General features: G+C 47.5%; 4 non-coding genes across 4 annotated transcripts; 1 reads left to right on the top strand and 3 right to left on the bottom strand.

The window, feature by feature from the left end:
• Window positions 1-8,492: 8,492 nt before the first annotated feature.
• Window positions 8,493-8,566, bottom strand: trnan-auu (transfer RNA asparagine (anticodon AUU)). Its single transcript has one exon. It is a non-coding gene; the product is annotated as a tRNA-Asn (tRNA).
• A 3,290-nt stretch (window positions 8,567-11,856) lies between these two features.
• Window positions 11,857-11,930, bottom strand: trnan-guu (transfer RNA asparagine (anticodon GUU)). Its single transcript has one exon. It is a non-coding gene; the product is annotated as a tRNA-Asn (tRNA).
• Window positions 11,931-38,222: 26,292 nt separating this feature from the next.
• trnaw-cca (transfer RNA tryptophan (anticodon CCA)) lies at window positions 38,223-38,294 on the bottom strand. Its single transcript has one exon. It is a non-coding gene; the product is annotated as a tRNA-Trp (tRNA).
• Window positions 38,295-43,559: 5,265 nt separating this feature from the next.
• trnan-guu (transfer RNA asparagine (anticodon GUU)) lies at window positions 43,560-43,633 on the top strand. Its single transcript has one exon. It is a non-coding gene; the product is annotated as a tRNA-Asn (tRNA).
• The last annotated feature ends 28,456 nt before the right edge of the window (window positions 43,634-72,089 follow it).

Below are 72,089 nucleotides of genomic sequence, written 5' to 3' on the forward strand. Positions count from 1 at the left end.
TTATAATGCATTCTTTCAAAGTCAGAGTTTCTCTCTCTCTCTGAGAAGTACAGTAACACAATGCCGCCTTCTGCTGGCCTACCCATGTGACATCACAAGCGCCACATTTCCCTGTTCCACTGCATCTGTTTCCTGGTCCTCTGCGGCGTTGGAGGGGGTTGGAGCTCCATCAGAATTTTATTGAGAACAGCAGGAACAGCATACAGCTGCCTGAGTCAGGTGTGAACTCAGAAGGTGGGATAACTGAATGAATCCTTTCCAGAAAAGCAGCAGGTAACAGCTTCTTACCAGTGTGTTTTCGTTGGGGTTTCAGAAGGTTTTTTTTTGAATGGACAAACCGTTTCCCACACACAGAGAGGGGAATGGCCTCTCCCCAGTGTGAACGTACTCATGTATCAGCATTTCATGTTTGTGTTTAAAGCTTTTCTCTCAATGTGAGCATTTGAAAGGTCTCTCAGTGTTAATCAGCAGAGAATGCCTTGTTACACTCAAAGCAGGGGAATGGCCTCTCCCCAGTGTGATCTCACTGGTGAGTCAGCAGGTAGGATGTGTCACTGAATCTTTCCCACACTTAAGGCAGATGAATGGCCTCTCCTTACTGAGTGCATTCTTGTTTCTCAAGGACGGGTGATTGATTGAATCCCTTCCCACAAACAGTAGATGAATGACTTATCTCCAGCGTGACTGCATCAATGAATTTTCAGCATGTAGAGACATTTGTTTCCCTCCCACAGTTTGCACATTTCCATGGTTTCTATGGTGTAGATCATGTCTCTCCATATTGGATGATCAGCTGACTCCTCACCCAGACACAGGACAGGTTTCGTAGACTTATAGAATCCCTACAGTCCACAAGTCCACACCAACCCTCTGGGGATAAAGACATCCAAACCTATTCTCCTACCCCATTACTGAACATTTACCCTTGACTAATGCACCTAACCTACACATCCCTGAACACTGTGGGCAATTTTATATGGCCAATTGACCTAACCTGCCCATCTTTGAATTGGGAGAGGAAACCGGAGTACCCAGATGGAGCTGACGCAGACCCCGGGAGAATGTGCAAACTCCACAGAGACAGTCGCCTGAGGCTGGGATTGAGCCACGGTGGTGATACAATCTCTCCCTGCTGTGAATCGCGGGATGCTATTCAATCTGTGGAAATGGTGCAAGACTTGTCCATTTGTCACTGGGTACACTGATGTTTGCAAACTTTTACCACAGATAAACATTGACAATCCAATGGTTTTCAAATCCTGATTAATTGACTCACTTTAAGATCCTGATAAGGTATTTGCTTGGAATTCTCGCTGATAAATGTGCCCCTGTGATTCTCTGTAAAACAAACTTAAATCAGGAAAAATTAGAGATTGAGAAATCGTACTGTTTAAGATACTAAAAGGAGTTAAGAATCATAAAAACCTTATAGTGTGGAAGCAGGCCGTTTGAATCCACACCCGTCCTCTGAAGAGCATCCCACATAGATCCGTCCCATATCCCTGCATTCCCCACGGTTTACCTATCCAGCCTGCACATCCCTGCACATTATGGGCAATTTAGCATGGCCAACCCACCTAATCCAGATATCATTGAATTTTGGGAGGAAACAGGAGCACCGAGAGGAAACTACACAGATATATGAAGAAATTACTTACTCCACGCAATCACCCGAATCTGGAATCAAACCCAGGTCCCCAGAGCTGAGAGGCAGCAGTGCTAACCATTGGGTCACCATGGAGTTCTTTGAATCCAGCAATTTGTGTGAAAGTCACTCAAATACTGACCGTGAAACATTACTGGATTGTTATGAAAAACTCAACTAGCTGAGAAATGTCCTTCAGGGGAAGGGCGTGTTCTGGCCCTCCACAAGACTCAGCCCTCAATGAGAGTAAAGATAGTGAGAACAATGGGATACTTACAGACAGTTTCCTCCATCTCCATCACAGGAATAACTGACAGATCCTCACTTCAAGAAGATCAAGACCAGAGTGGATGAAGAATCATCACCTATAAACTCCGCTACCAGACACACTCTGTCCTCCTGGAGATACATGGTTTTGTTTCTTTAGAGAGAGGGAGAGAAGAGAGAGAGAGAATTGCCGCTTACTGACCTACAAGAACCAGCCGCTCCGAAGCCTCTCCTTCTCAGTGCAGGAGAGAAAAACGTTCCTCTTGGTTTGAGATTGCTGTGGGGAAATTCTTCAACTCTAACCCCGTGTAAAAGAATTTCCCAGAGTTCAGTACTAACTCGAATACAAACACTTCGCAGCAGGTTGTTCCTAAATCCATCCAATCCCTCCCTCCAGCTCTGTCTCTCACTTTTCAACTCCACCAGCTCAGACACCCGCACTGCGCATGCTCCATAAACAACTTGGCGCTGCCTTTTGTTCACTCTGATTGGCCTGGAGTCCCGCAAATTCCAGAATGTCGTCCTGAGCTGCCCCACTTTCTATTGGGCAGGAAATGCGGTCAGTCACACAAGAGCTGAAGCATAAAAGAGATATGTGTTCATCTCTGAGTCGGCTTGTGTTTATTGTCCATCCCTCGTTGTCTGGAGGGCGGTGAGGAGTCAACCACAATGGAGTCACATGTAAGTCTAACCGGAGAAAGGTGAGCCCAATGGTATCTTACAATAACTGACAGTCCAGATTTTTAATAACGTAACAGAACACCTCTATTTGGCCTGGTGAGATTTGAACACCTCCCACAGAACATTAACCAGGGTGAGCTAGGACTAGACCAGTTACATTGAGACAAAACCACTGTCTCCTGAGACAAGAATTTCCAGCTTTGGTCAACAAGAGGACACAATGTTTCAGGGAAATCTATTCAGAATTTCCAACATGAACTGACAGGAATAACTGCTGTAAAACTCCCTCACAGGATTTTAGGGAGAAGATTTACATATGAAAAGAAGAATCATAACCCATAAGTCCGTGTGTGAGTAAGAATAATATTTATTGTTACGTCATGGAGATCAAACCCTGTTAATTAAACTAACCGCCCAGAAAAGCTCATCTTGCCTCTTAATCTGTTAAAATGTGAGTGACAGAATTCCTAAATTGCACTATTTAAAGAAAATATTTTTCTAACTAATAGTGAACACTAAACAAAACTTATTCACAAATCCAACACCCCTTTCTTAAACTACTTACTATCTGACCCCAACTCGACACAACTTAATATGCTATTCTAATAACGTATTTATTAATCGTTACTTTAACTTAATCTCAAGTCCACACAGTCTCCTCTTCATTGATGTTTTCACTTTTCTAACTGCTGATCTTCCTGGGTGCTCTTCTTTTTACTGTGTGTTTCACGTGAAAAGGTACCTTTGATGGAGAGTGTTTTCAATTTCTCTGAGAGCAAAGTATTAGATCGGCAGTTGCTTCCCACTAACTTTCAAAATGCCGGGTTTATATCCCCCATAGGACACATTAAATTCTTATTTGATTGATTTCCAGGGATCAAAACCATAGAATTCGAATCTCATTGTCTTCTGGTATCCTGGGCATAGATTAAATTAATTAAATTTGAATTGTTGTCAAAACATCAAACAGAACACAGGTATCCATTTAAAAACCAATTGCTACATTTGAAACAGCCCGACCTTTTGCTAGTAGCTGTGGCTGTACTTTAACTTGAGAAAAACACTCTCTATCGAAAACTGACAATACATGCTCTGGACTTCGTAACATTGCATTGATCATTTGCCCTGGATTAACACGAAGACTCCAACACCATGATGAAACCATGTAAACGTGGTGACTATGGGAAGAGATTGTAGTTCCCCTGTCTAGCTGGAAATTGATTGATACAGTCACACTGGAAATAAGCTTTTGCCTGCTCTACATGTGGAAAGAGATTCACAGTGTATTCCAGCTTCCAGAAAAATGTGCTTATCACACTGAGGAGATACCGTTTAGCTGAACCTCCTGTGGAAAGTATTTCACACAGTCAGTCAACCTCACTGTGCACCAACGAGTTCACACTGGGGACAAGCTGTTTTTGTGCCCTGTATATGGGAAGGAATTTGCACGGACATCAAACTTGTTGTGACATCAGCGAGTTCACACTGGAGATAAATTATTTACTTGCTCAGAGTTTGCAAAGGGATTCGGATAGTCCCACAACCCGCTGATACATCAACACATTCATTCTGGTGAGAGTGTGTGAAAGAATTCACTTCTGCCGACACATCAATGAGTTCACTCTAGGGAGAGATCATTCACTTGCTCCGAGTGTAATACAAACTGCATTCAGTTTTCTCAGCTCTTCAGTGCAGTTACAACATTGGTATCTACCCAACAATCTGGAAATTTGCCAGATTGCCTGTGCACAAGTAGCAGTACACATCCAACTCAGGATTAATCGTCCTATCAGTATACTCCCGATTATCGATAATGCTATGTAACATATCGAATAACATCCTCTCAGCTGTGAGCTGCTGAGTGACCAGCTTGGGGACCACCAGGCTCACTCAGGTACTGACCACATTCAAGCCTTGGTTAAAACATGGACAAAAAAGCTTAATCCTTGAGGTGAGATGAGATTGGCAACCCTTGACCTCAAGGCTACATTCGACCCAGTGTGGCATCAAGGTGCTTTGATGAGATTCCAGGATGCAATTTACTACTGCGTACGTTATTCTCTATATAAATCACAACGATCCTCTTGATTAGGTTCCAGTCTGTAATTCATTCCCGAGTATGTTATTCTATATACAAACTATCCCGAACCCCTCAATTACATTATAGCCTGTATTACACACTCAGTTTTCTGTTATACTGGATGTAATCATCCTGATTCCCTCGATCAAATTTCCGTCTGGAGCTCACTTCTGATTGTGTTATTCTGTCAGTTAACAAACCCTATCTCTTGATTAGATTCCAGTCTATAAAACCCTTCCTTGAATTTGGCTACCTTTCAGAAAATTTCCGTGTTTATTAATTTTGAACTTTTTTTCAGCGACCAATCTATAATCGCTCTGTCTGATGTAAAATCACGGTCTTCCATGGCATATAATTTACCCAACATGGCATGCGATTGTTATCGCACCCCATTCTTAATGCAGGAGTCCCACGAGCACGCGCAATGCGTGCTTACAGGCACATGGGCTGGAGTTGGGAACATGCGCACTGATGGTCCGTAAGCCTGAAGGGAGAATGATGCCAATTTCGGTCCAACACTGACAGTGATGGTTTCGAGAAACTCCTCTCACAGATTAGATTAGATTACCTACAGTGTGGAAACAGGCTATAAGGCCCAACACCAACCCTCCGAAGAGAACCCACGCAGACCCATTCCCCTACATTTACCCCTGCCTAATCCACCTAACGCTATGGACAATTTAGCATGGCCAATTCACCTAACCTGCACAGTTTTGGATTGTGGGAGGAAACCCACGCAGATACGGGGAGAATGTGCAAACTCCACACAGACAGTTACCTGAGGCGGGAACCACCGCCCGAGCCACCGCGCAGCCTTAACGGGCGGGGGGCATTTCCAGGCTTTTCCTCGAGTAATGTTTGAATGTTTGACTGGAGTTATGTGGTGAGTCTTTCTGACCTCTGTGTCATTCACGTGATAATTTTGGTGGTTTGTAGTTTGCTGCGACTGTTAAGCTGCACTCCTCAATCTTACTCATACATGGGACCTGAACGTCTTTCACATCTATTTGCTATAACTAATTGTGCTGTTCTGAGATCCAGACTTCAGACCCCTGGAGTTGGATTCTAGAGTGTGGTGCTGGAAAAGCTCAGCAGGTCAGGCAGCATCCGATGAGCAATCGATGTTTCGGGCAAAAGCCCTTCATCAGGAAACCCTGGGGTTCGATGTCAGTTTGAATGAGAATGTTGGGCATTTACTGAGCTCCCTGAGTTCAGAGGTTTAGAGCCGGAGAAGATGATAGAGATAGCGAGGGACAAGACTATGGGCAAAGACTGACATTTTATAATGGATCTGCTGCATCACCAGGAACCTGTGTGCATCAGCAGGCATAGCAATCATAGATTAAACGAACTTAGCGTGAGGAAGGAGAGAAGCAGCCGTGACCTGGAACGAAAGGAGGTCACTGGACCTGAAATGTTGACTGTACTGTCTGCCCATTGATGCTACCAGACCTACTGAGGTTCTCCAGCAATTTTTGTTTTTGTTTCTGTTTCAGATTTCCAGCATCCACAGTTATTTGTTTCTTATTCAGCAATTTGGATGATCTCAGATTTATGGAGAGTAGAATGTTTCAGGCCTTCAGGTGTGTGACAGAAGAATCAAAATCAAGAGGTGACAAAGGCATAGTGTAATTTTCAGAATCAGATAAAATGAGGTGGGGCAGGGTCAGAAATTATTCCTGAGATTTGAAGAGGTGGTCCCAATGAAAGTGTGGGCATGCAGCTGGTAGCTCATCTGAGAGGTAAAGCATTTACCAAGCTTTCAAGCGGCTACTTCAGCCTCACACATTTGGCATGAGGATAGATGGAAGTGGTGCTGGAGAGTGGTGTTTGCAGCGTGATTTGGACACAATGGATTTAAACTTCTCATTATTTAATTGTGCAAGAGTTTCAAGTATCTAGAATTGGGTGTTGGGCAGATGGAGGCAGTGCGAACCTCAGAGAGAAACTTGAGGACAATGATTTTCACATTTTCACTTTACTTGTTTTATTTCCAGCCAAGTTGACTCTCTCTGTCTGATGGTTGACAGGCTGGGAGATTATGGGTTGGGCCTTGATCGACTGAATGTTTTTTTAGATTAGATTAGATTACTTACAGTGTGGAAACAGGCCCTTCCGCCCAACAAGTCCACACCGATCCGCCGAAGCGCAACCCACCCATTCCCCTACATTTCCCCCTTTACCTAACACTACGGGCAATTTAGCATGGCCAATTCACCTGGCCTGCACATCTTTGTGACTGTGGGAGGAAACCGGAGGAAACCCACGCAGATACGGGGAGAACGTGCAAACTCCACACAGTCAGTCGCCTGAGTTGGGAATTGAACACGGGTCTCTGGCGCTGTGAGGCAGCAGTGCTAACCACTGTGCCACCATACCACCCACCGTGTTCGGGAAGGTGTAAAAGGCCGGGGCGGGGTGATGGTGGTGGGGGGGGTGTGGGGATGCGGTTGGGCGGGTGGGATAGTTGGCGGGGGGTGTCAAAGCTTCAATAGAAATCCAGCAGAACTGAGAACAGACAACAGCTAGCTCTGTGGGAACGGGAGACCAACAGAGGACAGATAAATCAGGACCTGGAATCCAAACTGACATCAGACTACCATGTTATCAGTGCTTTGATTTGCATTGCCAACCCTCTACCTTTACCAAAGGTTTGATTTGATTTGAATGTCACGTACCCTCAATATTCAGGGTCTAATCCTTGTCATCCTAAAACCACGTCTCTGTACTGACCCTCTGTACACACTTATTTTCTTCAGTCAATTCGTTCACTTTTCTTACAGTGCAGCAAATATTCAGACACAGTCTTTAGTTTCAATTTTTGTGATCTTTTCAATCCAGCTTTGATTGGTAGTACATTTATTCCCCTTGTCCCTTTGTTCTCTGACATTCACTTTTCACATTACTTCATTGCTCACCTGCCTTGATTTGGATTGCCCTTAATGTCCAGGGATGTGCAGGTTAGATAGGTTAGCCATGGGAAATGCAGAGTTATCGGTTCATAGTAATAGAAGCAGGAGTCGGCTATTTGGCGTGTCGAGCCTGCTCCACCATTCATTCAGATGAAGGCTGATCTATCCATCATCTGGGCTCCTCCTACCTGTATCATTCCATCTACCCTTAATTCCCCTCCATGCAATATCCTATCCAACTGTGTCTTGAATATAATTAATGAAGCTGCCTCATCTGCTCCCTTGGGCAGAGAATTCCACAGTGTCACACGAATTACAGCATGGAAAGAGACCCTTCAGTCCAACTCATCCATGTTGACCAGTTATCCTAAACAGTCTAGTCCCATTTGGTAGCACTTGGCCCATATCCCGCTATACCCTTCCTATTCATGAACCCGTCCAGATGCCTTTTAAGTGTCGTAATTATACTAGCCTCCACGACTTCCTCAAGCAGCTAATTCCATGCCCGCAACATGCTCTGCATGAAAGAGTTGTACATTGACTTCAGTGATTCGAAAGGGTAAAATATCTGCACATGGCGAGTCTAGGTGTTTCATCGCAAAAGATGAAATGAACTTTCAGTTAAAAACAAATCAAGAAATTTCTGGAGGAACGGAGAAGGTCAGGCAACATCTATGGAAAGAGAATCAGACACAGGATTTCAGAATTCCGTTTTCTCCGACAGGTGCTGTCAAACCTGCCGAGCTTCTCTTTTTTGGCTCGGGTTTTCAGCATCCGCAGTCCTTTACGTTAGACAATAATACAATTCAGCAGCTCCTTTGTGGAGAAGGGTTCCGTTTGGATATCATTTCCCTGACCCCATTAAACCGCACACAGCCGCGAAGAAAAGGTGGAGCAGCGAACTAAACGGCCCTGGGTGGGCTCGAACCACCAACCTTTCAATTAATAGCCGAACGCGCGGACCAATTGCGCCACAGAGACAAGCAATGTTGGGGGCAGCGCCATCGCTTAGGGGAGGCTATTAGTAAATTCATAATTCAGCCACCCCGCCTAGAATTACAATTGTCGTCGATCACTTTTACTTTTCCTGAATAATGCCTGGGACATTCATTGTGGAGACACCGGGGACAGTCTGATCCCACCCTCTGCAGACACATCCATGTCACGAGGAACTAGTTTTCTGACTCCGGGACCGTCGCCCTTCGAGCCTTTCAGTGTTTTGCCTGTTCCCGAGTTCCCTCATTGGCTCGGAGGCGAGAAGGGGTTTGAATTCCCGATGTGCACGAACGACAATTATTTCAATGTCTCAGATCAGTTCATGTCCCGAGAACATCAGAGTCAATCTCCCGGCCTCTTCAACAAGGGGACGGTGTCTGGACTGTCTCTGCTCAGTCGGACGGTTCATCTTTCATTCTCATCTAAATCCGCTTCCCAAAGAGTTTCTAAAGGTTCACAAAGCTGGAGACTGGGATTTCTGTTTTGTTTCATGAACATTTTTCCATTTCCTAACTGACAATATTTTGCCAAAATCTCTTCCCAAGTGTACGCCATGCCTAATTTACAGGGATGAAGAATTTCCATTGTGGGGAGACATTCCCAAGGTTGGGAATGTTTGCTTTGGAGCAAAGAAGGTTAACTGGAGATTTCCTGGGGCTGTTGGTAATGATGGGAGAAGACGCGGTGGGAATGGGCAGATTAATGATCAGAAGAACCAATTGCCACTGACCAGAGTCAGTTACCAGAGGACAGGAATTGAAGTTCTTGAATGAAAAGCAGCACTTGCGCCTAATAAACGCAGAGAATACTGCAGAAAGCCGACAGGTCGTGCATCATCTGTGGAAAGGTAAACAGAGCTGACGTTTTGAGTCTGGTACGCTGTTTGTTCCGAACTCGAATTTCCTGCATGGCAATCAATTCCCAGACACGAGAAAACGGGACTTTATTGAGACGGGTTTTGTGAAGTTTGAGCGATAATGCAACCAACAGGAAGTCATTTAAAATCGCCGGCGAAGAAAGCATAGCCAGCAGGTTACCACCCTGGGTGGGGGAGCCCCAAAGGATCTCTACGCCAGCACCTTAAGTATTCGGCCACAACTACACGCCCAAAGTTATGATCTAAAATTTCTCATGGAATTGCTCTAACAGGAAAGGTGAGTACTGGACTTGTCCTGTCCGCGCCATAGACCCAACGTATCCTGTTCCCCTGGATTTGATCAGGACAGAGGAGGCTGATGGGAGATCGATTTGAACTACACACATTGATGAGGGACAGAGCGGGTGGGAAGGATCCATTTCCGTGCGCAGAGAGATGAATAATCAGGTTCGAAACTAAGGAGCCACTTCAAGAAAATTGGTGTTAAGTCAGCAAAGCTAATGTAGAACTGTTCACAGAAAATGGTGATGAAAGTCTCTCGAGTTATTTCGATGAGAAGTGTTCATGATGCTAATACAATCGAAAGGATGAAGGTAGATTGGTAAATGTATTTGGTGACAGTTCTGTTCTAGCCCTGTGAGTGAAACCTGGATCTGATGGAATAAAAGGGACATTAACAATATCGATCTGAAATTGGACACGTGACAAGAAACAGAGCCATTATTGACAGTTGGCTTTTGAACTGGAGAAGGTTTCTCGTGAAATTAGCTTGAGGCTTGAGGTATGCAAGGTCAAGATAATTTAGGTAAAATACGGAAACGCTATCCTCATTAGCAGACAGTGAAAGGATTACAAGACGCAAATTAAGCATTTTCGACAAGTGGTACAGGGGACTGGGAAGAAAAGTATTATAAACTGTGAACAACAAAGTTCTGGAGCACAACACTTACATCCAAAGACCGAAAACATCCAGGTCCTGATTAATCAGATTGCATTGTGGTGCTTTTCTGCAAAACATCCACTTGCAATATCCGACAAAAGAGTGACAAAACCCATCCCTGTCAGCCCAGGATAGAAAATCCGAAGGGATGAAGGTTTGCTTATTTTCTGAAGATTCACAAAACTAAGACTGGTTTTGGGGACTGTTTCCTTTCCACTCCCAGGAGCCACAGTGGTTGAGGCGTTGAGTTGGGGAAAGTAAAATGTGCCCGTGAGCAGCGTGTGAGGCTATTTCAGCTTCCGCTGTGACTTGACTCCGATGTTCTGAGGGACATTTATTGACGCGAGACAGTGAAAAGATTCTCATTCCCGCAGATCGGGAATTCAAACCGTATGCCGGCTTCAGGACAATGAGAAAGATTAATTGGGGTGTGTGAAGAAGCTGTGAGCTGCATTTCAAACAGGTATGTGGAGACATTGCGCCCCTGGCCCTGTGCGTATCTAACGCCACCATGCTGCAGAATTCCTGTCCTCTGGTAACTGACTAACACGGACATGCGCAGCAATGGGAACATTCACAAGGTCAACAACCAAAGATAATCAGCGTCACTGCTTCCCTTCCACAGTCCCAACTTTGTGAAGCAGTATCTTTCACTGGCAAAGGAAACACCCTTGTCCTCAGGTGCCTGCTTCATTTCGATCACGATTTCATGTCCCTCACTGTTCTCGTCTCATTTGCAGACACTTGTATCAAAAGAAGCTCTGCGGATATCTGCTTGTTCCACCCGAACAGGCAGTGGGTTGCAGATTCCCACCACTCCCAATGTGAGTGAAATATTTTTCCCCCTCCACTGACTTGAATCTTAAAGAAGAAGCCGGGGAGCAAGCTCCGTTTCTTGTCGACGACATTTCTCATTTTGTAGTCGGCAGGGGTCACACCTGCGTGGGGAAACCGCAATGGGTTTCAAGTCCATCGCATAAACCACTCAGCCCACGAATACAGAACCACACTGACAGCTTCACGTCCCAGGTCTGTCTGCCTGCGGAGCTGAGAAAGAGTGAATCATCGCAGAGTTTGTTTGAATCTATTCACTTCAGTGATTCGAAAGGGTTAAATATCTGGACACTGCGAGTCTAGGTGTTTCATCGCAAAAGATGTAATGAACTTTCAGTTAAAACCAAATCTAGAAATTGCAGGAGGAACGGAGAAGGTCAGGCAACATCTATGGAAAGAGAATCAGACGCAGCATTTCAGAATTCCGTTTTCTCCGACAGGTGCTGTCAAACCTGCCGAGTTTCTCGTTTTTTGTCTCGGGTTCTCAGCATCCGCAGTCCCTAACGTTAGACAATAATACAACTCAGAAACCCCTTTGTGGAGGAGGTTTCCGTTTGGATATCATTCGCCTTATCCCATTACAGTTCACACAGCCGCGAAGCGAAGGGTGAGCAGCGAACTAAGCGTCCCTGGGTGGGCTCGAACCACCAACCTTTCGGTTAACAGCCGAACGCGCTGACCAATTGCGCCACAGAGACAGGCGATGTCGGAAGCTGCGCCATCGCTTAGGGGAGGCTATTAGTGAATTCATAATTCAGCCTGCCCCACCTAGAATTACAATTGTCGTCTATCACTTTTACTTTTCCTTAATAATGCCTGGGACATTCATTGTGGAGACACCGGGGACAGTCTGATGCCACCCTCTGCAGAAAGAGAGGGGGAAGAAACAGAACAGACATGAACTGTTGATCTCCGTTGTTACTCATAACGTAAAATCCTTGTAGTGCGATCACTTCCCTTAAGCATGAAAAGAAGGCGCTAGTTCCCCGTCAGCTTGTGGCGCAACTGTAGCGCGTCTGACTCCAGATCAATCGGTTGCGTGTTCAAATCGCGTCAGGCTCACTAAAAGTCTGCTTCTTACATTTCAAATCCAGGAATGATTACGTTCACTCCCGATATCTGTTGAGCCAAATGTTCGTTGCGGAAACTTTCGATCACACGTGAGGCTTTGCTGTCAGTTTGATTTGTGAACACTGTGTCAGGGAGGTGGTGTGCCCAGTGTTTCGGTAAATGCTCAGCTCCCCCCACTGTGAGAATGAAAACACAGCCGCTTCGTTCAGTTGGTGACAGCGCGGTGTGAATAACATTATACCGATGTTTTTACAACATAATCTAGAGATTACCAGTTGTGTGTTTCAATCTATCAGGAGGTCCCAGCTCATCCTGTCATAGCAGAGTGACAGCGAGTTCAGATAGAAATGTTTACCACCAACAACAAATTCTTTCCTCTCACTGGACACTGTTAAAATTATCTTTATTCAACAGAAGGAGCGGAAACTACAGTCTGACGGCCCCTCTCCACATTAACGGTGAGCCTGAATTGTATAAACGGTGTCAGTAAAATCCAATGGACGACACTGATTTGGTTTAATAGGTTTTTTTTGCCAAGCGTAATTCACCGAGAGGATGCTGCTGTGTGAAACAGTGTGGGGAGTTACTGCAGGGCCTCCTGCACATGGAACACACCGAAACTGATGTGTTTCACCTTCACCAGTTTATTCCGATCTCGGAGAAGAGAGGTTTGATGATTCGGATCATAGGAGGCCGACAGAGAGCAGGAGAAGAGCACTCAGACCTTCACAAGCTTGTCACCACAGTTGGGTCATCGTGGCCCGTGTATCAGTATGGGACAGTAATCTGCATCTACTGACTGGAAGCACAGCAAATTGGAGTGCTGGTGGGACTATCACACAGGAGGAAACGGCTTCGACAGATCAACTGGAGTGGCTCCCAATGCGCAACTCCGCTCACCTCAACTGAATAACTGTAAACAACTTACTCAGTGATTCAAATGAATACTCGGTTTTGAATCTGTATTGTGGCATGGACCTTCGAGAATTATGTCAAAACACCTTCATTGCTGTGATGGAGTATCCTGTTGGGCAGAATATATCCGTTGTCAAATTTCCTACGTTCTGTTGGTCCCACTCCGGTTTCACTCAGAATCACAAAATGTGTGACAGCGCAGACTGAGGCCTGCAGCCCACCTTAGCTCTGCTGGTTCAACACAATATGTAAATAAGTGTCTCATTCTGTCGCCTTCTCCCTGTAAATCTGCACATTGTTACATTGAACATGCCCACCGAATTCCCTTTTGAGTCCATTGAATCTGCCTCTTTGTCACTGTCAGACAGCAACTTACTGACCCCACTCCCTGTGCGAAAACGGTCTTCCTAATGTCACTTTTACTTATTTTCCTGATGACTTTCAATCTCTGCCAAATCGTTCTCGATCCTTTCTGGCCTGGGAGCATTTTCACTGCATTATTGCCTCTGTCTAAAACCCTCATGACGTGGAAAACTTCAATGAGGCCAGCTTTCAGCCGTCTGTTCTCCAAAGTGAGTTGCCCCAAACTTTCCAATCTCCCTTCATTGCTGACATTCCTCAGAACGATACCATTCACGTTAACATGTTCAGCGCCGTCTGCAAACACTTCACTTCCCCGCTTCCTGAAGTATCACACTCAGAATTGAGCGTAATACAGGTGGAAGATTCATTCAGACTCGGATTGCGCCGGCGAAAAATCTGCAGTACTTGTTTTCACTTTGAACATGCGTTTCCCTTCGCTGTGTTCACTGCAATGGCAGCTTTTGCGCCGTCCCTAATTCAGGCAGTCCGATCTCATTTAACGAAGCGTCTTTTTGAGAAAATTGATCGGGTATTTTTGCTCTGGTCAATTTAAGAAAAGATGGTTCGCCTGGGATTGGAACCCGGGAACTCTCACACGTCTGCATTCGCGAGAAGACCCAAAGCTAGAATCATATGCCAGACTAACGAGCCACCAGCCATGGGTGCAGCCACCTCCTGAAGCACCTGTGACTTGCTCAGTACGAAATACATTGTACATTGCTCCCAGAATTGCAAGCAAGGAAGAGTTTCAAGAACATCTGCTTCTCAATCTGTCTCTGCTCCCAGGACGCTGCTGTTTGTCCCGTCCCCAGGGACCGGACTCTCTCCACTGGTGGATAATTGAACCATTTTATTTCTCCTTGCAAGCTGTCCTGGTGGAAGAAGGAGCCCACACGCTCTTCTGCTCTCTCTCACTAGTTGTTGAGGCAGGATAAGTCAGTTACAGAAATGCGTAGGAAATGGGGAACTTTGAGCTTGTTCCAAAGGTCCTGTTAACGGAGAGACCGAAAGATGCTGTGTTGTCGGGACCGAGAGAAATGGAGACCCTTCCCTCAGGTAAATTGATATGAGTGCATTTTTGTGCAGCCTGCTTGGTGTTCAGAATTTGTCTTGACACAGCAATCCTACAGAGAGTCTTTTATTACACGGGCGTCGGTTTCTTTACCGCAGGAAATGGACAAAAACAGCATGTGTTTCAACTTCACCGGTTCATTGCCATCTGAGAGACGAGGTTTAACACTTGAGATCAGAACACACCGACAGAAAACTGGACAACACGACTCAGAGCTCCACAAGCGTGCCAGAATAACTGTGTAAATTTGAATTGTGTATCGATGTGACACATTGAGCTCAGATACACGAAGTTTTGGGAAGCAGATGACAAGGTAAAGGAGAGAGCAGAGCGCCGTTATAGGGAAGAGCTGCTGAAGACGACATTGAGTAAATAAGTGAAAATGGTTTCCCTTCTGGGTTGTGATCCTAACATGCACCCGCTGTGCCATTCTCCTGCATTGCACGGCAGCTTTCCCGAGTACTCAGTGAAAAGTATTCAGCTTTTCAGTTGGCGTGTGTCTTGCACGTTCGAGAATGAAATCAAAAGATCTTCACTGCTGTAGTGTCATGTGCTGTTGTGCAGACATATCGCCGATGTGCAAATATAAACTCAGGGGGTAATGTACACTGGAGACTCTGGAGACAAAGAAGAAACCATGATCTCATTCGACGTGACAGCACTGTTCACTTCAATTGACAAAACCCTAGCCAGAGAAACAATAGCCAACCTACTGGACATACATAACAGAACACAGGAGGCCGAACCTATCAACAAGGACGGCATACTTAAACTACTGGACCTGTGCCTCACTACACACTTTACATTCAACAATCAGATATGCGAACAAATCAACGGAACACCCATGGGATCACCAATCTCGGGACTCATAGCAGAGGCAGTTATGCAAAGGTTAGAACAAACAGCCCTACCACAAATCCAACCCAAACTCTGGATCAGATATGTCGATGACACCTTTGTAATCATCAAAAACACAGAAATAGAAAAAACACACAGAATCATCAACGCCACACTCACAGGAATCCGATTCACGAGAGAAGAGGAAAACGATAGCCAACTCCCATTCCTAGACGTGTTAGTAGAGAGAACACCTAACGGAGAATTCACCACAAGGGTACACAGGAAACTAACACACACAGACCAAGTCCTAAACTATGAAAGTAACCACCCCAACACACACAAACGAAGCTGCATCAGGACACTATTCAAAAGAGCCACAACACACTGCAGTACACCAGAACTGCGAAAAGAGGAAGAGGAACACCTATACAAGGTATTCGCAAAAACGGATACCCACGCAACTTTATCACCAGATGCCTAAGAGATAGACCACGGAACGAGGATATGCCACAACCAAAAGGACTAGCAACACTACCATATGTCAGGAGCGTCTCAGAACTGACAGCCAGACTACTGCGACCCTTAGGACTCATAACGGCACACAAACCAACAGCCACGCTCAGAGAACAACTTACTAGAACAAAGGACCCAATACCCAGCATGAGCCAAACTAACGTAGTTTACAAAATACCATGCAAGGACTGCACAAAACACTATATAGGACAAACAGGAAGACAGCTAACAATCCGCATCCATGAACATCAGCTAGCTACAAAACGACACGACCAGCTATCCTTAGTAGCCATACACTCAGACAACAAGCAACATGAATTCGACTGGGAAAGCACTACTATCATAGGGCAAGCCAGACAGAGAACAGCCAGAGAATTCCTAGAAGCATGGCATTCATCCCCAAACTCCATCAACAGACACATCGACCTGGACCCCATATACAAACCACTACAACGGACAGCTGAAACTGACACCTGGAAGCGGCAAGAACAAACCGCTATAAATACCGGAAGAAACATCAAAGAAGCGCTTCGCAGGAGGCTCCAGAGCACTGATGATGTCTCCTAGCCAGGGGATGAAACGTTTGCAACAAAAACTTCCAGCTCGGCGAACAGAACCACAACTCTGAGCCAGTTGAAACTTGCTCAGCGTGAAATACATTGCTCCAAGAATTGCAAGCAGCAAAGCGTTTCCAGAACATCTGCTTGTCATTCTGTCCCCGGGGCGCTGATGTTTGTCTCATCCCCAGGAATTGGACTCTCTGTACTGGCAGATAATTAAACCATTTTGTTTCTACTCGCAAGCTGTTCTGGGGGTGAGGGAAGAGTCCATTCGCTCTTCTGCTGTCTCTCTCAATCACTTGAGGTGAGAGAAGTATCTGTTACACTAATGCGTGGGAAGTGAGTAACTTTGAATATGAATTTCCTCCAAAGGTCTATTATCGGAGAGATAGAAAGATGCTGTGCTGGCGAGACAGAGAGAAATGGACACCAAGCACTCTTCCCTCAAGTAAATTCACATTGTTGTACAGCCTGCTTGGTGTTCAGAAATCGTCTTCACGCAGCAATCTTACAGAAAGTCGATTGCAAAGTGGACATCGCTTTCTTTGCTGCGACTGCGCAGCAGTTAACATCTGAGTCCCAAGTGTCCCAGATGAAGAGAATCCGAGTGAAACCTTCACTCACTGAGAGTCATCCCCACGGCCCTGAGCTGAGGGACTGCAGGCAGTCCAACACGGAAGGGACGGTTAAAAATGAACCAGTTTTGCTCCTTCAGCCTCTCTGTCCCAGAGACAGGCAGTGGGACGGCATAAACACGTTGCACCATTCTCGCGCAGACAGAAGCCGTTCAGCCCATCGAGTCCACGGCGACTCTCTGCCACTTGCCTCTCTCTGAGGTGATTCACAATCAGTGATATCTGTCCTCATAGGAAGGAACTGTATCTGAGTGGTGATACGGTTTCTGACATACTTATCGTCTTGTCATTCACGTCCGACCCGGCGTGGCGATTAATGCAGGGAATGGATGGAAGTACAAGGCATGCGTTTCAACTTAATTAGCTCATTGGCATTGAGAAGAAGTGGTTTTGCGAATCAGTTCATAGGAAACCGACGAAGAACAGGAGAAGACCACTCAGACCTCCATAAAGCATGTTACTTGAATCGTGTGAGTTCCCCGAGAGTATCGGTATGATACAGGGTATTCAGACACTCAGGCAGTAGGTGCAAAGGCAAGATATAGAATATAGCACAGCCCCCGTTCAAAAGGAAGCCGCTCAAGGAGACATTGCACTACAGCGGAGGATGACTTCAATCCATCGACCTCGGGACTATGAGCCCAGCACACAACCACTACGCCACTCTGCTCCTACACGCCGAGAGTTTTCCACAGGTCCCTTCGAGACTGATGTCAAAGATCTCCTCTGCTATCGTATCATGTGCTGTTGCGCAGATGTATGGAAGCTCTGTAAATATAAACTTTTTCCTAACTTCCCACATTCTGTTGGTCGAATTGTGATTCCATTCTGAATCACAGCATGTGTCACAGCACAGACGGAGGCCATGCGGCCCACCTTCGCTCTGGTGGTTCGACACAGTAAGTAAACGTGGGTCTCTATTCGTATCATTCTCTTTCCTTCTCCATGTAATTCTGCACAGTGTTACTTTAAACATGACCACCGAATTCCCGTTTGCGTCTATTCAATCTGTCTCTTTGTCAGTGTCAGTTAGGGATTTACTGAACGCAACCACTCCCTGTACGAAAGCGTTCTTCCCAACGTCACTTTTAGTTCTTTTCCTCATGACTTGTTGCCGATCCTTTCAGGCGTGGGAGCATTTTGACTACATCACTTTCTCTGTCTAAACTTTGCATGACTTGGAAAGCTTCAACCAGGCCAGATTTCAAACTTCTCTTCTCCGAGGAGAGCTGTCCCAAATTTCCAATCTTGCTTCAGTGCTGACATTCCTTAAACACGGCACCACTGACGTCAACGCAATATTCCATCATTTCACTTCCTTGCCTTCTGCCCAATTTGTACTCCAAGCGGGAAAATCAATGACTGCAGATGCTGGAAACCAGATTCTGGATTAGTGGTGCTGGAAAAGCACAGCCGTTCAGGCAGCATCCGAGGAGCAGTAAAATCGACGTTTCGGGCAAAAGTCCACACTTTAGCGAAGGTACTTTTTGAGAAAGTTAACCGGGCACTCTTGCACAAGTCAGGAAACGCGGGCTCGTCCGGGATTTCGCGCAAGTCTACATAGTAGAAGACCCAAAGCGAGAATCATACCCCGAGACCAACGAGCCACACAGAGAGCACACAAGCACCCCCGCTCCACCTCTTTCACCAGCTGAGTCTTGCTCAGTGTGAAATACATTTGACAGTGCTTCAATGCGAGAAGTGTACAAAATAAGATAGGTGAACTTGCAGCGCGGGTTGGGACCTGGGATTTCGATGTTGTGGCTATTACGGAGACATGGATAGAACAGGGACAGAATTGGCTGTTGCAGGTTCCGGTGTTTAAATGTTTTAGTAGAGTCAGAGGTGGGGGTAAAAGAGGGGGAGGTGTGGCACTGCTTGTCAAGGATAGTATTGCAGCGGTGGAAAGACGATGGATGAAAACTCGCCATCTGAGGTAGTTTGGGCTGAGGTTAGAAATAGGAAAGGTGAGGTCACCCTGTTAGGTGTTTTCTACAGGCCTAATAGTCCTAGAGACGTAGAAGAAAGGATTGCAAGGGTGATTCAGGAGAAGAGTGAAAGTAATAGGGTGGTTGTTATGGTGGACTTTAACTTTCCAGATATTGACTAGGAAAGCTATAGCTCGAGTACTTTAGATGGGTCAGTGTTTGTCTAATGTGTGCAGGAGGGTTTCCTGATACAATATGTTGACAGGCCAACAAGAGGTGACACCATACTGGATTTGGTTCTGGGTAACGAATCAGGCCAGGTGTTTGAATTGGAGGTAGGTGAGCAATTTGGGGACAGTGACCACAATTCGGTGACTTTTACTCTGGTGATGAAGAAGGTTACGTGTGCACTGTAGGGCAAGAGTCATAGCGGGGGGCAGGGAAATTATGATGCGGTGAGGCATGACTTAGGATGCGTGGCTTGGAAAAGTAGGCTTCAAGGGAAGGGCACAATCGATATGTGGAGCTTGTTCAAGGATCAACTATTGAGTGTCCTTGATAAGTATGTACCTGTCAGGCGGGGAGGAAAGGGTCGTGTGAGGGAGCCGTGGTTTAATAATGAATTGGAATCCCTTGTTAAAGCGTAGAGGGCGGCCTATGTAAAGATGAGGCGTGAAAGTTTCAATTGGGGCGATTGAGAGTTATAAGGTAGCCAGAGAGGATCTAAAGGGAGAGCTAAGAGCAGCAAGGAGGGGACATGAAAAGTCCTTGGTAGGATTAGGGAAAACCCAAAGGCTTTCTATAGGTATGTCAGGAATAAAAGAATGACTCGGGTAGGAATAGGTCCAGTCAAGGATAGTAGTAGGAAGTTGCGCATGGAGGCCGAAGAGATTGGGGAGACACTGAATGAATACTTTTCATCAGTATTCACTCAGGAACAGGACATTGTTGCCGATGTGAATATTGAGTCACAACTAATTAAAATGGATGGCTTTGAGGTACGTAGGGAAGAGGTATTGGAAATTCTGGAAAGGGTGAAAATAGTAAAGTCCCCTGGGCCCGATGGCATATGTGCTAGGATTCTCTGGGAAGCAAGGGAGGAGATTGCAGAGCCACTGGCCTTGATTTTTATGACGTCGTTTTCTACAGGAATAGTGCCAGAAAACTGGAGGATAGCAAATGTGGTTCCCTTGTTCAAGAACAGAAGTAGGGATAACCCTAGTAACAATAGGCCGGTGAGGCTCACTTCTGTTGTGGGCAAAGTCTCAGAGAGAATTGTAAGGGATAGGATTTATGAACATCTGGATAGGAATAATGTGATCAAGGATACTCAGCTTGGTTTTGTGAACAACGAAGAGCCGATGAGAAAGATGTATATAGTGTATTTAAGGAGAACAGGTACCTAATAAACCCAGTCCGCCGATTTCTCAATGATGCTTCCAAGTTGACTTCAAAAATTCGGTTTGTCCTTCCATTATTTCACGTTTGATTTTGTGAGTTTTAAAAACTTTCGCAATCTTCTGACTTGAGTATTGGAGTTGGGAAGTTACGTTGTGGCTGGACAGGACACTGGAATATTGTGGAGTACTTTTGGAATATTGTGTGCAATTCTGGATTCCCTCCTATCAGAAGGATATTGTGAAATTTGAAAGGGTTCTGAAGCTCCAATGAGTCCACAGAGAGGAGAGGCCCTTCTGCTGCCCTGAGTGCAGGAAGGCCTTTCGTGATTCCTCTGCCATGCGGACACACCAGTTGGTCCACACCCGGGACGGCTGTTCTCATGCCCTGAGTGCGAGATGGCTTTCAGCAGTTCTTCCCACCTGCTGAGACACCAGTGGATCCACACCGAGGAGAGGCCGTTCTTCTGCCCCGAGCGCAGGAAGGGCTTTGCTCTTTCTTCTGACCTGCTGGCCCACTGGTGGGTCCACATGGGGGAGAGGTTGTTCAGTTGCTCTAAGTGCAGGAAGGCCTTCATCAAACCTCAGACCTGCATATCTTTGGACAGGACCACCCAGAGAAAGCCCACGCAGACACTGGGAGAATGTGCAAACTCCTCACAGACAGTCACCCATCTTCCGCAACTACACTGGCACCACCCCCCACCTTTTCCTCCGTTATATCGATGACTGTATCGGCGCTGCCTCGTGCTCCCACGAGGAGGCTGAACAGTTCATCAACTTTACCAACACCTTCCATCCCGACCTCAAATTCACCTGGACTGTCTCAGACTCCTCCCTCCCCTTCCTAGACCTTTCCATTTCTATCTCGGGCGACCGACTCAACACAGATATCTACTATAAACCGACTGACTCCCACAGCTACCTGGACTACACCTCCTCCCACCCTGCCCCCTGTAAAAACGCCATCCCATATTCCCAATTCTTTCATCTCCACCGCATCTGCTCCCAGGAGGACAAGTTCCAATACCGTACAGCCCAGATGGCCTCCTTCTTCAAGGACCGCAGATTCCCCACAGACCTGATCGACGATGCCCTCCACCGCATCTCCTCCACTTCCCGCTCCTCCGCCCTTGAGCCCCCCCTTCAACCGCCACCAAGACAGAACCCCACTGTTTCTCACCTACCACCTCACCAACCTCCGTATACAGTATAGCATCCGCTGTCATTTCCGCCACCTCCAAACGGCCCCCACCACCAGGGATATATTTCCCTCACCTCCCCTATCAGCGTTCCACAAAGACCACACCCTTCGCGACTCCCTCGTCAGGTCCACATCCCCCACCAACCCAACCTCCACTTCCGGCACCTTCCCCTGCAACCGCAGGAAATGCAAAACTTGCGCCCACACCTCCTCCCTTACCTCTCTCCAAGGCCCCAAGGGATCCTTCCATATCCTCCACAAGTTCACCTGTACCTCCACACACATCATCTATTGCGTCCGCTGCACCCGATGTGGCCTCCTCTATATTCCGCCTACTTGTGGAAGGCTTCAGGGAACACCTCTGGGACGCCCGGACCAACCAACTCAACCACCCCGTGGCTCAACACTTTAACTCTCCCTCCCACTCCACCGAGGACATGCAGGTCCTTGGACTCCTCCATCGCCAGAACATAACAACACGACGGTTGGAGGAAGAGCGCCTCATCTTCCGCCTGGGAACCCTCCAACCACAAGAAATGAACTCAGATTTCTTCAGTTTCCTCATTTCCCCTCCCCCAACATTGTCTCAGTCGGTTCCCTCAACTCAGCACCGCCCTCCTAACCTGCAATCTTCTTCCTGACCTCTCCGCCCCCACCCCACTCCGGCCTATCACCCTCACCTTGACCTCCTTCCACCTATCACATCTCCATCGCCCCTCCCCCAAGTCCCTCCTCCCTACCTTTTATCTTAGCCTGCCTGGCACACTCTCCTCATTCCTGATGAAGGGCTCTGGCCCGAAACGTCGAATTTCCTGTTCCTTGGATGCTGCCTAACCTGCTGTGCTTTAACCAGCAACACATTTTCAGCTTCAATCAGCTTGATGCGATTTGAACACGCAATTTTCTGGTCTGGAGTTAGACGCGCTACCATTGTGCCACAAGCTCACAGACAGCTCAGGAACTCTATTCATGCTTAAGGGAATTGATCGCACTACAATGATTTTATGTTATGAGTAACAACGGAGATCAACAGTTCATGTCTGTTCTGTCTCTCCTCCCTCTCATTCTGTCTCTCGAAACAATTTCCAACTCCACCTCAATAAAAAGCTGAAAGAACTGTGGATGCTGTAGATCAGAAACAAAAAAAAACAGTAGTTGCCGGTGACCCTTCCATAGAATTGATTCTGATTGGGAAAACGTTAGTTTATATGCAGGAGATATTGTGGGAGGAAGGCGGATGCAGTAAATCATAAATTAGGACAGACCCTAAAGCGAGGGAAGAACTGTTGAACAGGAAATTATAGCTTTAAATTAAGGGGTGGTAGGTATAGGACAGATGTTAGGGGTAGATTCTTCACACAGCGGGTTGTGAGTTCATGGAATGCCCTGCCCGTATCAGTGGTGAACTCTCCTTCTTTATGGTCATTTAAGCGGGCATTGGATAGGCATTTGGAAGTTATTGGGCTAGTATAGGCTAGGTAGTATTCGGTCGGCGCAACATCGAGGGCCGAAGGGCCTGTACTGCGCTGTATCCTTCTATGTTCTATGAAAGGGAGTTGATAACGATCCGCGTGGGAGGGTGAATGGAGACTGTTCGTGGCTAAGAATATGTAGTGTGTAATGACAGACTATGTGATAACAAGGCTTGGTTTGTATGGAAGGGACGAGACACTATGGAGTTCAGGCCCTAGAATTACTGAATTCGATATTGGGACCGGAGGGATGGATTGTCTCCAAGTGTAATATTCGGTGCTCTTCGTTCTGCTGGTGCTGAGCTTCGCTGGGACACTACAGAAAACCTGAGACAGAGATGTCGGACAGGGAATAGGGTGGGATGTGGAATTGGCAGGCAACTGGAATCTCAGGGTCTTTTTTGCGGGCAGAACGTAGATGTTCTGTGCAGCAGTCACCCAGTTTATGCTTCGTTTTCCCCATTGTAGATGAGACCACAAGGTGAGCAGCAAATGCAGTAGACTGGGTTGTGGGAAGTGCAGGTAAAGTGCCACTTCACCTGGAAGGTAAGTTTGGGCCTTTGGAGAGTGAGGAGGGTGCAGGTAAATGGGCCGGTGTCACACATTCGGCGGTTGCAGGGGAAAGTGCTGTTGGACTATTGGGGTGGGAATGGGGTTGGGTTGATGGGAATGAAGGAAGAGTTGACCCCAGGTATAACTCCTGCCCATTTAATTATCCGCCAAATAGAGGAATTTGTTGAGTCTGTACAAGGAAATTTTCTAATTCTAAATGTGGATGTACAGACTGGCGAGGGTTCAAAACCTAAGTGTCAGCAACCATAATTCTATTAACGTTAGAATCGTGATTGAAAATAATATATCCGATCTCAAAGTTGAAGTTCTAAATTGGATGAAGACTCAGGTATTAGACAAGATCTTTCAAAAGCTGATTGGGGGCAGTTGTTCGCAGGTTAAAGGACTGCTGGAAAATGGGAAGCCTTCAAATATGAGATAACAAGAGTCCAGACACAGTATGTTCCTGTTAGGGTGAAAGGAAAGGCTGGTAGGTGTGGGGAATGCTGGATGACTAGAGAAAATGATATTTTGGTTAAGATAAAGAAGGATGCATACGTCAGGTATCGACAGAGCGATCGAGTGAATCCTTAGAGTATGAAGGCAGTACGAGCGTACATACGAGGGAAATCATGAGGGCAAAAAGGAGACATGAGATAGCTTTGGAAAATAGAGTTAAGGGTAACCCAAAGGGTTTTTTTATATATATACGTTGAGGGCAAAAGGATAACAAGAGAGAGAATAGGGCCCCTCCACACACGGCCTTTGTGTGGAGCTGCAGGAGATGGGGGGGGCGGCGGTGCGGTGGATGCTGAACGGATATTGTGCATCAGTGTTTGCTATGGACAAGGGCATGGAAGATATAGAATGTGAGAAAGTAGATGGTGACATGTTGAAAAAATGTCCATATTACAGATGAGAAATTGCTGCATATCTTGAAAAGCATAGAAGTGGATAAATCCTAAGGACCTGATCAGGAGTACACTAAAACTCGGTGGGAAACTGGGGAAGTGATTGCTGGGCCTCTCACTGAGACATTTGTATCATCAATAGTCACAGGTGAGGTGCCAGAAGGCTAGAGGGTGGCTAACATGGTGCCACTATTTAAGAAAGGTGGTAAGGAAAAGCCAGGGAACTATAGACCAGTGAGCCAGACATCCGTGAAGGGCTAGGTTTTGGAGAGAATCCTGAGAGATAGGATTTACATGTATTTGGAAAGGCAAAAATTGATTAGGGATAGCCAGCATGGCTTTATGCTTGGGAAATCATGTCTCACGAACATGATTGAGTTTTTGAAGAAGTACAATGTGGACTGATGAGGGCAGAGCGATGGACGTGATCTATATGGACTTCAGGAAGGCGTTCATCAAGGGTCCTCATGGGAGATTGGTGAGCAAGGTTTAATCGCATGGAATGCAGGGACAACTAGCCATTTGGATACAGAACTTGCTAGAAGGTAGAAGACAGAGGGTGTTGATGGAAGCTTTTGCTACACATTTTGGTATTTTGTGCTAGGTTTCTTTTGTAATTTACGAGGAGAAAGTGAGGACTGCAGGTGCTGGAGATCAGAGCTGAAAATGTGTTGCTGGAAAAACGCAGCAGGTCAGGCAGCATCCAAGGAGCAGGAGAATCGACGTTTCGGGCATGAGCCCTTCTTCAGGAATTTTTAACTATAAACTATAAAAATTCCCTTAGTTATATATTGTGAAGTGTGAAGGCATTGTGTTCGTCCCCAAGTTCGACCTGAGGCCACCCTTCCTCCATCCCAGTAACTCTGTTGACAGCCTTCATGTTACATTTAAAACTAGGATCGATAGATTCATGATCAGTTGCGGGATGAATAGTTACTGGAAAAGGGCAGGAGAGTGCATGTGGGGAATGTCAGATCAGCCACAATTCTATTGAATGGAGAAGTCGGCTCAAGGGGTTGAATGGCATTTTCCTATTCCTATTGCTTATGGTTCCCGAGCCCTCAACTCTGATACAGTGTCCTGGCTTCAGTATGTGCCATTACTGAGAGCGCTGATGTTCTCTTGTGTAATATCAACAACTTAGCAGCTGCTGAAATCTCTTGCTCCTCTGTTACCTCTAAACACAATAACACAATATGCCAATGTGTTCAGGGGAGGCAATGGCCGACTTTATTGTCAGCAGACTATTCACCCAAGTAATGTTCTGGGGACCTGGGTTCATAACCTGCCACGGCAGATGGTGGAATCTGAATTCAATAGAAATCTGGAATTAAAAGTCTAATGATGAAACCGTTGTGGTTTGTTGTAAAAATCTTATCTGGTTTCCTGCTGTCCAAACCTGATCTGATCTGATCTACATGTGATTTCAGATCCGCTGTCAGCTGGTTGAATCTTCACTGCCCTTTCAGTCAATTCTTAAAGCTCACCTTTTTTAACTATGATGTTGCCAGAATGATTTATAGACGGCATAGGCTGGGACTTTTTTTTCACTGGAGTGTAGAAGGTTATGGGTGGAGGTTATGGAGGTTTGTTAAATCATAAGGGACAAAGATAAGTTGAATAACCAGGGAGTTCAAAATTTGGGAGTATATTTTTAAGATGAGAGGGAGAAGATTTAAAATGGACGAGGGCGGGGGAACCTCTTTTTACATTGAAGGTGGTTCGTGTATGGAATGAACTGTCAGAGGAAGTGGTGGATGCAGGTAACGTTACAATGTTTAAAATTATTTGGATAAGTACATATGAGCCAAACACGGGAGTGTGGGTCTAATCTTCCCCCAGATATTCAAAGTGACAACCACTCAGAGGGGGGACAAGGCCATGCGATTCGTTGTTGTGCGGCATGTGTGACAGCTGCAACAAGACGTCCCAACTCCTGTGCTCAATGTTCTGACCAATGAAAACAAGCATGCCAAAAGCCTTCTACACCACCCTGTCTACCCACGACTCCATTTTCTAGGAACTAAAAACCCGTAACCCGAGATCTCTTGATTCAAAATGTTGCATATGAAAAAGATTTGCTGCTTGTTGGTAGACGTTAATATTTGGTGCATGTCTCTCCTCTAATTTGGTATCTTAGACTGAATGCCATCACTGATGAAGTCCAGTGTGCCAAAACCTGAACTTCAAAATCTCTCTGTTCAACGACACTCAAGGTCCTACCATTCACCATGTAAATCCGAACTTGGTTTGACTATACATAGAACATAGAACATAGAACATAGAAGGATACAGCGCAGTACAGGCCCTTCGGCCCTCGATGTTGCGCCGACCGAGTCCTACCTAACCTATACTAGCCCAATAACTTCCAAATGCCTATCCAATGCCCGCTTAAATGAACATAAAGAAGGAGAGTTCACCACTGATACGGGCAGGGCATTCCATGAACTCACAACCCGCTGTGTGAAGAATCTACCCCTAACATCTGTCCTATACCTACCACCCCTTAATTTAAAGCTATGTCCCCTAGTAACACCTGACTCCATTAGCGGTAAAAGGTTCTTAGTATCTACCCTATCTAAACCCCTAATCATCTTATACACTTCTATCAGATCTCCTCTAAACCTTCTCTTCTCCAATGAGAACAGCCCCAAGTGCCTCAGCCTTTCCTCATAAGATTTTCCTACCATTCCAGGCAACATCCTGGTAAACCTCCTCTGCACTCGTTCTCAAGCTTCCACATCCTTCCTATAGTATGGCGACCAAAACTGCACACAATACTCCAGATGAGGCCTCACCAGAGTCTTATACAACTGCAACATGACCTCAGGACTCCGGAACTCAATTCCTCTGCCAATAAAGCCCAGTACACCATATGCCTTCCTCACAGCACTATTTACCTGGGTGGCAACTTTCAGAGATCTGTGTACATAGACACCAAGATCCCTCTGCTCATCCACACTACCAAGTAGCCTACCATTAGCCCAGTAATCCAACATCTTGTTATTCCTACCAAAGTGAACGACTTCGCACTTAGCTACATTGAATTCCATTTGCCACATTTCCGCCCAGCTCTGCAACTTATCTATATCCCGCTGTAACCTACCACTTCCTTCCTCACTATCCACAACTCCACCGACTTTCGTGTCATCCGCAAACTTGCTTACCCAGCTTTCAAGTCCTTCCTCTAGATCATTTATAAAGATAACAAAAAGCAATGGTCCCAAAACAGATCCTTGTGGTACACCGCTAGTAACTGCGCTCCAAGATGAACATAATCCATCAACTACTACCCTCTGTCTCCTTCCAGCCAGCCAATTCCTAATCCAAACCTCTAATGTATCCTCAATGCCATACCTCCGAAGTTTTAGCATTAGCCTACCATGGGGAACCTTATCGAACGCCTTACTAAAATCCATATACACAACATCTACTGCTTTACCTTCATCCACTTCCTTAGTCACCTTCTCAAAGAACTCAATAAGGTTTGTGAGGCACGACCTGCCCTTCACAAAACCATGCTGGCTATCCCTGATCACGTTATTCCTACCCAGATGTTCATAAATCTTATCCCTTACCATTCTCTCTAAGACTTTGCCCACCACTGAAGTCAGACTCACTGGCCTATAGTTACTAGGGCTATCCCTACTCCCTTTCTTGAACAATGGGACCACATTCGCTATCCTCCAGTCCTCTGGTACTATTCCCGTTGACAATGACGACATAAAAATCCAGGCCAATGGCTCTGCTATCTCCTCCCTAGCTTCCCATAGGATCCTGGGGTAAATGCCATCAGGCCCAGGAGACTTATCGATATTCATCCTTTCCAATATTCCCAAAACCTCTTCCCTGCATATTTCCAGGGCATCCATTCTAATTATTTGTGATTCCATATTCACATCAGCAACAGTGTCCTGTTCCTGAGTGAATACTGATGAAAAGTACTGATTTAATGTCTCTCCAATCTCCTCCGCCTCCACACACAACTTCCCACTACTATCCTTGACTGGACCGATACCTACCCTAGTCATCCTTTTATTCTTGACATACCTATAGAAAGCCTTTGGGTTTTCCCTAATCCTACCAGCTAAAGACTTTTCATGTCCCCTTCTCGCTTTTCTTAGCTCCCTCTTTAGCTCCTTCCTGGCTACCTTATAACTCTCAATCGCCCCTACTGAACCTTCACGCCTCATCTTTACATATGCCGCCTTCTTCCCTTTCACAAGGGACTCCAATTCCTTACTAAACCACGGCTGCCTCACAAGGCCCTTTACACCATGCCTGACTGGTACATACCTATCGAGGACACGCAGTAGCTGCTCCTTGAACAATCCCCACATCTCATTAGTGTTCTTCTCTTGAAGCCTGTTTTTCCAATCCACACAACCTAAGTCATGCCTCACTGCATCATAATTTCCCTGCCCCCAGCTATAGCTCTTGCCCTGCGGCGCACGATTATCCCTCTCCATCACTAAAGTAAAAGTCACCGAGTTGTGGTCACTGTCCCCGAAGTGCTCACCTACCTCCAAGTCTAACACCTGGCCTGGTTCATTACCTAGAACCAAATCCAATATAGCCTCCCCTCTTGTTGGCCTGTCGACATATTGTGTCAGGAAACCCTCCTGCACACATTGTACAAACACCGACCCATCTAATGAACTCGAGCAAAATGTAAGACCTCATACTTAGCTATATTAAACTCCATTTGCCAATAACTTTAAACTTATGCAATCTAGTTCTGGACTCGCCCTCCCCAGGGAAAAGACCTTTTCAATTTACCCTATCCATGCCCTCATGATTTTATAAACATCTATAAAGTCACCCCTCATCCTTCAAAACTTCTGGGAAAATGACCCCAGTCGATTCAGCCTCTTCCTGTAGCTCAAACCCTCCAACCCTGTCAGCATCCTTGTAAATGTTTTCTGAATCCTTTCAAGTTTCACAACGTCCTTCCTGTAGCAGAGAGCCCAGAATTGCATGCAGTATTCCAACAGTGGTGTAATCAATGTCCTCTCTGAAGACGATTTAAAAAAATATACGTACAAGCAAATCAGGTTAGCTGGGCATGACTTTCACATAGCAGTTTGTTTTGGCTGTCCTTCATTAATCTATGTTTTTCTTCAGTTATGAGAAAATATTCTGTGGGATGTGATAATTGTGACCACATCCAACATTTGCTCATTAACCCTCATGGCCCTTGGACAGAGTAATTGTGACTACATGCTAGAAGGCAGTTGAGAGTCAACCACATTATAGTCGGTCTGGAGTCACAAGGTGTGTGTGTGTGTGTGTGTATGTGTGTGCGGGGTTCATGAATGGTAGGTTTCCTGCCTTAAAAAAGAAAGTTTCTCGAGAAACACAACAGTTCTGGTAGCATCTATGAAGAGACAACAGTGTTACTGCTTTGAGTCCAGTGGTCCTTCAAAACTTGACTGGATTCAAAACATCTCTCGAAAGATTCTGCCAAACCTGCTAAGTTTCCCCAGCAATTTTGCCTTTTGTTGCTGATCTCCAACATCTGCAATTCATTATTTTAGTGAATAACTGTTTCCTGTTTGCCAAGACCGAGAGAAACTCTCACTTCCAGATCTTTTAATTAGTTGAACATAAATTCTACCAGAAGCCATGATAGGATTTCAATTTGTGATCTCAGAAGACCTTGATCTCTGGGTTGCTCAATCATTATCACTGGATCCCAGTCTTCCTTTCAATGAAAGTGTTCTCCTGAATATTTTCCTTTATTTATTCATGGGATGTCGCACTTTGTCTCCCACTATTGTTCTGGTAAACATCAACTTCACTTTCCTGCTGTTTCCCCATAATCCTCAATTCCCTTTCTGATTAAAAAAAATCTTAGTTTTGAATGCACTTAACAATCCAGGCTCAACAGCTGTCTTAAACATGCAATCCCTTATTTGCAAGTTATTCCCTCAGGTTCTAAACTCACCCACAAGGGTTAACGTTCCCACATCTAGCCTGTCACATCTCCTCAGAATCTTGTTTGTGACAATAATGTTACCTCGAAATCTTCTAACTTCTAATAACCACAGGCCCAACCTATTCATTTCTCCTTATAAGACATTATTTCCATTCCTGATATCGTCCTGGTCAACCTTCTCTAGTCTGCCTCCAATGCCAGTATATCTTCCCTTAGCTAAAAGGCCCAGACCTTTTGCTTAACCTGTCGATATCCCTCTCCATGTCATCCTCACCACCTGCATTCCCATCATCTGTCTCTACTGCAGTCTTGGCAATAGTACATTCACTTCACTTTTCCAAGTAATTCATATACATATTGTAAATAATTTTGGCCCCAGCACTGATCCCTGTGCCACATTGCTAGTTACAAGTTGCGATCCTGAACATGCCTCTTATCCCTGCTGCATCATTGGTTAGCCAATCATCTACCCATACAAATAGACTGTCTCCAATATCATGTGAATATCATTGGCTCTGCCAGCAAGTCTTCCCAAACTGTCCTTGAAAAAGTGGTGATGAGCTGCCTCTTAAATTGCTTCACAAATATGATGTGGTCTATAATGAAGGTTCTGGATCGAGTTCCAGGATTTTGATCAATAACATCGAAGCAATGCGTCTATGTCACAGTTGGAATGTTGTGTTCACACTTATCTCCTCTTGCTAGTTGAAGTGATGGAGTGGAAGTTGCTCTTGAAGAGCCGCCACTCATATAATCAAGCCAGACAGATCGATTGTGGCCAGAGACTCGGCCATTTTGACTTCTCATCAATCTACATTCTTTCCATCCAAGTTTTAGTCACATCAAACTGCCACGCAATGCTGTTATGGCCTCAGTAAACTATAATAACGGGAAGATCGCTGGAATGATTTTCTACACCCGACTGCAATATAAACACAGATCATTGTTTCCAGTTTTGGTGGAACAAAAGACATTGTACTGGTGGATAATTACAGTTAGTGCAAACACCGCTAGCCATCGATAAATATTAATCCTGTTCACTTCAATGGCCAATTTCAATTCAGAAACCAAGTGCACTCGGCTGCTTGTAACATAGACAACATGACAAAATGGCTGATAGGAGGAGAAATGGGACATTGAGGAGGAGTGAAATGTTTGCTTTTGGTCACCTCCACAATTGTTAGAAAAACAGGTTGAAAGGATTCTTAATAGGTGGCTGAAGTAATGGTGTGGCTTAACACTTCAGACAGCGCAAAGTGGAAGACTACTTTCTAGTGGAAGAAAAAGACATTTCTTATTTCTGAAAGAACTGGGAAACAGAAGAGGGGATGAAATCTGACTTGGGAGCTATTTCCTATTTATTGAGGATGTTGCTTCATCACAGTCTTGGTTTAGAGCATAAGCTCTTGATCAGGAATAAAGGGTGGCCCAAGGGGACTGAGAGATAAATGGGAAGGAAGTGGGGCTGGAGGGAAGGTAACTGGGAGTGCAATAGATAGATGGAGGCAGCAATTGGTGGTGATAAGTCAGAGATGAGGTTGGAGCAAATCGGTGAGAAGCAAGGTGGACAGGTTTGACAGGTCAAGAGATTGGTGTCGAATTGGAAGGTTGGATCTGAGACAAGGTACGGGAGAGGAAATGAGGAAAGTGATGAAATCTACATTGATCCCATGTGGTTGGAGGTTCCGAAGGCAGAAGATGAGGTGTTTTTCCTACAAGCGTCGGGGATAAAGAGTTTGGCAGAGTTTAGAGGAGGCCCAGGACTTGAATGTCCTTGGTGGAATGGGAGGGGGAGTTTAAGTGTTCAGCCACAGGGCCGTTGGTCGTTTAGTGTCAGTGACCCAGATCTGTTCCCTGAAACGTTACGCTTGTTGGCATCCAGTGTCCCCAATGTGGATGAGACCATATTGCGAGCAATGGCCATTAACTTATGAATAGATTTCATAAATCTTAGCCTGCCAGAGTTATTTTCTTTCATTACATTAAAGAAAAATTTAATTAAATTGGGTGACTGCATGAAACGGTTTGTTGGTCAGATTTGAATCATCACTCCCAAATGAGACAATGCCATGAATATCAGTGAACTGCTCTTTTTGTTAAAAACCACAAGTTCTTGATTTATTTTCTCAACTTACTGGGATTCACATCTGCACATTCAATGTCAAACTCTGACATCAGAAATGAAATTACAGTATTAATTTTGACTTACAATATTCAAACAAACAAGTTAATGGCACACAGTGAATACCATGTCTGATTAATATGAAATTAAATTTGACCAAACAAATCTAACATCAAGATGGGAGATAAGAAATGGAGGAAGGGCAGAAGGCAAGAAATGCAGCATCATAGAAGGTGCTCCTCCAGGGAGTGTATTTTACCAACTACCACGGCTAAATATAAACACTCTGATATGATCCTCCGGTTTTAATGTAAACTATAGCCCCATACAGTAGGTACCATTTAAATGAGTAAAAAATGCAAGCCTTGAGCAAATCCAGCCTCCAGCCTTACCCCCCGCTTCTTGGTGCTTGGACCTTCCTCCAGTTCCGGGGGGTTGTTGAACCCCTGGGCTCCAGCTGCCACTCCTCCATTGAAGAAGTCTTTGGGAAACAGATGCAAAGGCAAGATACAGAACGGAGCACCTTTGCAAATGAAAGCAGCTTACAGAGACATCACATGGTTTTTAGCCATCGACCTCAAGGTTATCTACCCAGCATACTCACGCAGCACTACTGACAACATCGGTACACAAGGCAGTGACGAAAGTTTTCAGCACACTGGCCTTCATCAGTTAGGGAATTGAGTACAGATGTTGGCAAGTTATGTTGTAGTTATACAGGACGTGGATGAAGCTGCACCTGGAATATTGTGACCAGTTTTGGTCCCCTTGGTGTTCTGACTTCTGACTTCTTCAACTCTGCGTTTGTGTTGAACTTAATTGGATATTTTGTCTAACTTAGCATGTTTAAACAGTATCGCTCAGAGGCATTCATCTGAAACTTTTCAGGAGGTGAGCTCAACAAGATTGAAAAATTCCAAATTACTTGGAGTCTATTTTAAACTTACATCAGGACCAGTAGTCAGAGACACGTACAGCATTGAAACAGACCTATCGGTCCAACTTATCCATGCTGACCTGATATCCTAAATTAACCTAGTCCTAGTGGTTGTTGGGTGTAGGGGAGGCAATTGCAGTCCAGCAGAAAACAAAAACAGCCCACCTACTCTCCCACTGCACCCAGTGTCAGAACTGCCAGAAGGTTCTGTCCTGGGGGGTGACCCAAGGCAGTGTCACCGGTGGGGTCGGATTGCTGGGAGCGCTGGTGCCCGCTCAGGTGCTTCTGCAAGTGCAGGAAAACATGAATCTCTTCCCACACTCGGGCCAACTGAAGGGCATCTCCCCGGTGTGGACGGACTGGTGCCTCAGCAGGGCTGAGGAATTGCTGAAGGCCTTCCTGCACTTAGGGCAACTGAACGACCTCTCCCCCATGTGGACCCAGCAATGGGCCAGCAGGTCGGAAGAAAGAGCAAAACACTTCCTGAACTCGGGGCAGAAGAACGGCCACTCCTCAGTGTGGACCCACTGTTGTCTCAGCAGGTGGGAAGAACTGCTGAAGGTCATCTCGCACTTAGGGCCAGAGAACAGCCTTCCCCGGTGTGGAAACAACTGGTGCGTCAGCAGGGCAGAGGAATCACTGAAGGTCTTCCCACACTCAGGGCAGCAGAAGGGCCTTTACCCCTCTGTGGACCCATTGGTGCTTCAGAACCCTTTCAGATTTCACAATATCCTTCTGATAGGAGGGAGACCAGAAATGCACTCAATATTAACCCAAAGTGGTCTAACCAATGTCCTCTACAATCACAACATAACTTCCCAACTCCAATACTCAGTCAGAGGATTCCAAAAGCTTTCAAAACGCACAAAAAACGAACAGGAAAGAATGGAGGACAAACCGAATTTTTGAGAGTCAGCTTGGAAGCATCACTGAGAAATCGGCGGACTGGGTTTATTGGGTACCCGTTCTCCTTAAATACACTATATACGTATTTCTCTTGTGCTCTTCCTAATTTCTCTGTGCTGCAGTGTGTCATGGCTCGTTGAAATAATGTCCTGACGCAGCTTCGTTTGTGGGTGTTGGGATGATTGCTTCTGTGGTTAACTATTTGGTTTGTGTTTGTTGTTTTTCTGTAGATGCTAGTTGAAGTTCCCCATTGATTGTTCGCTCTACTGTGACATTTAAGAATGGCACTTTGTTGTTGTTCTCTTCCTCTTCAAACCAGGAGCCCCCCTCAGGCCATAGTCTCACCACTTGGAAGACCAATATACAGACTAGTCAAAGGCCTCCACTGAAGACTAAATCACCAAGTCGAAGACTCACGCCACTCCATTTACTCCACCCAAGAATTCCTGAATATCAATGACCCGAAAAAAGAAGAGGATGGAATAATGATGTCAGTTGACAAAGCAGCCCGGTTCACATCCATTAACATCAACGTGGCCAAAGAAAACTGAAGAAACTATTCGAAGAACCAAAGACACAAACACAGCACCAACTTCATCAGCAAAGATAGCACTGTCAAGCGCATGGAACTGTGCCTTAACCAAACACTTCATATTCAGTAACAAGCCCTACGAACAAATCAATGAAACACCCATGAAACCACCAGTATCAGGAATTCCAAGCAGCAGCAATAATGCAGAGACTCGAACAAACAACCCTTCCAACGACCCAACCTAAACTTTGGGTCAGCTACAGCGATGACACAGTCATCAAAAACTGAAACAAATTAGAGGAAACCTACAACAACATCAACAATCTCCTTACTGGCATAAAATTCACAAAATAGGAGAACAACAGCAAAGTGCCATTTCTAGATATCACAGTAGAGCGAACAGTCAATGGTAATGCCAGCATCATTATTGTGTCACAGCAGCTGCAGGCCATCACCGCGGGCACGTCCTATGACGTCACGGTGCGGTTGGACGCCTCCGGGACAGTTTCTCAAAGAAACCTCCCTGTGGGTCAGGGCAGCCCTGCATCGGGAAGCACTGGGATGGCTAACCACTACCAGTTTACATGGGGAACATATCTCCACATTTCACAGCCTCGAGGCAAATTTCCCGTCCTTCTACTTAAAATTCAAGAACACTCAACCGAAATTCTCCAGGTAAGTTTGGAAGATTTTTTTCCAAGTGTTCGCAAGGTATATCTAAGAGCATATTGTTAAAGTGTGAACATTGCGAGTGTTGAAATTGTGTGATTCTGAGCGAAATCACAGTTCGAAAAACAGAATGTGGGAACTTCGACAGAGTTTATACGATTTGCACGTCGGAGATATGTCTGCAGGTGCGTGATGGGAGCATAACCCAGGAGGGAAACTATCTGTCCCATTCACTCAATGTCATCTTGAGCAGCTTTCCCGTATGACGGCGCACTGTTCAGCACCTCGTCTTCTGATCTGCTTTCCAAAGATCTTCGACATAATTATTTCACATTGATATACTGGCCCAATGTGCACAGGTGAGATGGCACACTCGTGGAGGTCTGCGGGGTCTTCTCCTTTTCTGTGTATCCTATGTCGAGGAGGGCAATGCTTGTCACTGGTCACTCCGGGGTCAGAGAAAAGTTTAGAATCAAAACGGTTTAATTTTCTGCCGGTAGAGAGGGCCCGGTTCCTGGGGACGGGCAAACAGCAGCAGGGAGACCGAATGAGAAGCAGCTGTTCGGGAAACTCTTTGCCGCTTGCAATTCTGAGAGCAATGTCAAATGTATTTCACACTGAGCAAGGCTCAGCTGGTTCAAGAGGTAGGGCGGGGATGGATGGGGGTTCGATGTGTCGCTCGTTGGTCTCGGGGTATGATTCTCCCTTTGGGTCTTTTTCTACACAGACTTGCGAGAGATCCCGGACGAGCCCGCGTTTCATGGCTTGTACCAAAGTGCTTTCAAAAATTTCACAAAAAGTACCTTCGTTAAACGAGATTGGGCTCCTTGGAGTACGGGTGGTGCAGAAAGCAAGGAAGTGAAATGATTGGAGATAGCGTTAAACAGGTTGACGTGAGTGGTGCGATGTTTGAGGAATGTCAGTGATAAAGCTAGATTAGAAAATGCGAACAGCTCTCCTCGGAGAACGGAAGTTTGAAATCTGGCCTGAAGGAACTTTACCAAGTCATGCGGGGTCTCGACAGAGAAAGTAATGTAGTCAAAATGCTCCCACGCCTGAAAGGATCTGCTGGGTTTTAAAGTCTTGAGGAAAAGAACTAAAAGTGACATTAGGAAGAATGCTTTTGTACAGGGAGTGGTTGGGGTCAGAAAATCCCGATCTGACATTTACACAGAGGCATAGACGCAAAAGGGAAATTGGTGGTCATGTTTAAAGCAACAATGTGTAGAATTACATGGAGAAGGCAAGAGAATGATACGAATAGACAGGCACATTTACTTACTGTTTCGAACCAGCAGAGCGAAGGTGGGCCGCATGGCCTCAGTTTGCGCTGTCACGGATTTCGTGATTCTGAGTGAAATCGGAGTTGGACCAACAGAATGGAGGAAATTTGACAACGGATATATTCTGCCCAACAGGATACTCCATCACAGCAATGAAGGTGTTTTGACATCATTGTCGAAGGCTCATGACACAATGCAGATTCAAAACTGAGGATTCATTTGAATCACTGAGTAATTTGTTTACAGTTATTCAGTTGAGGTGAGCGGAGTTGCGCATTGGGAGCCACTCCAGTTGATCTGTCGAAGCCGTTTTCTCCTGTGTGATAGTCCCACCAGCACTCCAATTTGCTGCGCTTCCAGTCAGTAGATACAGATTACTGTCCCATACTGATACATGGGCTTGTGAAGGTCTGAGTGCTCTTCTCCTGTTCTCTGTCGGCCTCCTATGATCCGAATAATCAAACTTCTCTTCTCCGAGAGTAGGAATAAACTGGTGAAGGTGAAACATATCAGTTGCGGTGTGTCCCATGTGCAGGAGGCCCTGCAGTAATTCACCACGCTGTTTCACACAGCAGCATCCTCTCGGTGAATTACACTTGGCAAAAAAATCGATTGAACCAAATCAGTGTCCGCCACAGTATTTTAGTGACACCGTTTATAAAATTCAGGCTCACCGTTAATGTGGGGAGGGGGCGTCAGACTGTAGTTTCCGCTCCTTATGTTGAATAAAGATAATTTTAACTGTGTCCAGTGAGAGGAAAGAATTTGCTGTTTGTGGGAAACATTTCTATCTGAACTCGCTGTCACTCTGCTGCAACAGGAGGAGCTGGGACCACCTGATAGATTGAAATATAAAGATGGGAGGTTATGGATTATACTGTAAAACTGTCGGTATAATGTAATTCACACCGCGCTGTCACCAACTGACCGAAGAGGCTGTGTTTAAATCCCGTGATGAACAGTTATGTGTTTTACTTCTCAGATTGGGGAGAGCTGAGCATTTAACCAAACACTGGGCACACCACCTCCCTGACACAGTGTTCACAAATCAAACTGACAGCAAAGCTTCACGTGTGATCGGAAGTTTCCGCAAAGGAGACTTAGCTCAGCAAATGGACGGAGGGAACACAATCCTTCCTTGAAGGTGAAATGTAAGAAGCCGCTTTTTAGTGAGCCTGACGTGATTTGAACACGCAACCTTCTGATCTGGAGTCAGACGCGCTACCGTTGCGCCACAAGCTCACGGGGCACTGGCCGCTTCTATTCATACTTAAGGGAAGTGATCGCACTGCAATGATTTTCCGTGATGAGTAACAACGGAGATCAACAGTTCATGTCTGTTCTGTTTCTCCCCCTCTCTTTCTGTCTCTCGAACAATTTCCAACTCTCTCTCAATGAAAATCTGAAAGAATTGCGGATGCTGTATATCAGAAACAAAAAACAGGAGTTGCATGTGACCCTTCCCCAGAACTGATGGTGATTGGGAAAATGTCGGTTTATATGCAGGAGATATGGTGGGAGGAATCAAGGACAATGGAAATGAAATGTCAAGGCTACATGAGAGAAACAAACCAGTAAAGTTGCTGAATGACTTTCTGCTGTCCTATTCGATTAAAAAAGATGACAAGAAATACAGAATATAACTTCAGTGCTAGATTAGAATGTGAAAAACAATAGCCACAAAGCTTTTATAACAGTGAATAATGTCAAATATACACCATATGAAGCAACATATGTCTACATTTAAATCAACGGGCCAATCCGTTAGATTCTGCTCCATCCCATGAGTAATTACACTTTTAATTCTGAACATGAGGAAAGTATCAATGTTTTCCAAAATGCAAATTGTATCCACTGTCTCCCGTCAATAAATATCTCTGAGAACATCGGAGTCAAGTCACAGCGCTGTCAGATGAAGGGGAAGCTGAAACAGCCTCACACGCTGCTCACGGGCACATTTTACTTTCCCCAACTCAACGCCTCAACCACTGCGGCTCCTGGGAGTGGAAAGGAAACAATCACCAAAACCCAGTCTTAGTTTTGTGAATCTTCAGAAAATAAGCAAACCTTCATCCCTTCGGATTTTCTATCCTGGGCTAACAGGGATGGGTTTTGTCACTCTTTTGTCGGATATTGCAAATGGATGTTTTGCAGAAAAGCTCCGCAATGCAATCTGATTAATCAGGATCTGGATGTTTTCGGTCTTTGAATGTAAGTTGTTGTGCTCCAGAACTTTGTTGTTCACAGTTTATAATATTAATCTTCCCAGTCCCCTGTATCACTTGTCGAAAATGTTTAATTTGCGTCTTGTAATCCTTTCACTGTCTGCTACTTAGTGCTTTACCTAAGTTATCTTGACCTTGCATACCTGAAGCCTCAAGCTAATTTCACGAGAAACATTCTCCAGTTCAAAAGCCAACTGTTAGTGATGGCTCCTTTTCTTGTACCGTATCCAATTTCAGATCGATGTTGTTAATGTCCCTTTTATTAGAGTAAAAAATGAGGTCTGCAGATGCTGGAGATCACAGCTGCAAATGTGTTGCTGGTTAAAGCACAGCAGGTTAGGCAGCATCTCAGGAATAGGGAATTCGACGTTTCGAGCATAAGCCCTTCATCAGGAATGAGAGAGAGTAGCCAAGCAGGCTAAGATAAAAGGTAGGGAGGAGGGACTTGGGGGAGGGCGATGGAGGTGGGATAGGTGGAAGGAGGTCAAGGTGAGGGTGATAGGCTGGAGTGGGGTGGGGGCGGAGAGGTCAGTAAGAAGATTGCAGGTTAGGAGGGCGGTGCTGAGTTGAGGGAACCGCCTGAGACAAGGTGGGAGGAGGGGAAATGAGGAAACTGGAGTAATCTGAATTCATACCTTGTGGTTGGAGGGTTCCCAGGCGGAAGATGAGGCGCTCCTCCTCCAGCCGTCGTATTGTTATGTTCTGCCGGTGGAGGAGTCCAAGGACCCGCATGTCCTCGGTGGAGTGGGAGGGAGAGTTAAACTGTTGAGCCGCGGGGTGGTTGGGTAGGTTGGTCCGGGCGGCCCAGAGGTGTTCTCTGAAGCGTTCCGCAAGTAAGCGGCCCGTCTCCCCAATATAGAGGAGGCCACATCGGGTGCAGCGGATGCAATAGATGATGTGTGTGGAGGTACAGGTGAACTTGTGGCGGATATGGAAGGATCCTTTGGGGCCTTGGAGGGAAGTGAGTGTGGAGGTGTGGGCGCAAGTTTTACATTTCCTGCGGTTGCAGGGGAAGGTGCCTGGGGTGGAGGTAGTGTTGGTGGGGGGTGTGGATCTGACGCGGGAGTCATGAAGGGAGTGGTCCTTGCAGAACGCTGATAGGGGAGGGGAGGGAAATATATTCTTGGTGGTGGGGTCCGTTTGGAGGTGGCGGAAATGACGGCGGATGATACGTTGTATGCGGAGGTTGGTAGGGTGGTAGGTGAGAATCAGTGGGGTTCTGTCTTGGTGGCGGTTGGAGGAGCGGGGCTCAAGGGCGGAGGAGCGGAAAGTGGAGGAGATGCGATGGAGGGCATCGTCGATCACGTCTAGGGGGAATCTGCGGTCCTTGAAGAAGGAGGCCATCTGGGCTGTGCGGTGTTGGAACTGGTCCTCCTGGGAGCAGATGCGGCGTAGACGAAGGAATTGGGAATATGGGATGGAGTTTTTGCAGGGGGCAGGGTGGGAGGAGGTGTAGTCCAGGTAGCTGTGGGAGTCAGTCGGTTATCGCCCGAGATAGAGATGGAAAGGTCTAGGAAGGGGAGGGAGGAGTCTGAGACAGTCCAGGTGAATTTCAGGTCGGGATGGAAGGTGTTGGTAAAGTTGATGAACTGTTCAACGTCCTCGTGGGAGCACGAGGCAGCGCCGATACAGTCATCGATGTAGCGGAGGAAAAGGTGGGAGGTGGTGCCAGTGTAGTTGCGGAAGATCGACTGTTCCACATATCCTACGAAGAGGCTACCTGGACTACACCTCCTCCCACCCTGCCCCCTGCAAAAACTCCATCCCATATTCCCAATTCCTTCATCTCCGCCGCATCTGCTCCCAGGAGGACCAGTTCCAACACCGCACAGCCCAGATGGCCTCCTTCTTCAAGGACCGCAGATTCCCCCCAGACGTGATCGACGATGCCCTCCACCGCATCTCCTCCACTTCCCGCTCCTCCGCTCTTGAGCCCCGCTCCTCCAACCCCCACTGGTTCTCACCTACCACCCCACCAACCTCCACATACAACGTATCATCCGCCGTCATTTCCGCCACCTCCAAACGGACCCCACCACCAAGGATATATTTCCCTCCCCTCCCCTATCAGTGTTCCGCAAGGACCACTCCCTTCGTGACTCCCTCGTCAGATCCACACCCCCCCACCAACCCAACCTCCACCCGATGTGGCCTCCTCTATATTGGGGAGACAGGCCGCTTACTTGCGGAATGCTTCAGAGAACACCTCTGGGCCGCCCGGACCAACCAACCCAACCACCCCGCGGCTCAACACTTTAACTCTCCCTCCCACTCCACCGAGGACATGCAGGTCCTTGGACTCCTGCACCGGCAGAACATAACAACACGACGGCTGGAGGAGGAGCGCCTCATCTTCCGCCTGGGAACCCTCCAACCACAAGGTATGAATTCAGATTTCTCCAGTTTCCGCATTTCCCCTCCCCCCACCTTGTCTCAGTCGGTTCCCTCAACTCAGCACCGCCCTCCTAACCTGCAATCTCCTTACTGACCTCTCCGCCCCCACCCCACTCCAGCCTATCACCCTCACCTTGACCTCCTTCCACCTATCCCACCTCCATCGCCCCTCCCCCAAGTCCCTCCTCCCTACCTTTTATCTTCGCCTGCTTGGCTACCCTCTCTCATTCCTGATGAAGGGCTTATGCTCGAAACGTCGAATTCCCTATTCCTGAGATGCTGCCTAACCTGCTGTGCTTTAACCAGCAACACATTTTCAGAATGTCCCTTTTATTTCTTCAAATCCACGTTTCGCTCACAGGGCATGAACAGAACTGTCACCAAATACATTTACCAATCTACGTTCATTCTATCGTTTGTATTAGCATTTTCAACATTTCTCATCAAAATAACTCGAGAGACTTTCATCACCATTTTCTGTGAACAGTTCTACATTAGCTTTGCTGAATGAACCCCAAATTTCTTGAAGTGGCTCCTTATTTTCGGCCCTGATTATTCATCTCTCTACGCACGGAAATGGATCCTTCCCACCCGCTCTGTCCCTCATCAATGTGTGTAATTCAATTCAATCTCCCATCAGCCTCTTCTGTCCTGATCAAATCCAGGAGAACAGGAAACGTTGGGGCTATGGCGCGGACAGGACAAGTCCAGTACTCACCTTTCCTGTTAGAGCAATTCCATGAGAAATTTTTGACCACAACTTCGGGAGTGTAGTTGTGGCCGAACATTTAAAGTGCTGGCGTGGAGATCCTTTGGGGCTTCCCCGCCCAGGGTGGTAACCTGCTGACTATGCTTTCTTCGCTGGCGATTTTAAATGACTTCCTGTTGTTTGCATTATCGCTCAAACTTCACAAAACCCGTCTCAATAAAGTCCCGTTTTCTCATGTCTGGGAATTGATTTCCATGCAGGAAACTCGTGTTCGGAACAAACAGCGTGCCAGACTCAAAACGTCAGCTCTGTTTACCTTTCCACAGATGATACACGACCTGTTGGCTTTCTGCAGTATTCTCTGTGTTTATTAGGCACAAGTGCTGCTTTTCATTCAAGAACTTCAATTTCTGTCCTCTGGTAACTGACTCTGGTTAGTGGCAATTGGTTCTTCTGATCATTAATCTGCCCATTCCCACCGCTTCTTCTCCCATCATTACCAACAGCCCCAGGAAATCTCCAGTTAAACTTCTTTGCTCCAAAGCGAACATTCCCAACCTTGGGAATGTCTCCCCACATTGGAAATTCCTCATCCCTGGAAATGAAGCATGGCGTACACTTGGGAAGAGATTTTGGCAAAATATTGTCAGTTAGGAAATGGAAAAATGTTCATGAAGCAAAACAGAAATCCCAGTCTCCAGCTTTGTGAACCTTTAAAAACTCTTTGGGAAGCGGATTTAGATGAGAATGAAAGATGAACCGTCCGACTGAGCAGAGACAGCCCAGACACCGTCCCCGTGTTGAAGAGGCGGGGAGATTGACTCTGATGTTCTCGGGACATGAACTGATCTGAGACATTGAAAGAATTGCCGTTCGTGTACATCAGGAATTCAAACCCCTTCTCGCCTCCGAGCCAATGAGGGAACTCGGGAACAGGCAAAACACTGAAAGGCTCGAAGGGCGACGGTCCCGGAGGAAGAAAACTAGTTCCTCGTGACATGGATGTGTCTGCAGAGGGTGTGATCAGACTGTCCCCGGTGTCTCCACAATGAATGTCCCAGGCATTATTCAGGAAAAGTAAAAGTGATAGACGACAATTGTAATTCTAGGCGGGGCAGGCTGAATTATGAATTCATTAATAGCCTCCCCTAAGCGATGGCGCAGTCGACGACATCGCCTGTCTCTGTGGCGCAATTGGTCAGCGCGTTCGGCTGTTAACTGCAAGGTTGGTGGTTCAAACCCACCCAGGGACGCTTAGTTTTGCCCTCTTCCTTGGCTTCGCGACTGTGTGCACTTTAATGGGGTCAGGAAAATGTTATCCGAGCGGAAACCTTCTCCACAATGGGGTTTCTGAATTGTATTATTGTCTAACGTAAGGGACTGCGGATGCTGAGAACCCGAGACAAAAAAGAGAAACTCGGCAGGTTTGACAGCACCTGTCGGAGAAAACGGAATTCTGAAATGCTGTGTCTGATTCTCTTTCCATAGATGTTGCCTGACCTTCTCCGTTCCTCCTGAAATTTCTAGATTTGTTTTTAACTGAAAGTTCATTTCATCTTTTGCGATGAAACACCTAGACTCGCAGTGTGCAGATATTTAACCCTTTCGAATCACTGAAGTGAATGGATTCAAACAAACTCTGCGATGATTCACTCTTTCTCAGCTCCGCAGGCAGACAGACCTGGGAAGTGAAGCTATCAGTGTAGTTCTGTATTCGTGGGCTGAGTGGTTAATGCGATGGACTTGAAACCCATTGCGGTTTCCCCACGCAGGTGTGACCCCTGCCGACTACAAAATGAGAAATGTCGTCGAAAAGAAAGGGAGCTTGCTCCCCGGCTTCTTCTTTAAGATTCAAGTCAGTGGAGTGGGAAAACTATTTCACTGACATTGGGACTGGTGGGAATCTGCAACCCACTGCCTGTTCGGGGGGAACAAGCAGATACCCGCAGAGCTTCTTTTGAGGCTATGAGCCAAGTGTCTGCAAATGAGACTAGAACAGTGAGGGACATGAAATCGTGATCGAAATGAAGCAGGCGCCTGAGGTCAAGGATGCTTCCTTTGCCAGTGAAAGATACTGCTTCACAAAGTTGGGACTGTGGAAGGGAAGCAGTGACGGTGATTATCTTTGGTTGTTGAAGGGCTTTGTTTAATCTTTTGTCGGATATTGCAAGTGGATGTTTTGCAGAATAGCACCACAATGCAATCTGATTAATCAGGACCTGAATGTTTTCAGTCTTTGAATGTGTGTGTTGTGCTTCAGAACACTGTCGTTCACAGTTTATAATGCTTATCTTCCCAGTCCCCTGTATCACTTGTCGAAAATGCTTAATTTGCGTCTTGTAATCCTTTCACTGTCTGCTAATGAGGGTAGCGTTTCCGTGTTTTACCTAAGTTATGTTGATCTTGCATACCTCAAGCCTCAAGCTAATTTCACAAGAAACCTTCTCCAGTTCAAAAGTTAATGATGGCTCTGTTTCTTGTCATGGAAATTGTTTCGACAGACAGGAGGAGATGGGGGAGAAACAGAACAGACATGAACTGTTGACCTCCGTTGTTACTCATAACGTAAAATCATTGTAGTGCGATCATTTCCCTTAATCATGAACTAGACGCTAGGTGCTCTCCGTGAGCTTGTGGCGCAACGGTAGCGAGTCTGACTCCAGTGCAGAAGGTTGTGTGTTCAAATCACGTCAGGCTCACTAAAGTCATCTTCTTGCACTTCAAATCAGGAAAGGAGTACGTTCACTCTGGATATCTGTTGAGTCAATTCTTTTTTTCCAGAAACTTTCGATCACACGTGAAGCTTTGCTGTCAGCTTATTTGTGAACACTGTGTCAGGGAGGTGGTGTGCCCACTGTTTGGGTAAATGCTCAGCTCCCCAAGTGTGAGAGGTCAAACACAAACTGTTCATCACGGGATTTAAACACGCAGCCCCTTCATTCAGTTGGTGACAGCGTGGTGTGAATAACATTATACCGATACCTTTACAACATAATCTAGAGACTCCCAGCTTGATGTTTCAATGTATCAGGAGATCCCAGCTCCTCCTGTTATAGCAGAGTGACAGCGAGTTCAGATAGAAATGTTTTCCAACAACAACGAATCATTTCCTCTCACTGGACATAGTTGAAGTGATCTTTATTCAACAGCAGGAGCGGAAACCACAGTCTGACGGCCCCTCTCCACATTTTCGGTTAGCCTGAAGTTTATAAACTGTGTCGGTAAAACCCAATGGCGGATATCTATTTGGTTCAATCAGCTTTTAGCCAAGTGTAGTTGAGCGGGAGGATGAAGCTGTGTGAAACAGCGTGGGGAATTACTGCAGGGCCTCCTGCGCATAGAACACACCACAACAGATGTGTTTCACCTTCACCAGTTTATTCCCATCTCAGAGAAGAGAGGTTTGATGATTCGGATCAAAGGAGTCCGACAGAGAACATGAGAAGAGCACTCAGACCTTCACAAGCTTGTCACCACAGCTGGGTCATCGTGGCCCGTGTATCAGTATGGGACAGTAATCTGCATCTACTGACTGGAAGCACAGCAAATTGGAGTGCTGGTGGGACTATCACACAGGAGAAAACGGCTTCGACCTATCAACTGGAGTGGCTCCCAATGCGCAACTCCACTCACCTCAACTGAATAACTGTAAACAAATTATTCAGTGATTCAAAGGAATACTCGGTTTTGAATCTGCATTGTGTCATGTACCTTCGAGAATGATGTCAAAACACCTTCATTGCTGTGATGGAGTAGTCTGTTGGGCAGAATATACCCGTTGTCAAACTTCCCACGTTCTGTTGGTCCAACTCCGATTTCACTCAGAATCACAAAATGTGTGACAGCGCAAACTGAGGCCATGCAGCCCACCTTAGATCTTCTGGTTCGACACCATAATAAATAAGTGTCCGTTTTTGTATCATTCTCCCTGTAAATCTGCATATTGTTACATTGAACATGCCCACCGAATTCCCTTTTGTGTCCATTGAATCTGCCTCTTTGTCACTGTCAGACAAGGATTTACTGACCCCACTCCCTGTGCGGAAACGGTTGTCCTAATGTCACTTTTACTTATTTTCCTGATGACTTTAAATCTCTGCCAAATCGTTCTCGTTCCTTTCAGGTCTGGGAGAATTTTCATTACATTAGTTCATCTGTCTAGACCCCTCCATGACGTGGAAAACTTCAATCAGGCCAACTTTCAGACTTCTGTTCTCCAAGGAGAACTGCCCCAACTTTCCAGTCTCCCTTCATTGCTGACATTCCTCGTTCACTTTAACCTGTTCAGTGCTGTCTCCAATCCCTTCACTTCCCCGCTTCCTGAAGTATCACCCTCAGAATTAAGCAGGAATGCAGCTGCAGGATTCACTCAGAGTCGGATTGCGCAGGCGAAAAATCTGCAATCCTTGTGTTCACTTTGAACAAATGTTTCCCTTCGCGTATTCACTGCAATTGGAGCTCTGCCCCATCCCTAATTCAGGCAGTCCGATCTTATTTAACGAAGCGGCTTTTTGAGAAAATTGTCCGGGCATTTGTGCTCAAAGTTTGCCTGGGATTGGCACCCGGGATCTCTGACACAGGCGTGGGAGCATTTTCACAACATTATTTCCGGAGTCTAGATCCTACATGACTAGGAAAACTTTCGTTCTCCGAGGAGAGCTGTCACAAATTTCCAATGTAACTTCATTGCTGACATTTTTCAAACACTGCACCACTCACGTCAAACTGTTCAACGTGACCGCCAATGATGTCACTTCCCTGGTTTCTGCCCCGTTAGTACAGCAGGCAGCCCGACCTCGTTTGACCAAGGTGCTTTTTGAGAAAATTGACCATTCAGTTTTGGACGAGATAAGAAACGGTGGCTCGTCTGAGATTTGAACGCAAGACCTCTCACACGTCTGCGAAGGAGAAGAATCAAAGGGAAAGTTTGGCATGGAGCTAGAACACTGCTGCAAGCCTGAGACAGAGATGTTGGTCAGGGAACAGGGTGCTGCGTTAAAGTGGCAGACAACCGCCAGGTCAGGGCCTTTTTCCTGCGGGCAGAACCGGGATGTTCTGCGAAGCAGTCACCCAGTTTATGCTTCATGCTACATTGGGGAAACGACACTGTGAGCAGCGAATGCAGTGGACTAGGTTGTGGCAAAAGTGCTGCTTCACCTGGCAGGTATGTTTGAGCCCTTGGATATTCAGGAGGGAGCAGGTAAATGGGCAGGTGTTACACATTCGGCGGTTGCAGGCGAAAGCGACTTGGCACTATGGGAGGTGGGTGTGGGGTGTTGCGAGTGAAGGAAGAGTGGACCCGAAGTGTAACCCCTGGCACAACGGGTGCGTGTTGGGACCATAACCCACTCTCTCCTATTCACTCAATGTCGTCTTTAGCAGCTTTCCCTTATAACTGCGCTCTGTTCTGCACCTCGCCTTCTCATCTGCTTCCGAAAAAAAGCTTGGACATAAATATTTCACAGTGATATACTGGCCCAATGTGCACAGTCGAGTTGATACACTCGTGGAGAGCTGCGTGGTCTTCTCCTGTTCTCTGTATCTCATGGTGAGGAGGGTAATGCTTGTCACTGGCCGCTCGGGTGTCTTAGAAGAGTTTCAAAACAAAATGGTTGAATTGTCTGCCAGTGGAGAGAGCCCGGTTCCTGGGGACGTGACAAACAGCAGCAGGGAGACTGAATGAGAAGCAGCTGTTCGAGAAACTCTTTGCCGCTAGCATGTAGCATATCGATGCACTCGCCAAATCCACTCCATGCAAGGTGCGTGGTTTTAGAGGTCTCAGTGGCATTCTGTTGTTCGGCCGTTTTTATTCTGAACTGGATCGCAAAACCAGTTCTCTGCGATGCCAATCAGCTGGTCAACTTGAAACAAATGTCTTGCGGTTTCGTCCATTCCCTGCAGTAATTCGCTACCCTGGTTCAGACGTGAATGACAAGCATGTCAAAAACCTCATCACGACTCAGACACAGTTCCCCCACGATTAGGACGGATCCCACCGATTGTGAATAACCTCAGAGAGAGAGAGAGAGAGAGACAGGCAATCGGCGTGGATTCGATGGGTTGAACGGCTTGTGTCTACGCGAGAATGGTGCTACGTGTTTATGGCGTCCCACTGCCTGTCTCTGGGACAGAGAGGCTGAGGGAGCAAAACTGGTTCATTTTTAACCGTCCCTTCCGTGTTGGACTGCCTGCAGTCCCTCAGCTCAGGGCCGTGGGGAGGACTCTCAGTGAGTGAAGGTTTCACTCGGAGTCTCTTCATCTGGGACACTTGGGGCTCAGATGTTAACTGCTGCGCGGTAGCAACAAAGAAAGCGATGCCCACTTTGCAATAGACTTTCCGTAAGATTGCTGCGTGAAGACGATTTCTGAACACCAAGAAGGCTGCACAACAATGTGAATTGACCTGGGCGAAGAGTCCTCGGTGTCCATTTCTCTCTGTCCTGCCAGCACAGCATCTTTCTATCGCTCCGATAACAGACCTTTGGAGAAAGTTCACAATCAAAGTTGTTCATGTTCCCCGCATTAATGCAACTGACACCTCTCACCCCAACGGTTTCAGAGAGTGAGAGAGAGAGAGAGAGAGAGAGAGACTCTACCCGCCCCCACCCTACACCCCGCCCCCCCCCCCAACCCCCAGAACAACGTGCAAGTAGAAATAAATTGGTTTAATTATCGAGGAGTGGAGATAGTCCAGTTCCTGGGGATGAGACAAACATCATCGCCCCGGGGACAAAATGACAAGCAGAAGTTCTGGAAACGCTTTGCTGCTTGCAATTCTTGGAGCAATGTGGAATGTACTTCACACTGAGCAACTTTCAGCTGGCTCAGAGTCTCCAATGTACATTGCTGTGTTTGCCGCCAGCTCAGAGAGAGAGAACAATAGGAAGGACGTAGGAGTGAATAACGATCCGCGTGAGAGGGCGAATAGCTGCTCATGGAGACTGTTAGTGGCTAACAATACGTAGTGTGTCATAGCAGACGAGGTGATAACAAGGAGTCGTTTGTGTGGTAGGGGTCAAGGACATGGGGGAGTTCAGGCCCTAAAGTTATGGAACTCGATATTGAAGACCGGAGGGCTGTCAGGTCTCCAAGTGGAAAATGAGTCGTTGTTCTTTCATCTGGAGCTAGAACACTGCTGCAAGCCTGAGACAGAGATGTTGGTCAGGGAACAGGGTGATGTGTTAAAGTGGCAGACAACCGCCAGGTCAGGGCCTTTTTCCTGCGGGCAGAACCGGGATGTTCAGCGAAGCAGTCACCCAGTTTATGCTTCATGCTACATTGGGGAAACGACACTGTGAGTAGCGAATGCAGTGGACTAGGTTGTGGCAAAAGTGCTGCTTCACCTGGCAGGTATGTTTGAGCCCTTGGATATTCAGGAGGGAGCAGGTAAATGGGCAGGTGTTACACATTCGGCGGTTGCAGGCGAAAGCGACTTGGCACTATGGGAGGTGGGTGTGGGGTGTTGCGAGTGAAGGAAGAGTGGACCCGAAGTGTAACCCCTGGCACAACGGGTGCGTGTTGGGACCATAACCCATTCTCTCCTATTCACTCAATGTCGTCTTTAGCAGCTTTCCCGTATAACTGCGCTCTGTTCTGCACCTCGCCTTCTCATCTGCTTCCGGAAAAAAGCTTGGACATAAATATTTCACAGTGATATACTGGCCCAATGTGCACAGTCGAGTTGATACACTCGTGGAGATCTGCGTGGTCTTCTCCTGTTCTCTGTATCCCATGGTGAGGAGGGTAATGCTTGTCACTGGCCGCTCGGGTGTCATAGAAGAGTTTCAAAACAAAATGGTTGAATTATCTGCCAGTGGAGAGAGCCCGGTTCCTGGGGACGTGACAAACAGCAGCAGGGAGACTGAATGAGAAGCAGCTGTTCGAGAAACTCTTTGCCGCTAGCAATTCTTAGAGCAATCTCAAATGTATTTCATAGTGAGCACGTCTCAGGTCACTCAAGCGGTGTGGGGCAATCATCGCGCGCCGGCTCGCTGGCTCGTTGGTCTAGGCGTATGATTCTCGCTTTGGGTGCCGTACTGTGATGAGTTGCGAGAGGTCCCGGGTTCAAATCCCGGACGAGCCCGAGGTTTTTCTAAAACTTGACTTGTGCAAAACTGCCTGATTAATTTTCTCAAAAAGCACCTTGGTGAAACGAGGTTGGGCTGTCTGGAGTACGGACAAGGCAGAAAACAGGGAAGTGAAATGGTTGGATGTAGTGTCGAACAGGTTGACGTGAGCTGTGCGGTGTTTGGGGAATGTCAGCAATGAAGGTAGATTGGAAAATTGGGACAGCTCTCCTCGGAGAACCGAAGTTTTCCAAGTCATGAGGGACCTAGAAACAGGAAATAATGTTGTGAAAATGTTCCCACACCTGAAAGGTCCACAACGATTCGGCAGAATTTTAAGGTCACCAGGAAAACAAGTAAAAGTGACAGGAGGAAGAACGTTTTCGTACAGGGAGTGGTTAGTGTCAGTAAGTCCCTGTCGGACATTGACAAAGAGGAAGATTCAATGAACACAAAAGGGAATTCGGTGGTCACGTTCAGATGTGCAGATTTACGCTGAGAATGAAACGAATAGACACACGTTGACTTAAGTATAGAACCAGCAGAGCGAAGGTGGGCCGCATGGCCTCCGTCTGCGCTGCGACACATGTTGTGATTCAGTGTGAAATCACATCACAGTTCGACCAACAGAATGTGGGAATTTAGTAAAAACGTTTCTATTTACACAGCCTCCGTACGTCTGCGAAACAGCATATCACACGACAGCAGCGGAGGTCTTTGACATCAGTCTCGAACGTGCGAGCCGCGTGCCAGATGAAAAGCTGAATCGCTCTGTGGACAGGGCTCAGAGCGTGGCAGCAGAGTGGCGCAGCGGGAGCGTGCTGGGCCCATAACCCAGAGGTCGATGGATCGAAACCATCCTCTGCTATTATTCAATGTCACCTCGAGCTGATTTCCTTTGGATCGGTGCTCTCTTCTGCCAGCTGCATACCCGAATGGCATGTAGCATATCGATGCACTCGCCAAATCCACTCCATGCAAGGTGCGTGGTTTTCGAGGTCTCAGTGGCATTCTGTTGTTCGGCGGTTTTTATTCTGAACTGGATCGCAAAACCAGTTCTCTGCGATGCCAATCAGCTGGTCAAGTTGAAACAAATGTCTTGCGGTTTCGTCCATTCCCTGCAGTAATTCGCTACCCTGGTTCAGACGTGAATGACAAGCATGTCAAAAACCTCATCACGACTCAGACACAGTTCCCCCACGATTAGGACGGATCCCACCGATTGTGAATAACCTCAGAGAGAGAGAGAGACAGGCAATCGGCGTGGATTCGATGGGTTGAACGGCTTGTGTCTACGCGAGAATGGTGCTACGTGTTTATGGCGTCCCACTGCCTGTCTCTGGGACAGAGAGGCTGAGGGAGCAAAACTGGTTCATTTTTAACCGTCCCTTCCGTGTTGGACTGCCTGCAGTCCCTCAGCTCAGGGCCGTGGGGAGGACTCTCAGTGAGTGAAGGTTTCACTCGGAGTCTCTTCATCTGGGACACTTGGGGCTCAGATGTTAACTGCTGCGCGGTAGCAACAAAGAAAGCGATGCCCACTTTGCAATAGACTTTCCGTAAGATTGCTGCGTGAAGACGATTTCTGAACACCAAGAAGGCTGCACAACAATGTGAATTTACCTGGGCGAAGAGTCCTCGGTGTCCATTTCTCTCTGTCCTGCCAGCACAGCATCTTTCTATCGCTCCGATAACAGACCTTTGGAGAAAGTTCACAATCAAAGTTGTTCATGTTCCCCGCATTAATGCAACTGACACCTCTCACCCCAACGGTTTCAGAGAGTGAGAGAGAGAGAGAGAGAGAGAGAGACTCTACCCGCCCCCACCCTACACCCCGCCCCCCCCAACCCCCAGAACAACGTGCAAGTAGAAATAAATTGGTTTAATTATCGAGGAGTGGAGATAGTCCAGTTCCTGGGGATGAGACAAACATCATCGCCCCGGGGACAAAATGACAAGCAGAAGTTCTGGAAACGCTTTGCTGCTTGCAATTCTTGGAGCAATGTGGAATGTACTTCACACTGAGCAACTTTCAGCTGGCTCAGAGTCTCCAATGTACATTGCTGTGTTTGCCGCCAGCTCAGAGAGAGAGAACAATAGGAAGGACGTAGGAGTGAATAACGATCCGCGTGAGAGGGCGAATAGCTGCTCATGGAGACTGTTAGTGGCTAACAATACGTAGTGTGTCATAGCAGACGAGGTGATAACAAGGAGTCGTTTGTGTGGTAGGGGTCAAGGACATGGGGGAGTTCAGGCCCTAAAGTTATGGAACTCGATATTGAAGACCGGAGGGCTGTCAGGTCTCCAAGTGGAAAATGAGTCGTTGTTCTTTCATCTGGAGCTAGAACACTGCTGCAAGCCTGAGACAGAGATGTTGGTCAGGGAACAGGGTGATGTGTTAAAGTGGCAGACAACCGCCAGGTCAGGGCCTTTTTCCTGCGGGCAGAACCGGGATGTTCAGCGAAGCAGTCACCCAGTTTATGCTTCATGCTACATTGGGGAAACGACACTGTGAGTAGCGAATGCAGTGGACTAGGTTGTGGCAAAAGTGCTGCTTCACCTGGCAGGTATGTTTGAGCCCTTGGATATTCAGGAGGGAGCAGGTAAATGGGCAGGTGTTACACATTCGGCGGTTGCAGGCGAAAGCGACTTGGCACTATGGGAGGTGGGTGTGGGGTGTTGCGAGTGAAGGAAGAGTGGACCCGAAGTGTAACCCCTGGCACAACGGGTGCGTGTTGGGACCATAACCCACTCTCTCCTATTCACTCAATGTCGTCTTTAGCAGCTTTCCCGTATAACTGCGCTCTGTTCTGCACCTCGCCTTCTCATCTGCTTCCGGAAAAAAGCTTGGACATAAATATTTCACAGTGATATACTGGCCCAATGTGCACAGTCGAGTTGATACACTCGTGGAGATCTGCGTGGTCTTCTCCTGTTCTCTGTATCCCATGGTGAGGAGGGTAATGCTTGTCACTGGCCGCTCGGGTGTCATAGAAGAGTTTCAAAACAAAATGGTTGAATTATCTGCCAGTGGAGAGAGCCCGGTTCCTGGGGACGTGACAAACAGCAGCAGGGAGACTGAATGAGAAGCAGCTGTTCGAGAAACTCTTTGCCGCTAGCAATTCTTAGAGCAATCTCAAATGTATTTCATAGTGAGCACGTCTCAGGTCACTCAAGCGGTGTGGGGCAATCATCGCGCGCCGGCTCGCTGGCTCGTTGGTCTAGGCGTATGATTCTCGCTTTGGGTGCCGTACTGTGATGAGTTGCGAGAGGTCCCGGGTTCAAATCCCGGACGAGCCCGAGGTTTTTCTAAAACTTGACTTGTGCAAAACTGCCTGATTAATTTTCTCAAAAAGCACCTTGGTGAAACGAGGTTGGGCTGTCTGGAGTACGGACAAGGCAGAAAACAGGGAAGTGAAATGGTTGGATGTAGTGTCGAACAGGTTGACGTGAGCTGTGCGGTGTTTGGGGAATGTCAGCAATGAAGGTAGATTGGAAAATTGGGACAGCTCTCCTCGGAGAACCGAAGTTTTCCAAGTCATGAGGGACCTAGAAACAGGAAATAATGTTGTGAAAATGTTCCCACACCTGAAAGGTCCACAACGATTCGGCAGAATTTTAAGGTCACCAGGAAAACAAGTAAAAGTGACAGGAGGAAGAACGTTTTCGTACAGGGAGTGGTTAGTGTCAGTAAGTCCCTGTCGGACATTGACAAAGAGGAAGATTCAATGAACACAAAAGGGAATTCGGTGGTCACGTTCAGATGTGCAGATTTACGCTGAGAATGAAACGAATAGACACACGTTGACTTAAGTATAGAACCAGCAGAGCGAAGGTGGGCCGCATGGCCTCCGTCTGCGCTGCGACACATGTTGTGATTCAGTGTGAAATCACATCACAGTTCGACCAACAGAATGTGGGAATTTAGTAAAAACGTTTCTATTTACACAGCCTCCGTACGTCTGCGAAACAGCATATCACACGACAGCAGCGGAGGTCTTTGACATCAGTCTCGAACGTGCGAGCCGCGTGCCAGATGAAAAGCTGAATCGCTCTGTGGACAGGGCTCAGAGCGTGGCAGCAGAGTGGCGCAGCGGGAGCGTGCTGGGCCCATAACCCAGAGGTCGATGGATCGAAACCATCCTCTGCTATTATTCAATGTCACCTCGAGCTGATTTCCTTTGGATCGGTGCTCTCTTCTGCCAGCTGCATACCCGAATGGCATGTAGCATATCGATGCACTCGCCAAATCCACTCCATGCAAGGCGCGTGGTTTTAGAGGTCTCAGTGGCATTCTGTTGTTCGGCGGTTTTTATTCTGAACTGGATCGCAAAACCAGTTCTCTGCGATGCCAATCAGCTGGTCAAGTTGAAACAAATGTCTTGCGGTTTCGTCCATTCCCTGCAGTAATTCGCTACCCTGGTTCAGACGTGAATGACAAGCATGTCAAAAACCTCATCACGACTCAGACACAGTTCCCCCACGATTAGGACGGATCCCACCGATTGTGAATAACCTCAGAGAGAGAGAGAGACAGGCAATCGGCGTGGATTCGATGGGTTGAACGGCTTGTGTCTACGCGAGAATGGTGCTACGTGTTTATGGCGTCCCACTGCCTGTCTCTGGGACAGAGAGGCTGAGGGAGCAAAACTGGTTCATTTTTAACCGTCCCTTCCGTGTTGGACTGCCTGCAGTCCCTCAGCTCAGGGCCGTGGGGAGGACTCTCAGTGAGTGAAGGTTTCACTCGGAGTCTCTTCATCTGGGACACTTGGGGCTCAGATGTTAACTGCTGCGCGGTAGCAACAAAGAAAGCGATGCCCACTTTGCAATAGACTTTCCGTAAGATTGCTGCGTGAAGACGATTTCTGAACACCAAGAAGGCTGCACAACAATGTGAATTTACCTGGGCGAAGAGTCCTCGGTGTCCATTTCTCTCTGTCCTGCCAGCACAGCATCTTTCTATCGCTCCGATAACAGACCTTTGGAGAAAGTTCACAATCAAAGTTGTTCATGTTCCCCGCATTAATGCAACTGACACCTCTCACCCCAACGGTTTCAGAGAGTGAGAGAGAGAGAGAGAGAGAGAGAGACTCTACCCGCCCCCACCCTACACCCCGCCCCCCCCCCCAACCCCCAGAACAACGTGCAAGTAGAAATAAATTGGTTTAATTATCGAGGAGTGGAGATAGTCCAGTTCCTGGGGATGAGACAAACATCATCGCCCCGGGGACAAAATGACAAGCAGAAGTTCTGGAAACGCTTTGCTGCTTGCAATTCTTGGAGCAATGTGGAATGTACTTCACACTGAGCAACTTTCAGCTGGCTCAGAGTCTCCAATGTACATTGCTGTGTTTGCCGCCAGCTCAGAGAGAGAGAACAATAGGAAGGACGTAGGAGTGAATAACGATCCGCGTGAGAGGGCGAATAGCTGCTCATGGAGACTGTTAGTGGCTAACAATACGTAGTGTGTCATAGCAGACGAGGTGATAACAAGGAGTCGTTTGTGTGGTAGGGGTCAAGGACATGGGGGAGTTCAGGCCCTAAAGTTATGGAACTCGATATTGAAGACCGGAGGGCTGTCAGGTCTCCAAGTGGAAAATGAGTCGTTGTTCTTTCATCTGGAGCTAGAACACTGCTGCAAGCCTGAGACAGAGATGTTGGTCAGGGAACAGGGTGATGTGTTAAAGTGGCAGACAACCGCCAGGTCAGGGCCTTTTTCCTGCGGGCAGAACCGGGATGTTCAGCGAAGCAGTCACCCAGTTTATGCTTCATGCTACATTGGGGAAACGACACTGTGAGTAGCGAATGCAGTGGACTAGGTTGTGGCAAAAGTGCTGCTTCACCTGGCAGGTATGTTTGAGCCCTTGGATATTCAGGAGGGAGCAGGTAAATGGGCAGGTGTTACACATTCGGCGGTTGCAGGCGAAAGCGACTTGGCACTATGGGAGGTGGGTGTGGGGTGTTGCGAGTGAAGGAAGAGTGGACCCGAAGTGTAACCCCTGGCACAACGGGTGCGTGTTGGGACCATAACCCACTCTCTCCTATTCACTCAATGTCGTCTTTAGCAGCTTTCCCGTATAACTGCGCTCTGTTCTGCACCTCGCCTTCTCATCTGCTTCCGGAAAAAAGCTTGGACATAAATATTTCACAGTGATATACTGGCCCAATGTGCACAGTCGAGTTGATACACTCGTGGAGATCTGCGTGGTCTTCTCCTGTTCTCTGTATCCCATGGTGAGGAGGGTAATGCTTGTCACTGGCCGCTCGGGTGTCATAGAAGAGTTTCAAAACAAAATGGTTGAATTATCTGCCAGTGGAGAGAGCCCGGTTCCTGGGGACGTGACAAACAGCAGCAGGGAGACTGAATGAGAAGCAGCTGTTCGAGAAACTCTTTGCCGCTAGCAATTCTTAGAGCAATCTCAAATGTATTTCATAGTGAGCACGTCTCAGGTCACTCAAGCGGTGTGGGGCATTCATCGCGCGCCGGCTCGCTGGCTCGTTGGTCTAGGCGTATGATTCTCGCTTTGGGTGCCTTACTGTGATGAGTTGCGAGAGGTCCCGGGTTCAAATCCCGGACGAGCCCGAGGTTTTTCTAAAACTTGACTTGTGCAAAACTGCCTGATTAATTTTCTCAAAAAGCACCTTGGTGAAACGAGGTTGGGCTGTCTGGAGTACGGACAAGGCAGAAAACAGGGAAGTGAAATGGTTGGATGTAGTGTCGAACAGGTTGACGTGAGCTGTGCGGTGTTTGGGGAATGTCAGCAATGAAGGTAGATTGGAAAATTGGGACAGCTCTCCTCGGAGAACCGAAGTTTTCCAAGTCATGAGGGACCTAGAAACAGGAAATAATGTTGTGAAAATGTTCCCACACCTGAAAGGTCCACAACGATTCGGCAGAATTTTAAGGTCACCAGGAAAACAAGTAAAAGTGACAGGAGGAAGAACGTTTTCGTACAGGGAGTGGTTAGTGTCAGTAAGTCCCTGTCGGACATTGACAAAGAGGAAGATTCAATGAACACAAAAGGGAATTCGGTGGTCACGTTCAGATGTGCAGATTTACGCTGAGAATGAAACGAATAGACACACGTTGACTTAAGTATAGAACCAGCAGAGCGAAGGTGGGCCGCATGGCCTCCGTCTGCGCTGCGACACATGTTGTGATTCAGTGTGAAATCACATCACAGTTCGACCAACAGAATGTGGGAATTTAGTAAAAACGTTTCTATTTACACAGCCTCCGTACGTCTGCGAAACAGCATATCACACGACAGCAGCGGAGGTCTTTGACATCAGTCTCGAACGTGCGAGCCGCGTGCCAGATGAAAAGCTGAATCGCTCTGTGGACAGGGCTCAGAGCGTGGCAGCAGAGTGGCGCAGCGGGAGCGTGCTGGGCCCATAACCCAGAGGTCGATGGATCGAAACCATCCTCTGCTATTATTCAATGTCACCTCGAGCTGATTTCCTTTGGATCGGTGCTCTCTTCTGCCAGCTGCATACCCGAATGGCATGTAGCATATCGATGCACTCGCCAAATCCACTCCATGCAAGGTGCGTGGTTTTCGAGGTCTCAGTGGCATTCTGTTGTTCGGCGGTTTTTATTCTGAACTGGATCGCAAAACCAGTTCTCTGCGATGCCAATCAGCTGGTCAAGTTGAAACAAATGTCTTGCGGTTTCGTCCATTCCCTGCAGTAATTCGCTACCCTGGTTCAGACGTGAATGACAAGCATGTCAAAAACCTCATCACGACTCAGACACAGTTCCCCCACGATTAGGACGGATCCCACCGATTGTGAATAACCTCAGAGAGAGAGAGAGACAGGCAATCGGCGTGGATTCGATGGGTTGAACGGCTTGTGTCTACGCGAGAATGGTGCTACGTGTTTATGGCGTCCCACTGCCTGTCTCTGGGACAGAGAGGCTGAGGGAGCAAAACTGGTTCATTTTTAACCGTCCCTTCCGTGTTGGACTGCCTGCAGTCCCTCAGCTCAGGGCCGTGGGGAGGACTCTCAGTGAGTGAAGGTTTCACTCGGAGTCTCTTCATCTGGGACACTTGGGGCTCAGATGTTAACTGCTGCGCGGTAGCAACAAAGAAAGCGATGCCCACTTTGCAATAGACTTTCCGTAAGATTGCTGCGTGAAGACGATTTCTGAACACCAAGAAGGCTGCACAACAATGTGAATTTACCTGGGCGAAGAGTCCTCGGTGTCCATTTCTCTCTGTCCTGCCAGCACAGCATCTTTCTATCGCTCCGATAACAGACCTTTGGAGAAAGTTCACAATCAAAGTTGTTCATGTTCCCCGCATTAATGCAACTGACACCTCTCACCCCAACGGTTTCAGAGAGTGAGAGAGAGAGAGAGAGAGAGAGAGACTCTACCCGCCCCCACCCTACACCCCGCCCCCCCCCCCCCAACCCCCAGAACAACGTGCAAGTAGAAATAAATTGGTTTAATTATCGAGGAGTGGAGATAGTCCAGTTCCTGGGGATGAGACAAACATCATCGCCCCGGGGACAAAATGACAAGCAGAAGTTCTGGAAACGCTTTGCTGCTTGCAATTCTTGGAGCAATGTGGAATGTACTTCACACTGAGCAACTTTCAGCTGGCTCAGAGTCTCCAATGTACATTGCTGTGTTTGCCGCCAGCTCAGAGAGAGAGAACAATAGGAAGGACGTAGGAGTGAATAACGATCCGCGTGAGAGGGCGAATAGCTGCTCATGGAGACTGTTAGTGGCTAACAATACGTAGTGTGTCATAGCAGACGAGGTGATAACAAGGAGTCGTTTGTGTGGTAGGGGTCAAGGACATGGGGGAGTTCAGGCCCTAAAGTTATGGAACTCGATATTGAAGACCGGAGGGCTGTCAGGTCTCCAAGTGGAAAATGAGTCGTTGTTCTTTCATCTGGAGCTAGAACACTGCTGCAAGCCTGAGACAGAGATGTTGGTCAGGGAACAGGGTGATGTGTTAAAGTGGCAGACAACCGCCAGGTCAGGGCCTTTTTCCTGCGGGCAGAACCGGGATGTTCAGCGAAGCAGTCACCCAGTTTATGCTTCATGCTACATTGGGGAAACGACACTGTGAGTAGCGAATGCAGTGGACTAGGTTGTGGCAAAAGTGCTGCTTCACCTGGCAGGTATGTTTGAGCCCTTGGATATTCAGGAGGGAGCAGGTAAATGGGCAGGTGTTACACATTCGGCGGTTGCAGGCGAAAGCGACTTGGCACTATGGGAGGTGGGTGTGGGGTGTTGCGAGTGAAGGAAGAGTGGACCCGAAGTGTAACCCCTGGCACAACGGGTGCGTGTTGGGACCATAACCCACTCTCTCCTATTCACTCAATGTCGTCTTTAGCAGCTTTCCCGTATAACTGCGCTCTGTTCTGCACCTCGCCTTCTCATCTGCTTCCGGAAAAAAGCTTGGACATAAATATTTCACAGTGATATACTGGCCCAATGTGCACAGTCGAGTTGATACACTCGTGGAGATCTGCGTGGTCTTCTCCTGTTCTCTGTATCCCATGGTGAGGAGGGTAATGCTTGTCACTGGCCGCTCGGGTGTCATAGAAGAGTTTCAAAACAAAATGGTTGAATTATCTGCCAGTGGAGAGAGCCCGGTTCCTGGGGACGTGACAAACAGCAGCAGGGAGACTGAATGAGAAGCAGCTGTTCGAGAAACTCTTTGCCGCTAGCACTTCTTAGAGCAATCTCAAATGTATTTCATAGTGAGCACGTCTCAGGTCACTCAAGCGGTGTGGGGCATTCATCGCGCGCCGGCTCGCTGGCTCGTTGGTCTAGGCGTATGATTCTCGCTTTGGGTGCCTTACTGTGATGAGTTGCGAGAGGTCCCGGGTTCAAATCCCGGACGAGCCCGAGGTTTTTCTAAAACTTGTCTTGTGCAAAACTGCCTGATTAATTTTCTCAAAAAGCACCTTGGTGAAACGAGGTTGGGCTGTCTGGAGTACGGACAAGGCAGAAAACAGGGAAGTGAAATGGTTGGATGTAGTGTCGAACAGGTTGACGTGAGCTGTGCGGTGTTTGGGGAATGTCAGCAATGAAGGTAGATTGGAAAATTGGGACAGCTCTCCTCGGAGAACCGAAGTTTTCCAAGTCATGAGGGACCTAGAAACAGGAAATAATGTTGTGAAAATGTTCCCACACCTGAAAGGTCCACAACGATTCGGCAGAATTTTAAGGTCACCAGGAAAACAAGTAAAAGTGACAGGAGGAAGAACGTTTTCGTACAGGGAGTGGTTAGTGTCAGTAAGTCCCTGTCGGACATTGACAAAGAGGAAGATTCAATGAACACAAAAGGGAATTCGGTGGTCACGTTCAGATGTGCAGATTTACGCTGAGAATGAAACGAATAGACACACGTTGACTTAAGTATAGAACCAGCAGAGCGAAGGTGGGCCGCATGGCCTCCGTCTGCGCTGCGACACATGTTGTGATTCAGTGTGAAATCACATCACAGTTCGACCAACAGAATGTGGGAATTTAGTAAAAACGTTTCTATTTACACAGCCTCCGTACGTCTGCGAAACAGCATATCACACGACAGCAGCGGAGGTCTTTGACATCAGTCTCGAACGTGCGAGCCGCGTGCCAGATGAAAAGCTGAATCGCTCTGTGGACAGGGCTCAGAGCGTGGCAGCAGAGTGGCGCAGCGGGAGCGTGCTGGGCCCATAACCCAGAGGTCGATGGATCGAAACCATCCTCTGCTATTATTCAATGTCACCTCGAGCTGATTTCCTTTGGATCGGTGCTCTCTTCTGCCAGCTGCATACCCGAATGGCATGTAGCATATCGATGCACTCGCCAAATCCACTCCATGCAAGGTGCGTGGTTTTCGAGGTCTCAGTGGCATTCTGTTGTTCGGCGGTTTTTATTCTGAACTGGATCGCAAAACCAGTTCTCTGCGATGCCAATCAGCTGGTCAAGTTGAAACAAATGTCTTGCGGTTTCGTCCATTCCCTGCAGTAATTCGCTACCCTGGTTCAGACGTGAATGACAAGCATGTCAAAAACCTCATCACGACTCAGACACAGTTCCCCCACGATTAGGACGGATCCCACCGATTGTGAATAACCTCAGAGAGAGAGAGAGACAGGCAATCGGCGTGGATTCGATGGGTTGAACGGCTTGTGTCTACGCGAGAATGGTGCTACGTGTTTATGGCGTCCCACTGCCTGTCTCTGGGACAGAGAGGCTGAGGGAGCAAAACTGGTTCATTTTTAACCGTCCCTTCCGTGTTGGACTGCCTGCAGTCCCTCAGCTCAGGGCCGTGGGGAGGACTCTCAGTGAGTGAAGGTTTCACTCGGAGTCTCTTCATCTGGGACACTTGGGGCTCAGATGTTAACTGCTGCGCGGTAGCAACAAAGAAAGCGATGCCCACTTTGCAATAGACTTTCCGTAAGATTGCTGCGTGAAGACGATTTCTGAACACCAAGAAGGCTGCACAACAATGTGAATTTACCTGGGCGAAGAGTCCTCGGTGTCCATTTCTCTCTGTCCTGCCAGCACAGCATCTTTCTATCGCTCCGATAACAGACCTTTGGAGAAAGTTCACAATCAAAGTTGTTCATGTTCCCCGCATTAATGCAACTGACACCTCTCACCCCAACGGTTTCAGAGAGTGAGAGAGAGAGAGAGAGAGAGAGAGACTCTACCCGCCCCCACCCTACACCCCGCCCCCCCCCCCCCCAACCCCCAGAACAACGTGCAAGTAGAAATAAATTGGTTTAATTATCGAGGAGTGGAGATAGTCCAGTTCCTGGGGATGAGACAAACATCATCGCCCCGGGGACAAAATGACAAGCAGAAGTTCTGGAAACGCTTTGCTGCTTGCAATTCTTGGAGCAATGTGGAATGTACTTCACACTGAGCAACTTTCAGCTGGCTCAGAGTCTCCAATGTACATTGCTGTGTTTGCCGCCAGCTCAGAGAGAGAGAACAATAGGAAGGACGTAGGAGTGAATAACGATCCGCGTGAGAGGGCGAATAGCTGCTCATGGAGACTGTTAGTGGCTAACAATACGTAGTGGGTCATAGCAGACGAGGTGATAACAAGGAGTCGTTTGTGTGGTAGGGGTCAAGGACATGGGGGAGTTCAGGCCCTAAGTTATGGAACTCGATATTGAAGACCGGAGGGCTGTCAGGTCTCCAAGTGGAAAATGAGTAGTTGTTCTTTCATCTGGAGCTAGAACACTGCTGCAAGCCTGAGACAGAGATGTTGGTCAGGGAACAGGGTGATGTGTTAAAGTGGCAGACAACCGCCAGGTCAGGGCCTTTTTCCTGCGGGCATAACCGGGATGTTCAGCGAAGCAGTCACACAGTTTATGCTTCATGCTACATTGGGGAAACGACACTGTGAGTAGCGAATGCAGTGGACTAGGTTGTGGCAAAAATGCTGCTTCACCTGGCAGGTATGTTTGAGCCCTTGGATATTCAGGAGGGAGCAGGTAAATGGGCAGGTGTTACACATTCGGCGGTTTCAGGCGAAAGCGACTTGGCACTATGGGAGGTGGGTGTGGGGTGTTGCGAGTGAAGGAAGAGTGGTTCAAATCCCGGACGAGCCCGAGGGTTTTTCTAAAACTTGACTTGTGCAAAACTGCCTGATTAATTTTCTCAAAAAGCACCTTGGTGAAACGAGGTTGGGCTGTCTGGAGTACGGACAAGGCAGAAAACAGGGAAGTGAAATGGTTGGATGTAGTGTCGAACAGGTTGACGTGAGCTGTGCGGTGTTTGGGGAATGTCAGCAATGAAGGTAGATTGGAAAATTGGGACAGCTCTCCTCGGAGAACCGAAGTTTTCCAAGTCATGAGGGACCTAGAAACAGGAAATAATGTTGTGAAAATGTTCCCACACCTGAAAGGTCCACAACGATTCGGCAGAATTTTAAGGTCACCAGGAAAACAAGTAAAAGTGACAGGAGGAAGAACGTTTTCGTACAGGGAGTGGTTAGTGTCAGTAAGTCCCTGTCGGACATTGACAAAGAGGAAGATTCAATGAACACAAAAGGGAATTCGGTGGTCACGTTCAGATGTGCAGATTTACGCTGAGAATGAAACGAATAGACACACGTTGACTTAAGTATAGAACCAGCAGAGCGAAGGTGGGCCGCATGGCCTCCGTCTGCGCTGCGACACATGTTGTGATTCAGTGTGAAATCACATCACAGTTCGACCAACAGAATGTGGGAATTTAGTAAAAACGTTTCTATTTACACAGCCTCCGTACGTCTGCGAAACAGCATATCACACGACAGCAGCGGAGGTCTTTGACATCAGTCTCGAACGTGCGAGCCGCGTGCCAGATGAAAAGCTGAATCGCTCTGTGGACAGGGCTCAGAGCGTGGCAGCAGAGTGGCGCAGCGGGAGCGTGCTGGGCCCATAACCCAGAGGTCGATGGATCGAAACCATCCTCTGCTATTATTCAATGTCACCTCGAGCTGATTTCCTTTGGATCGGTGCTCTCTTCTGCCAGCTGCATACCCGAATGGCATGTAGCATATCGATGCACTCGCCAAATCCACTCCATGCAAGGTGCGTGGTTTTCGAGGTCTCAGTGGCATTCTGTTGTTCGGCGGTTTTTATTCTGAACTGGATCGCAAAACCAGTTCTCTGCGATGCCAATCAGCTGGTCAAGTTGAAACAAATGTCTTGCGGTTTCGTCCATTCCCTGCAGTAATTCGCTACCCTGGTTCAGACGTGAATGACAAGCATGTCAAAAACCTCATCACGACTCAGACACAGTTCCCCCACGATTAGGACGGATCCCACCGATTGTGAATAACCTCAGAGAGAGAGAGAGACAGGCAATCGGCGTGGATTCGATGGGTTGAACGGCTTGTGTCTACGCGAGAATGGTGCTACGTGTTTATGGCGTCCCACTGCCTGTCTCTGGGACAGAGAGGCTGAGGGAGCAAAACTGGTTCATTTTTAACCGTCCCTTCCGTGTTGGACTGCCTGCAGTCCCTCAGCTCAGGGCCGTGGGGAGGACTCTCAGTGAGTGAAGGTTTCACTCGGAGTCTCTTCATCTGGGACACTTGGGGCTCAGATGTTAACTGCTGCGCGGTAGCAACAAAGAAAGCGATGCCCACTTTGCAATAGACTTTCCGTAAGATTGCTGCGTGAAGACGATTTCTGAACACCAAGAAGGCTGCACAACAATGTGAATTTACCTGGGCGAAGAGTCCTCGGTGTCCATTTCTCTCTGTCCTGCCAGCACAGCATCTTTCTATCGCTCCGATAACAGACCTTTGGAGAAAGTTCACAATCAAAGTTGTTCATGTTCCCCGCATTAATGCAACTGACACCTCTCACCCCAACGGTTTCAGAGAGTGAGAGAGAGAGAGAGAGAGAGAGAGAGACTCTACCCGCCCCCACCCTACACCCCGCCCCCCCCCCCAACCCCCAGAACAACGTGCAAGTAGAAATAAATTGGTTTAATTATCGAGGAGTGGAGATAGTCCAGTTCCTGGGGATGAGACAAACATCATCGCCCCGGGGACAAAATGACAAGCAGAAGTTCTGGAAACGCTTTGCTGCTTGCAATTCTTGGAGCAATGTGGAATGTACTTCACACTGAGCAACTTTCAGCTGGCTCAGAGTCTCCAATGTACATTGCTGTGTTTGCCGCCAGCTCAGAGAGAGAGAACAATAGGAAGGACGTAGGAGTGAATAACGATCCGCGTGAGAGGGCGAATAGCTGCTCATGGAGACTGTTAGTGGCTAACAATACGTAGTGTGTCATAGCAGACGAGGTGATAACAAGGAGTCGTTTGTGTGGTAGGGGTCAAGGACATGGGGGAGTTCAGGCCCTAAAGTTATGGAACTCGATATTGAAGACCGGAGGGCTGTCAGGTCTCCAAGTGGAAAATGAGTCGTTGTTCTTTCATCTGGAGCTAGAACACTGCTGCAAGCCTGAGACAGAGATGTTGGTCAGGGAACAGGGTGATGTGTTAAAGTGGCAGACAACCGCCAGGTCAGGGCCTTTTTCCTGCGGGCAGAACCGGGATGTTCAGCGAAGCAGTCACCCAGTTTATGCTTCATGCTACATTGGGGAAACGACACTGTGAGTAGCGAATGCAGTGGACTAGGTTGTGGCAAAAGTGCTGCTTCACCTGGCAGGTATGTTTGAGCCCTTGGATATTCAGGAGGGAGCAGGTAAATGGGCAGGTGTTACACATTCGGCGGTTGCAGGCGAAAGCGACTTGGCACTATGGGAGGTGGGTGTGGGGTGTTGCGAGTGAAGGAAGAGTGGACCCGAAGTGTAACCCCTGGCACAACGGGTGCGTGTTGGGACCATAACCCACTCTCTCCTATTCACTCAATGTCGTCTTTAGCAGCTTTCCCGTATAACTGCGCTCTGTTCTGCACCTCGCCTTCTCATCTGCTTCCGGAAAAAAGCTTGGACATAAATATTTCACAGTGATATACTGGCCCAATGTGCACAGTCGAGTTGATACACTCGTGGAGATCTGCGTGGTCTTCTCCTGTTCTCTGTATCCCATGGTGAGGAGGGTAATGCTTGTCACTGGCCGCTCGGGTGTCATAGAAGAGTTTCAAAACAAAATGGTTGAATTATCTGCCAGTGGAGAGAGCCCGGTTCCTGGGGACGTGACAAACAGCAGCAGGGAGACTGAATGAGAAGCAGCTGTTCGAGAAACTCTTTGCCGCTAGCAATTCTTAGAGCAATCTCAAATGTATTTCATAGTGAGCACGTCTCAGGTCACTCAAGCGGTGTGGGGCATTCATCGCGCGCCGGCTCGCTGGCTCGTTGGTCTAGGCGTATGATTCTCGCTTTGGGTGCCTTACTGTGATGAGTTGCGAGAGGTCCCGGGTTCAAATCCCGGACGAGCCCGAGGGTTTTTCTAAAACTTGACTTGTGCAAAACTGCCTGATTAATTTTCTCAAAAAGCACCTTGGTGAAACGAGGTTGGGCTGTCTGGAGTACGGACAAGGCAGAAAACAGGGAAGTGAAATGGTTGGATGTAGTGTCGAACAGGTTGACGTGAGCTGTGCGGTGTTTGGGGAATGTCAGCAATGAAGGTAGATTGGAAAATTGGGACAGCTCTCCTCGGAGAACCGAAGTTTTCCAAGTCATGAGGGACCTAGAAACAGGAAATAATGTTGTGAAAATGTTCCCACACCTGAAAGGTCCACAACGATTCGGCAGAATTTTAAGGTCACCAGGAAAACAAGTAAAAGTGACAGGAGGAAGAACGTTTTCGTACAGGGAGTGGTTAGTGTCAGTAAGTCCCTGTCGGACATTGACAAAGAGGAAGATTCAATGAACACAAAAGGGAATTCGGTGGTCACGTTCAGATGTGCAGATTTACGCTGAGAATGAAACGAATAGACACACGTTGACTTAAGTATAGAACCAGCAGAGCGAAGGTGGGCCGCATGGCCTCCGTCTGCGCTGCGACACATGTTGTGATTCAGTGTGAAATCACATCACAGTTCGACCAACAGAATGTGGGAATTTAGTAAAAACGTTTCTATTTACACAGCCTCCGTACGTCTGCGAAACAGCATATCACACGACAGCAGCGGAGGTCTTTGACATCAGTCTCGAACGTGCGAGCCGCGTGCCAGATGAAAAGCTGAATCGCTCTGTGGACAGGGCTCAGAGCGTGGCAGCAGAGTGGCGCAGCGGGAGCGTGCTGGGCCCATAACCCAGAGGTCGATGGATCGAAACCATCCTCTGCTATTATTCAATGTCACCTCGAGCTGATTTCCTTTGGATCGGTGCTCTCTTCTGCCAGCTGCATACCCGAATGGCATGTAGCATATCGATGCACTCGCCAAATCCACTCCATGCAAGGTGCGTGGTTTTCGAGGTCTCAGTGGCATTCTGTTGTTCGGCGGTTTTTATTCTGAACTGGATCGCAAAACCAGTTCTCTGCGATGCCAATCAGCTGGTCAAGTTGAAACAAATGTCTTGCGGTTTCGTCCATTCCCTGCAGTAATTCGCTACCCTGGTTCAGACGTGAATGACAAGCATGTCAAAAACCTCATCACGACTCAGACACAGTTCCCCCACGATTAGGACGGATCCCACCGATTGTGAATAACCTCAGAGAGAGAGAGAGACAGGCAATCGGCGTGGATTCGATGGGTTGAACGGCTTGTGTCTACGCGAGAATGGTGCTACGTGTTTATGGCGTCCCACTGCCTGTCTCTGGGACAGAGAGGCTGAGGGAGCAAAACTGGTTCATTTTTAACCGTCCCTTCCGTGTTGGACTGCCTGCAGTCCCTCAGCTCAGGGCCGTGGGGAGGACTCTCAGTGAGTGAAGGTTTCACTCGGAGTCTCTTCATCTGGGACACTTGGGGCTCAGATGTTAACTGCTGCGCGGTAGCAACAAAGAAAGCGATGCCCACTTTGCAATAGACTTTCCGTAAGATTGCTGCGTGAAGACGATTTCTGAACACCAAGAAGGCTGCACAACAATGTGAATTTACCTGGGCGAAGAGTCCTCGGTGTCCATTTCTCTCTGTCCTGCCAGCACAGCATCTTTCTATCGCTCCGATAACAGACCTTTGGAGAAAGTTCACAATCAAAGTTGTTCATGTTCCCCGCATTAATGCAACTGACACCTCTCACCCCAACGGTTTCAGAGAGTGAGAGAGAGAGAGAGAGAGAGAGAGAGACTCTACCCGCCCCCACCCTACACCCCGCCCCCCCCCCCCAACCCCCAGAACAACGTGCAAGTAGAAATAAATTGGTTTAATTATCGAGGAGTGGAGATAGTCCAGTTCCTGGGGATGAGACAAACATCATCGCCCCGGGGACAAAATGACAAGCAGAAGTTCTGGAAACGCTTTGCTGCTTGCAATTCTTGGAGCAATGTGGAATGTACTTCACACTGAGCAACTTTCAGCTGGCTCAGAGTCTCCAATGTACATTGCTGTGTTTGCCGCCAGCTCAGAGAGAGAGAACAATAGGAAGGACGTAGGAGTGAATAACGATCCGCGTGAGAGGGCGAATAGCTGCTCATGGAGACTGTTAGTGGCTAACAATACGTAGTGTGTCATAGCAGACGAGGTGATAACAAGGAGTCGTTTGTGTGGTAGGGGTCAAGGACATGGGGGAGTTCAGGCCCTAAAGTTATGGAACTCGATATTGAAGACCGGAGGGCTGTCAGGTCTCCAAGTGGAAAATGAGTCGTTGTTCTTTCATCTGGAGCTAGAACACTGCTGCAAGCCTGAGACAGAGATGTTGGTCAGGGAACAGGGTGATGTGTTAAAGTGGCAGACAACCGCCAGGTCAGGGCCTTTTTCCTGCGGGCAGAACCGGGATGTTCAGCGAAGCAGTCACCCAGTTTATGCTTCATGCTACATTGGGGAAACGACACTGTGAGTAGCGAATGCAGTGGACTAGGTTGTGGCAAAAGTGCTGCTTCACCTGGCAGGTATGTTTGAGCCCTTGGATATTCAGGAGGGAGCAGGTAAATGGGCAGGTGTTACACATTCGGCGGTTGCAGGCGAAAGCGACTTGGCACTATGGGAGGTGGGTGTGGGGTGTTGCGAGTGAAGGAAGAGTGGACCCGAAGTGTAACCCCTGGCACAACGGGTGCGTGTTGGGACCATAACCCACTCTCTCCTATTCACTCAATGTCGTCTTTAGCAGCTTTCCCGTATAACTGCGCTCTGTTCTGCACCTCGCCTTCTCATCTGCTTCCGGAAAAAAGCTTGGACATAAATATTTCACAGTGATATACTGGCCCAATGTGCACAGTCGAGTTGATACACTCGTGGAGATCTGCGTGGTCTTCTCCTGTTCTCTGTATCCCATGGTGAGGAGGGTAATGCTTGTCACTGGCCGCTCGGGTGTCATAGAAGAGTTTCAAAACAAAATGGTTGAATTATCTGCCAGTGGAGAGAGCCCGGTTCCTGGGGACGTGACAAACAGCAGCAGGGAGACTGAATGAGAAGCAGCTGTTCGAGAAACTCTTTGCCGCTAGCAATTCTTAGAGCAATCTCAAATGTATTTCATAGTGAGCACGTCTCAGGTCACTCAAGCGGTGTGGGGCATTCATCGCGCGCCGGCTCGCTGGCTCGTTGGTCTAGGCGTATGATTCTCGCTTTGGGTGCCTTACTGTGATGAGTTGCGAGAGGTCCCGCGTTCAAATCCCGGACGAGCCCGAGGTTTTTCTAAAACTTGACTTGTGCAAAACTGCCTGATTAATTTTCTCAAAAAGCACCTTGGTGAAACGAGGTTGGGCTGTCTGGAGTACGGACAAGGCAGAAAACAGGGAAGTGAAATGGTTGGATGTAGTGTCGAACAGGTTGACGTGAGCTGTGCGGTGTTTGGGGAATGTCAGCAATGAAGGTAGATTGGAAAATTGGGACAGCTCTCCTCGGAGAACCGAAGTTTTCCAAGTCATGAGGGACCTAGAAACAGGAAATAATGTTGTGAAAATGTTCCCACACCTGAAAGGTCCACAACGATTCGGCAGAATTTTAAGGTCACCAGGAAAACAAGTAAAAGTGACAGGAGGAAGAACGTTTTCGTACAGGGAGTGGTTAGTGTCAGTAAGTCCCTGTCGGACATTGACAAAGAGGAAGATTCAATGAACACAAAAGGGAATTCGGTGGTCACGTTCAGATGTGCAGATTTACGCTGAGAATGAAACGAATAGACACACGTTGACTTAAGTATAGAACCAGCAGAGCGAAGGTGGGCCGCATGGCCTCCGTCTGCGCTGCGACACATGTTGTGATTCAGTGTGAAATCACATCACAGTTCGACCAACAGAATGTGGGAATTTAGTAAAAACGTTTCTATTTACACAGCCTCCGTACGTCTGCGAAACAGCATATCACACGACAGCAGCGGAGGTCTTTGACATCAGTCTCGAACGTGCGAGCCGCGTGCCAGATGAAAAGCTGAATCGCTCTGTGGACAGGGCTCAGAGCGTGGCAGCAGAGTGGCGCAGCGGGAGCGTGCTGGGCCCATAACCCAGAGGTCGATGGATCGAAACCATCCTCTGCTATTATTCAATGTCACCTCGAGCTGATTTCCTTTGGATCGGTGCTCTCTTCTGCCAGCTGCATACCCGAATGGCATGTAGCATATCGATGCACTCGCCAAATCCACTCCATGCAAGGTGCGTGGTTTTCGAGGTCTCAGTGGCATTCTGTTGTTCGGCGGTTTTTATTCTGAACTGGATCGCAAAACCAGTTCTCTGCGATGCCAATCAGCTGGTCAAGTTGAAACAAATGTCTTGCGGTTTCGTCCATTCCCTGCAGTAATTCGCTACCCTGGTTCAGACGTGAATGACAAGCATGTCAAAAACCTCATCACGACTCAGACACAGTTCCCCCACGATTAGGACGGATCCCACCGATTGTGAATAACCTCAGAGAGAGAGAGAGAGACAGGCAATCGGCGTGGATTCGATGGGTTGAACGGCTTGTGTCTACGCGAGAATGGTGCTACGTGTTTATGGCGTCCCACTGCCTGTCTCTGGGACAGAGAGGCTGAGGGAGCAAAACTGGTTCATTTTTAACCGTCCCTTCCGTGTTGGACTGCCTGCAGTCCCTCAGCTCAGGGCCGTGGGGAGGACTCTCAGTGAGTGAAGGTTTCACTCGGAGTCTCTTCATCTGGGACACTTGGGGCTCAGATGTTAACTGCTGCGCGGTAGCAACAAAGAAAGCGATGCCCACTTTGCAATAGACTTTCCGTAAGATTGCTGCGTGAAGACGATTTCTGAACACCAAGAAGGCTGCACAACAATGTGAATTTACCTGGGCGAAGAGTCCTCGGTGTCCATTTCTCTCTGTCCTGCCAGCACAGCATCTTTCTATCGCTCCGATAACAGACCTTTGGAGAAAGTTCACAATCAAAGTTGTTCATGTTCCCCGCATTAATGCAACTGACACCTCTCACCCCAACGGTTTCAGAGAGTGAGAGAGAGAGAGAGAGAGAGAGAGACTCTACCCGCCCCCACCCTACACCCCGCCCCCCCCCCCAACCCCCAGAACAACGTGCAAGTAGAAATAAATTGGTTTAATTATCGAGGAGTGGAGATAGTCCAGTTCCTGGGGATGAGACAAACATCATCGCCCCGGGGACAAAATGACAAGCAGAAGTTCTGGAAACGCTTTGCTGCTTGCAATTCTTGGAGCAATGTGGAATGTACTTCACACTGAGCAACTTTCAGCTGGCTCAGAGTCTCCAATGTACATTGCTGTGTTTGCCGCCAGCTCAGAGAGAGAGAACAATAGGAAGGACGTAGGAGTGAATAACGATCCGCGTGAGAGGGCGAATAGCTGCTCATGGAGACTGTTAGTGGCTAACAATACGTAGTGTGTCATAGCAGACGAGGTGATAACAAGGAGTCGTTTGTGTGGTAGGGGTCAAGGACATGGGGGAGTTCAGGCCCTAAAGTTATGGAACTCGATATTGAAGACCGGAGGGCTGTCAGGTCTCCAAGTGGAAAATGAGTCGTTGTTCTTTCATCTGGAGCTAGAACACTGCTGCAAGCCTGAGACAGAGATGTTGGTCAGGGAACAGGGTGATGTGTTAAAGTGGCAGACAACCGCCAGGTCAGGGCCTTTTTCCTGCGGGCAGAACCGGGATGTTCAGCGAAGCAGTCACCCAGTTTATGCTTCATGCTACATTGGGGAAACGACACTGTGA

The sequence above is a fragment of the Hemiscyllium ocellatum genome, assembly GCF_020745735.1.
Source record: "Hemiscyllium ocellatum isolate sHemOce1 chromosome 27 unlocalized genomic scaffold, sHemOce1.pat.X.cur. SUPER_27_unloc_13, whole genome shotgun sequence".
NCBI classification, from domain to species: Eukaryota; Metazoa; Chordata; class Chondrichthyes; order Orectolobiformes; family Hemiscylliidae; genus Hemiscyllium; species Hemiscyllium ocellatum.